A 70,787-nucleotide genomic window follows, 5' to 3' on the forward strand; every position below is an offset into this window, starting at 1 on the left:
CTCGTTACACCGGGCCCGCTGATGGGGCAGCTTTCACATCAGCATCGTGGAAACAGATTTGAAGCACGCAGATGGTGCCCAACCCGCAGGAGGTGACGGCAGGGCAGAGGAATTTTAGTGCTTCTGAGGAAAGAGGAAGTGCATTAATAAATTAAGGTTAAACGCAATGGATGGGTGGCTGTGCTCTCTTTGGAAAAAAAACCAGTCATTTTATCTCTAAATCTACCTAATAGAATCAATTGTTCTTTCCACGCTAAATGTGATCCTGCTCAGCTTCGCTTTGTCCTTTGATCAGTTAAACTCAAAAGCTAAATTAAACCCCTGAATTAAATGAGATGCCTTCAGCAGCACACTCAGCAGACGCATCTTCGCTAATCTGAAGTCAGCCCATCACAAGACAGATCTCCACTGCTGCAGACCAATGCTACAGACTGACTTCCAAGAAGCAAGGCCATCCAGCCAGGGATCAGACCCTGCACCATTCTTAATTTTACCAGAAATGAAGTGTTTTGCCCAGTTAGAGGCAGTTAATTACAAAGGGGAGGTGCAGTGGGTGTCTCACTCTGTATGGGAACCACAGAGCCCAAATCCGACTGATCTGCCCATGTTGACACTGGTGCACACGTGGGCTCTTACATCACCCCGTGGAAATCCCAAAGGGTCTGGGGTGGGAGAATCAGCAGCACATATTGTTGCTGCCCCAGGAAAATATTTTTACCAGTTCTTTGGATTTGCAAGAGGATCTGAAGCAGTGGTATTGTCAGGGACCTAGGTCTGACAGCCCTTCCAGGCAGTAATAATTATTCTGACCTGCTTATATGGGACTCTCTCTTACGCATACAGATCAGGACACTTGCAGCAGTTGGAAAGTAATTGTAGCTTTTTCTTCCTTGACAGGCAACCAGAATGAATTCCACTGCAACAGCAAGGACAGCAGTCTGACTACGTATACAACATAACCCAGCACATCAGATATGTGGTTAGAGCAAAGGCCCCCATGTTTTTCACTTTCTAAAAGCGTAACAAAACCCATTTAGGAGGAAGATAATTGTTTATGTTTTATTAATTGCCACCTCTTGATTGTTTTACTTCTGATTTATTTCTCAAATAGCCCGTAGAAGTGTTATTTGATGCACTGAGGTTATTTGTGGGTTCTCTGTGAACATTTCCAGGCAGCTGCTGAAAAACAAGTACACTGAATGGAGCGAGCAGAAGGGTCAGTCCAACAGAGAGAACAATAGAGAAATGAAGAGAATCAAAAATCCAGGGGAATTTTAGTCCATGAGCAGTAAAGAGGGCTTCTGGTTTAACATGAACAAACACCAGCTCTTTGCAGGGTTAATACTGGAAATTCAGTCCAAAAAATTTCATAGATTCAGCAGAAGCAAGAGCTTTGCGTTAGAAAAGGAAGGATACAGCGAAACAGAAACTCCTGTTGGGAGAACACATCTATTGCCTCCCAGCCATCCAGAAAGCTCTCGGGTGAGCTCTGAAGCCCCCAGGTGGGCTCTCCACCACTGAGCCCAGTGAAGCTCTCACTTGACAGGTGACACCTCTATGCTCACTGGCAGCACGTGTCTGCAGCCCCATCACTCCACGCATCAGCCATCACAGCGGCACTGCTCAGCTATTCACGTCCAGCTTCATTTATAACCCACTGAAGTCAAGGGAAAGACCTGCCGTCGATTTTAGTGATTGTAGGATAAGCTCCTAATTTCACGCTTTATCCGAGAAGCAGATAAAATGGATCTAAGAAAGGTTTTTCCCTTTGAAAATTAATCTTTTTTAAACTACTTCAAGATGCAGAATTATTTCTAAAATGTCCCATAATAGAAATAACTGGTGTACTTGAAATAAATGGATTTTACAGTAATCAAATTCTTCAGCCTGGCTTTTTATCCTGTTTATTGCCCTGTGAGCTCCTCCATCATAGACAGCAGCTCGTACAAATACCGATATAAGTCACTGTCAGCGAGCTCAGAGGAGCTGAAAGATTTGCTGTAATCATACAACTGGCGCTCAGCGGCACCTGAAAATCACAGTGCCTTCCATGTATTTATCTGATTCAATTACAAGGTGCTCTGCGGAACTGAAAATACTTTCCAAACACATTCACGCGAGAGTCAAAGTGCTCAGTGCTCCTCAGCCTGAGGTCCCAGCTCACTCACCTGCTGGGTGAGTGGAGGCTCCATGGAGATGGGATAGATCCCACATCTGCCAGGAATCCTATAGTGGCACTTGAGTGAGTTTATTTGAAACTACGTATATAATTAATAGATCTTGACTGCAAAACGTGATTTGTCAAGAGACATGGATGGCAGGAAGAATCTGAGTCCAAATACCCTATCTTGATCATTTTCCAAGGGACAGAATGGGAGTGAGCTGTCCAAGCAGCCATCCTGACATCTGGGGAGGGATGCAACACGGGGTTTATGTTTTTCTGCCTGAATTCAATCTCCACAGTGAAATAGAAGTAATTTTCTAGGGAAATAAAATTTAATCTCAATACAGAGTGTAAGCTACACCAAAATTAGAAAGATTTGTGGCTATATTTCACAAAAAAAATGTAAGATACTCTATTAATCATCTGTCAAGTGCAGGGTGGGAGATCACTTGAAATCCTAAAAGCTCCATGGGGAAACAGGAGTTGTGCTTTCCGTTCCACTCAGCTGCAGATACGAGCTTACACTGCAACTGAGGCTTACACAGGGAGCGTGACAGTGCAGGCTGATACAGGCTCTGCAGAGCAGCTCGAGCCTTCACTAGGGACGTGCACGCTGCAGCGTAATCTCTTTCTCCTGTTTCTGACTCATCCCAATGCAGGGTTATGGCTTTGGTCCATGCTTTCCTGCTGTTTCATTAGTGTCCACTCCTCCACCTTCGCACAGGAAACCATTGCCCACCTGTTTTTCACACCTTCCTCCTGAAAATACCATTAAAACTATTTTTCCCCACCTGTTGTCTTTTTTTTTTTTTAAATTTACTTTTTATCTAATGTATCTATTTTATTGCGTCCATTCAGGAAGCAGAAGTAATATCACGCGATAGGTGTGCTAATGAACAACTGGAATTCATTAAGTGGACAGCAATACATTTAGCGAGCATGCTTGTGAACAACGCAGAGATTGAAGCATGTTTGCCAGAAAGATCTATTGAACAGCTAGGAACAAACAAATTAGTAAAAATCTAAACTTAGGTCTCGCATGTTAATGATGGAAGGAAAAGCTGTAAGCCCATCAATAAGCCATTAACCACGTTGACACATGCTTGTTCCCAGCATCTCATCTGGCCTCTCTGCTGCTCATGTTCTCACCCTGAGGTGGTGTAGGTGGGATATTGTTGTTTTACCCCTGGGGATCCCAGAGCCCCGCTACCACCAAGGTCATTACTCTGGCATTGCCTTCCCTTGGCATTGCCTGCAGAGGAAGGCACTGAAACATCCTCTCCCGACCCTTCCTGGAAGGAATATTTTTATTATAATCATTATTGTTTCAAGATGAAACGGCTTCATCTTACGCACAATATTTTATGGAACCATTAAGTTGCATGCAGCATTGCATTCGAGCCTCAGCATTTCTTTACGTACAACCCTTTTTGCTTCAGAATGAACAGCAAATGGGGGGGAATTTCCTGTGTGGGTGAATCCAGCTCACAACCAAGTCCTAAGCGTGCAGGTAGATACAACATGATTTGGAGAGGCTTTGACATTCTCATAACAAGAGCTGTATAAATCCCTAAAGATGATTGATTTCAGGAAAAGAATTCAAAGTGTCCACTGATGTGAATCCATCTGCTTTAATAGAGATTTTCTTCACTCAATAGCATGACCCAAAATGGCATCGGTCTGTACTCAGTATCCTGTGCAACAGAGATATAAAATAAAACCCTTCCTGGTGTTGGCAAAAGACTGACTGCACTAATGAGGTGAGTTTCTGTATTCTCTAGGGCAACTGAGAAATTACATTTAATTACAAGAAGAGAGCATCTCTGCTCATTGAGTACAGCGCATCGCAGATGAGGATGATTCACTTTGCTCCATTGACCCAAGTACAGAGCACGGCAACCCTAGCTGTTATCCCAAGGCTGTTATTCCAAGACAGAGGAGAGAAATCTTCACTCATCCTAAGGCAGGTGCTGCTTACATGCTTCATCCACAGACAAAACCATTTGCAAAGGGATCAGACTACAAGACAAGGTGAAAGGGGTCCTAATTCTCTTTCCAGGAAACCCAGTGATGTTCATTGACTAAGAAAAAATTTAACAGATGATACACTTCATAAAAACTTCTGTTTTTCTCCCTTTCAGCAGCTGTTCTCAGAAACATCAGGGAGACTCCTCACAACACATAGCAGTGAATAATGCTCAATTTGCAATGTCTGGACCAGTGTTCCCTACCCCGAAGCCAGGTGAAGGACATTTAACCCCAGCCCTGCTAGGGGACCACATCACCCTGGGCACATCCTGCTTCCTCGGTCGTTATGCTCTGATTTCTTGTTCTGAGTGAATAAATGCACCCCTACCTCAGGGCACTGCAGCATGTTACTATAAATCCTCAGTGCCCATTCTTCAATGGTATGTGGGGGGATGTCATGCTGGGAGTATTAAGCTGCTGAATTGCAAGCCTGTGTCATGAAAAGGGAAGAAAACAGAACTGACAGCAGATCTGCTCTTCATGAGGCAATGAGGCTGCCCTAATTAGAGCTAATTGCAGCTTTCCATCACGTTAAATTGCAATGCAGAATGATTCAGGTTAGTCCATGGGCGAGTTGCACTGTCTCCCTTTTCCCTCCCCAGAATGTTAGATGACACGTGTTTTTCTCCATGTACAAAATGCAGAAAGCACTACTCATGGGCAGCAGCAAAGACAGGACACCTTGTGGTCTGAAATGGGCAGCAGCTCATTAGGAGTTTGTTACGGGTAGCAAACAGCCCCATTAGTGCTCAGCCAAGCTGCAGCATGCATGGGAAGGAAGCAGAGATCTGCAGGCTGGTGAGGGAAGAGCTTGGGGCAGCCTGGGGAAGGAGAAAGCCATGCTGGCTCTCCAGGCACTGGGGCTGAGGGAGTGCTGCTGCACAGCTTGCATCTCCCACATATTCGTGGTAAATATGTCTGCTTTTCAAGGAGAATTTGGGCTTTTGCTGAAACACATCAGCGTCCAAAACCTTCCTCCCTTTTTCTCCAGAAGTACGGTGCTTTCCCAGGCTTCCTCGTACAGAACAGAAAGGAGGAGTCATTCTTCCACAGTCCACCAAAACTTCCCAGGAAGAGCTGACAACACCCCACTGCTGGACACGACAAAAAAATTCCACCCACAGTCCATTTCCAGCTAGTTCTGACTAACACATACGTGCCTAGTGGTGGGACCTGAATATGCAAGTCCACAGAGCATCAAAGCACAGTTATTTATAAGACACTATCTTTTCTAGGCATGCAGGCAATGTAATTTAAGACCAGGCAAACATCTGTTGGCAATTTCTGCTCATGGCCTGGGTCTGTTCTGGCTCAGCCTGTGCTCTGCACCATACCCCTGGCAGGAACTTTCTCCTCTTTACTCCTCTTTCCCATCAGCACTCATCATCCTGAGACAAGAACTCAGCCTAATTATGGGTATCAGGAAGATGAGTTGTAGGCTTTGCTTCTTGGCAGGATGGCCAGACAAATGGGCAGCTTTGCCTTTGTCCTGTGCATTTGGTCTGTGGCCAAAAGTGAAATCAAGACAGAGAGATGTGATTTTTATTTAACAATGGATGATGTAGACTCAGCACAAATGCGTTTTGCCATAATTGCTCTTTTGATTCGTGGTGGCTGTGCAGGAATAGGATTTTAAAATGCCCAGGCAGTCCACAGGAGGCCTTCAGACTGCAATAACACTGGTGAGTGCTGCCAGCAGCTTTGCACTTATGCTACTGCCAAGGAGAAAATGAAATCAACCCCAGCAACTGTTGCACTGACCCCATGCAAACCAGCCTGGATGTCATTAACATGACAGTTCCTGAGTGGTGTCATTGCCACTCCCATAAACATTTCATGAGACTGATTTCCCATCAAAGACCAGCTTCTCAATATTAAGACATCTGATTTAAACTCTTTGCTTTGCTTATTCTCAGTCCCCCAGCTGTTAGTACCCTCATTCAGAGGTCTTTGGGAATGAAAGAACTCCAATTCAGGGTACTTCTTTGCCAAAAATTCAGCTGATTCTGCAAGTTGCTTACACCTCTCTGCAACAGTTCACTGCCTGCCACAGGGGAACAAACACCTCAGGTGACTTTTTGGGTTGCAAGACAGACGTGAGCACAGAGGTGGATGATGAGCTTGGGCAGCTTTGCACCCTGGCAAAGGAAGACACTGAGCCCCTGCCCATTCCAAGAGGTGATCCCCAGGGTCCTGCCCAACAGATGTGTTCGGTCAGATTTGGCCTCTGAACATTTGTACTGTGGAGACTATGTGAGGCTTTTCCTGGAATGAAGTGGTGCAGATTCTGCTTAGCAAGGAGAAGAGGTTCAGGTGGCAAATATGCATGTGTCACCTTCACTTTGAAGTGTCCCTGGTGCTCTCTGTCACCTCATACCTGTCACAGCTCTAAAATTGCCACTACTGTGCATGGGAGATGTTCCAAGCCTCAGACTACAAGCCTATTTTGGAAGTATAGTGCTGAGATGCACTTGATGATGGATGGGATCTCTGCAGGACACATTGGAAAGGGCACTAGGAATGCCACAGTCACTGAGACGGTGCATTGCCTGCCTTCCTTGCAAAGGTTTGACTTTGCAAATCTGGCCTCCTAAGGAGGGGGACAAGTGGCAGCAAGTCCTTGACCTGGTGCTGACAGCCCCCAGTGCAGCAGAGGGAGGTGTGGGCAGATCCTAAGATTTATTCCCAGGACTGCTGCTGTCGTGCTACGCAGACGGGAAGAAATCATTTAACCTCTCTGCCTTCACTCTGCCGTCATAAAACGATTACCCTCAGACTGATGTTGTAGGAGTAGTCTCAGGTGTCATGATGTGGCCGAGAAAAAGTGCACTCAGATGCTAAAAATACTTCTGCTATGTGTCAATGTCAAGTGCTCCGGCAGATTGCTACTAGATTCTGCCCTTCTTCCTCTTTTTTTCTTCATATATAGGAAGAAAAAGGATGCTTTCGGTGCAATGCAATGGAAAGCGCAGCAATGACAGCAAGTGAGAATTTGCTCAAATGAACAGCTGTAGGCACACAACAAAAGGAAGCTGCTTACCTTCAGAAGGCTTCAGGTATATAGGGATCTCCAGCAAGATACCTTTACCTACACTGCCATCCCTTAAATAAGGTCTGGGAAAAGGTGGATCCTGGCTCCACCCCATGCAGTCACTCAGGTGCACTGCATGCACCTGAGCTCCCCTGGGTTGGTTCTGCCTTCCCACCAGGTGCTCAGTCACTGTTTCAAGCCATGACTTAGCTTTCCCGCTACGTTTTGGCCACTGCTGGCTGTGGATACAGGGTGCTGTGCCGAGCTCTTTGGTCTGGAAGCCAAAGCAGGCAAAGCATATCTGTGTGGCAGTCCCTGGAGCTGGCCCACCTGAGCCTGCTCTTCCAGAGCTTCTCCCACCCCACACTGCATCTGCCTGAAAACGAGGCACAAATCAGCATGAAAAACAGCAGTCTCCAAAATTGTACCAGACCAACCAAAATCACCACTCCCTACCACCAAAAGCACATGCCTTGCTGTCTGATGCATTAATGGCTTAACAAACTATGTGGTTGTGGAGGTGTATTGAGCTATCAGTGGAAGAGCTCCTGCCTTGGCAGGTAGGAAGGGCTGACAGCAAGAACTCAAATGCCAGGGAGAGAGATTCAGGTCTGCATGCTTTGCTCAGCACTCACTGTGAGCCAGGAGCACGCAAATATTGCTGCAGTGAAACAGGCACACGTGGGGACATCTCATGCCTTGCTGAGGCTTTTCCTGCATCCATTCCTGTCCCGACTGTCTGCAGGCTTTTCTTTCGCTATTTTCTTCAGTGTCAATGTTCTCAAAGCAAAAACTTTCTTCTTGGGATTTATGGCAACTCAGGAGTGGTAATGAGCAAAACTTCTGGCATAAAAACTGTTTATAAAGCACAATCTAAATGTTTTAATTTAATTATCAAATGGCCTAATTTCTGATTTCCTCACCCAGACGTATGATTTTCGCTGCCACTTCTAACTTGCAGTTCTAGCAAAACTCTCAGGCTGGGTGTTCTTTAAATATTAAGAGCAAAATACCTCAACTCAAGAAATGAAAAATAACTCTCAGAGGAACAGAGGGGACCGTTTTAGTTCACAGATATCTCAGCCAGCTTCTCCATTCTGCTTCTGCTCCCACCATCAGAAATCCAAAATTCACCAAATTCAACAAAAACTGAGCACGGACATTCTGAGGACCAGCGGATGCTCTTATCCTGCATGGGAAAGACAGCGTGGTGTAGCACAGCCCAGCAAGCCAACCGGCAAACACCATTTTAAAGATGAAAACTAGCAATTCCAAAACAAACCCAGGAAGAAAAACACTGTTCCATCATTTCTACTCTGTTGTCCGCAGCCTGTCTCAGTCTCTGGAGTTTTAACTTTTTAAAGATTATTCTGAGGACATGCACGCAGGCTCTGTGGAAAATAGCAATTATTATGTGCTATGGGGCTCTACCCATCATTACTTCCATATAAGTAGGCATGGTAAAGCTATTTCATTCAGCCTAGCAAATTAAATGAGCCCAGTTGCTGGAACGCAGAGCGGTGGCGTGATGAATGACATACCAGGTGAACCCTACCAAGGGATTAAAGCAAACTTCCAAGTCATTTACAAAAACGTAGAGCACCATTTATTTGCTTGGCACCATATAATTACAAGTAATCTAAAAACTGGAAAGGAAATTAAAGTGAAAAATCAAAACTCTCTTTTGTGCTAGAAACAAAACAACAAAGAGAAATATTTTCCTTCTCAGCTCATTTTGGTTTCCATACAAATACAATCAGTGTGACAAACCTACCTGAACGTTGAATGCTGGTACTACATTGAGGACTCTCTCCTGGTCCTGGGTATTTGGATTTGGGTCTGTCACCAGCGTGCGTCGTTAAATAACACATCTGTACCTGCACACTTCATTTGCTCACCCAGTTTCCACAACTGCCTCTGAAACTAGGGTGGAACAGCTTGTGGTGCTGCCAGGGGTGGTATTCTGCACACAGTGGTAATCTCCCTGCCTTCCAGAAAACAGATTGAGTTTAATGCCAAGAGTCCAAGCAAGATGGGAGGTGGAGAGTCTGAATAGTAGGATCAGGGCTCATTGACTAATATTACTGTGAAAAATGAGCCTTAGGAGAAAATTCACAAAACAGTGCATACCACTTTTGATGTTATATGGCGTAGAACTTCCACAGTGTGTGCACAAACCTGAGCAAACACTTCCCACCATTGGGCAGAAGCTGTGATAGCTGTTCCCAAAGCTGTGCTGCTGTCCCCAGAGGGAAGGCCCCAAGAGTTGAACACACACCTAAATCCTAGAAGATCAGCTAATGCTAATCATATCAAACCTATCGTCTAAAATGGATTTTTCCCCAAGCCCTATCTGAGAGGTTATTCAGCCAAACAAAGCTGCTCTTTAAGCAACAGGAAGACAGATGCAAGGGAAGATGGATATGTTATTTATGACCACTGCAAAGTTCCATTTCTGTTTAACAAAGGCTTAACTCAAAATTGAGATTCAAATCTTTCAGGATTTCCTCAGTCAGACTTCAGAACAGGGCCTGAAGCGTCTACAAGCCTGACAGCTTGCAGATGAGCTTTAATGATCAATGTTGCAGCTCGGAGCAGCTGTAGTGAATTTTAAGTGTTGCTTGGATATGCAGCAGCTTCCCGGAACCACCAGGTTCATGGTGACCAGGCCTCATTAGGCCATGCCTTGTTTGCGCTGAGATCGGACAGTGCATTGTGGGCTTGCCTCCGGCCTTGCTGTGCCAGCCCCACTTAGCATCACTTTCATTTGTTAATTAAAAGCTGGTGAGAGGTGTTTGGCTGAAGTCTGTGTACCTGAACCGAGCAAACTCAAACACAGGCCAGCAATGAGGCCTGTGGGTTCCTTCCCCACCGGCTGGCCTCGCTGCCCTCCATTAGCTCTTCATTAGAGACCATCAGCAGGGCTGGTGCTAGTGTAAGGCTAATTAACCAGCATGCAGCCAGGTCAGCCAGCTCCCCATTGGCAAACACCGCTCTGCATGACTTGGGAAAGCCTCCCACGTCTCCCTGCCACCTTTTCTACTTATAATTTCTTCTCATGCACAAAGATTTCTGTTCCCCTCAGAAGCAGGCTTTGGCTGTAAATATTTTCTCCCTCTGTTGTGAAATCACAGCTTTCAGGCTATTCGGCAGCTTGCTCTTAAGCAGTCCCTAATTATCATTCACACACTGATATTTAAGTTCCAATTTACTCATAACTATTTTTGGCTTTGTACAATTGGCCACTTAAAAGCACCACGCAGTCATGCACACATATATATGTACTTTATCCTATTAAATCACGTTATTAGTTGGGGATTACTACACTAGTGGCTCTGAGAACTCTTCTCTGGATGACATGGCAGTGCACACAGAGCTGCTCTTCACTTTTTCCACTTGCTGTTGGAGTTCAGCACAGTGGAGGCATTAATCCCAGCCCTGCATACAGCCTGCTGCTCCCCCTGTGCTGTGCTGAACACATTTTGGGAGTGCCAGAGGGCTGCTGTGTTCCAGCATCAACCCCCAGCAGAATGCCGGGAGGAATCTGAGTTTAATATTTAATGTTTCCATAGGAATCAGCTGTGTGTGTCTGCCACGTGGTACAGACGTTGTCATGGCACAGAGCTGCAGCTTTGGGCGGGAGGAGAGAATGCAAACAGACGTCCCTCTCACCAAGTTCAGTGCTATGGAAAAATCCATATAAAACATGCCTTCTTATTTAGGGAGCTGGAGACAAGTCAAGAACTTGAGCCATTATATAGAAAGATTTAAAAAATGTGCCTTCACTTGCAGCACTTGTAGCACACCTGCTCAGACATCTCCAGTGCTCAGGTGGTACCTGGAACAAAGGTTATCAGTACGTGTCCCTAACCATGAACAAAGTAATTAGAAAGAAAATTTCAGTTCCTATAGACCAGACCCATTTTAGCATGTCGATGCTGCAAAGAAAAGCACGCCTTTGCCAACCAATCCTTTGTGACCCTTACATTCTCCATGGGTATGTGCATTTCCTAGCTGAGTATGGTTTAATCTCTTACTGCTATGCTCTCGCTAGCAAGGTGCAGGCAGACAGACCAGGGAGCCTTGACCTTCACACCAACATTCTTAGTAATTTGCTGCAAAACTGGTTAGTTCTTTTTCCCTTGCTCCCTGCGTGGAAAAAAAGCCAAGCTTTATAAATCATGTTGTGTAAACAGAAATATCCTCCTTCCTTGAATACGATTACTATTTAGAAAGAAGAGGCTGTCATTTTGCAAGGCAGAGAACCTGTTTAATCTGGAGAGACTGGCTCTGATGCCAGACGCCATTACCATAACAGTTTATGTCTGTCCAAAGTTTCAGAGTGAAAATTAAAATATCTCATATAAACTGGTTTTGTACAGTTTTTGCCCAGCTAGGGTCATTTTCAGAGCCCCAAACACTCTTTCTGTTGGGTGACATCTAGAAGCTACTTTTGTATGCATGCAAATAAGCCATGTGGTGCCTCTACAATGACACAGTATGTAAATGTGGAATATTTGTTTCTGGAGCCCAGATGGTTTTGTGGGACCAAGCAAGAAGGAAGAGGTCAGCAGCTAACCCCAGAAGTGGGGCTGCAGGGGTTACATCGAGGAGAGCCAACTCAGCCAAGTGGAGCACCAAGCTCCCTCCAGGGATCATTTCAGACTCAGTTACTGTAAGAAAAATAGGGAAAATCAACCCCTGTACTACAGTTACCAATTCACCACAAGAAAAAAAAAATACAAAAGCAAGCTCTTGGTTGGCATTTGTGAGGCAAAGTTATTTCTTTTCTTAGAGGTTCTTTAAGGTCCCTCCAAAAAAAAAAACATTGAGTAAGAATTTTCTTTTCCTGGCTACTTTAGAAAGGCCGCAGCCACATGCTCCCCTCTGTGTGCCCAATCCCCATTGGCTTGTGCCTGGCACAGCCTGCTCCTGCAGGGAGGTAATGGCAATGGGGATGGAGATGATGGTGATGGGGATAGGGGTGAGGCTGAGGACAGGGATGGGGATGGGGATGGAGATGGGAATGGGGACAGAGAAGGACAAGAGCAGGAGGTGCTCCAGGAAGCCTGGAGGAGCCTAGAACTGGAGGTGACTCATGGAGAGCTGGACAGTGCTTGGGTTCACACTGGGACAACAGCAAACCTCAGTGTTTCTCTGATGGAGCCTCTGAGCACGGCACTGGTGTGTAACTCTTCACCATGGGACAGCATCAGCCCTCTCTCCCCAGTAACACTTGGTCCTCCTGGTTGTCCCACTGGTTGCAGATCTGTGAACTGATAGAAAAATCATGCTGCAGTCTGTTTTAATCACCTGTTAGTTTTAGCTACCACCACCGATATGAAAACATTCCCGACATAAGTCATCTGCAAACAATTTGCGTTCTCCATTACATAACACAGACCCACCCTACATCTTTAAATGTTATCATTGCCTTTTTTTTTTTATTCTGCAAAGATGTCCAAAACTCCTTTTCCAGCACGATGTCTGTTTCCCTGCCTCTGACCACAGCTCTGAGCAATTGGGGACAGACAATGCACTAGAAAGCAGAATAACCTGGTCAGTGTATGGGATAAAGCCTCCAGGATAAGGGGTCCAAGCACTGCATTCTGGTGCGTAGCAGAGCCAGGACTGCAGGGGAGGGATATTTAAAGCACTGAGCTGTGACCTGAAGTGGGGAAGGGCGCTGCAAGAGGACAAAATACACCTTTCCCTCCAATATGTCTCCTGATGTTCGCAGAGTGATCAAAGGTGCTACTTTTCTTTTGGAGCTTGCATTATTTCATGCGCTCACATTTTTTCTGGCTTTAAATAAAGCCACCAACATGTGCTAGCTTTCCCTCCTTTCTCGTTCTTAGGATGCTGGTACTCACTGCATCTCAGCATGGATGGTTTGGTGTAAGGCTTTATCCCTCAGACCTTTAAGGCAGGAAGGGAAACCAGCATACTTTTGCACTGGGAAGGTGCTCCTGCCACATATCACCTTCCTGAGATTGGTCCTAAATCTGTTCCTATATGGAAAGGAGCTGCACAAAAACCAGAGCTTTCATTGTGTATTTTTCTTTCTCCTTTCTCCTGCCCAAAATGATGCTGAAATCTCCCAGAGAAAAATATTTCCATGTGATCCCAGCACTTTCTCCTTTGGCTGGAACACTGAATGTGGTTTTGGGTCTGCTTTTTTTTTTTTTTTTTTTTCCCTTATTCACAAATTTTTTTGGTTTTCATTTCCATCATTGTGTGAGGCACTGTGCAAGCAGACAGACTGGCTGAGTTTTGTAGGGAAACCATAGCAGGACAAAAGCACAGAAACTCAGCACAAGTTGATGCAAGCAAAGAACCAAAAAAAACGCAGCTTTTGCAAACAACCTAGCTGCTGGATTTCATAAGGAGCACGACGAACTTTCAGTGTTTCATTTGGACTCCAGCTAGGAAGCTGCAGCAGCTGCCGAGGACTGAAAAACCTGAATGAACGGCAGCTTTCATATTATGCATCCTGCTAAGCTACAGCAAGGAAAGTAAGAGACAGGGTTCTGAGTCATAAGGTAAGTGAAATGGGTCTGAATAAGTTGGGAGAAAAATACTATTGCTATGGGGAACAAAGCATTCCCACCCTGCAGAAGCAGGTTGTGTGGGTGAGTCATAGCAAGAGGTGGTCTCTGCCCACACTGCTTCCTCTCTTCTGCTTCACCACAGCAGGAGAAAGAGGCGCAAGGCCAGATTACGGCTGAACCAGCTGCAGTTTGTTTCTGCTAACGCTGCTCGCTTCCGCACCCACCCTCAGCTGCAGCACTGCTGCCCAGTCTGGTTGCGCTCAGGAAGGGGCTGCAGCTAAGGCAGGATGGAGCCAAACCATGCCCAGGAATGTGCCTTTCAGCTACAATAGGTGAAGGAGCCTTGGTGCCATCCACCTCACCAGTGCTCTTTGCTCCATGGGAGAAGCTGCCCTGCAAATGATTTCACTGCAAGTGGGCTGCTGTGGCGGCAGCATGGGGCTGAATCACTGTCTGGGCTTGCACTGGGATGGGCGTTTGTTTAGGAGCCAGAAAAATCCTTTTGCTGCCTCTTTGTGATGTGTGATAGCTGCCTGTAGCGTGGTACCATGCGAAGATGTTAGTGCCCATGTGTACCCATCCATTTCCACAGAGGAACACCTTCTTCCCATAGGGTGCTTGCAGGGCACCTGCACTAAATCCATGGAATTCCCTGGGTCTGGGTGTGTGCAGCAATAGGAGGGGCTTTGCTCGGGATCCTCACCTCTTCCTATGCCCATGGGTGGGATGTGCACGTGGCATTGTGGTTGCCCTGCAGGACGCTGCTGCACATCAGCGGGAACAATGGTGTTCCTGTGGGCATCACAGCAAGAACAGTTCCTCCTGGGCAGAGACATCAGGGACTTCATCCACATGCCAAAGTTCATCCTAAAATAGAACTACCCAGAAAATCTACAAACTCTGACCAAGCATCTCAGAGGCTATTGCAAACTGTGGATGCAGATAGCATTCTGGGCCTTTCAGAGTTCAGATCCTGGCTGTGCCTCTATTCCCAGCCAGCTCACAGGGCTCGAGCTGTCCCCAGCATTGCTCCCAACTCCTCTTCACCCCAGCACAATGTATAAACACCGAGGACAAGAGGGTGTTAACAAGGTCATCTGCAAACCACTGCTGACAGTGGAAACTTTTAAACCACGCTGCTCTTCAGGATCCAAATGTTCTTTTCTGCAAGACTAAGTCTCTCCATGGCTACATACAGTCTGTTGATGTCCAGCCTGAGAGGAGCATCTCTGCAGCATCACGTTGGAGCAGAACCGCCCCGTGCTCAGCACTGACGCTCTTCCATAGTTTTGGATTCGTGAAGAAATTTTAGATCCTCCTGGGGAAAAAAAATAAATAAATCTCAAACAAATCATTTCCAAGAGGAAGTCCAGTGTCCAGACAGGAGCGGCCCCAGCACTGCTTCGTTTCCTGCTGCTGGCGATGCAAGGAGGGCTGGAGTGACAAGGATCTCAGGGCAAAAAAGGAGACAAAAGGTAAAAAAAAAAAAAATGCAGAAGCGGAATGATTTCCATCTCTGGAATAGTGCCAAGGTCCGAAGCTGACACATCCATGTGTTTTCCATCTCTGTGGCACAAGTAGGGTTTTAATCTTAACCGCCCTCATGGGTTTTTGGCTCAGATTTATCGCTAATTAAAATGGGCAGCGGCTGGTGTCGTCCCGTGCACAGTGAATTCAGAGCAAAGACAGTCAGAGATTGCTTTTCCAAGTGAAGCCATAGCAATAACAGGAAGTAAAACGTTAGCAAAAATTTAAAGTGCGGCTCCAGGATCCAAGAACGATTTCTGCCTCATGAATTCTTGCTGTTGCAGTGCATGAGCTCAGCACAGCAATGGTTGGGATTTAATCTCCGAGCATCCCTGCAAGGTAAGAACATTATGTATCCACACTTGTGCCAGTGAAAACAGGGCCCTGTGGTGGGTTAATGCAGATCTGTACTGCTATTCTGTGATAGGAGAAGCCCAATAGATCCCAGAGGGGCTGCTTGCAGAGCTCGAGATGGTCTGTCATGGTTTGGCCAGGCTTAGGACTCTGCTGTCCCCACATTGCTAACACAGGGGAGATGCCTTTGGCCCAGGCCCCAGCTTGATTTGCTCTGTTTCCTTTTGATTTTCCCATGTACAGAGCAAGCAAGCTATTTTTGCAGATATTATGGGGATTTTTTGTCCTCGCTGTTGCCCAGATGTGTTGCTTTATATGGGAGCGTTAAAATTCTTCAGGAATACAGTGTCATTAAAAAGCTTTGCATGAGCAAATGCACCTCATACATAAGCTACTACTTTGAGCTGTGAGATTAAACTCAATCATGAGCTGAGAAATCAATCAAGGTGCTCTCAACGTCAAGAAAACATATTTAAATAAGAAGTTGCACACAGGTAGAAAGCATCACATCATTTAACTCCCAGAATGGAAACAGTTTTTGCCCTTCCCTCACAAATGTTTGTGGCATCCCTAAAGCTCTGCATGGAAGGAATTCAACTTTTCCAGCTGGTAGACACCTGGAATGACAGGTGTTGCTGGAAAACCAGCAGTTTTGAGGCAGGTTATTCATAGCAAGAGTAAATAAAATGCCTGTTGGCCTACATTTTTTGTTGTAAACTTGTCTGTCTACTCAAATTCAGAGAAGGGACCAAAAAAACCCAAAACAACAAAGACTTTTTAAACCTTATCTAAAGTATAGTTCCAGTCAAAGAAACCTTCTAGTACATTCAAACAGCCTTTCAACAGTAGTATATATTCCAATGTTATGGTGAACACAACCAACCACCAGCTATCGTCAGCACGAGAATGCCCTGAAATTAACTGCTTCTGTCAGATTTGGATGTCTCATTTCACGATTCATAAATTTTCATTGCTTGCCAAAATACTGTTAAATACTGCTACACCCATTTAACATATGGAGAATTTCTTCTTCCCTCATATCTTGGTTGGTTTTATCCTGGAGATGCTGACTGCGTGGTGTTCAATGGGTATGGCATGGGGAGGGCTTGGAAGCATTTTTGGGAAGACTGAGATCATTTATCTTAGCATTATGCATTGCACCCAAACCAGCTGGATGCCCGGCCTCACAGTGAGCTATCTGCTCCTCAAGCACTCTGCAGGAAGCACCACAAACATCAAAACAATTCACATTTTTCTGAATGTCACCACAAGATTTGCAACAGAAATGTTTCAAACTCATCATTGGCCCGTCAAGTGTTTCAATATGAACCCAAGCTCAAAGAAGAGCCAAAGAAGCTGAACTGGAATAATGGTTTTGAGAGAGGAAGGGCTGAAAAACCTCCTCTTGTGGCCAGGTGAAACATTTATGGACCCTAAAGTTTCCAAAGCCAGAAGCGCTTTCCCTGGAGCAGAGCAATGCTGAGCTCCTTGCTCGCTGCCTTCCATCATCACCACATGTGTCAAAATGAAATCACAATAATTATCCTTGGGGAAAAAGATAAAATAGCTAAAAAAAAAAAAAAACAAAAAACAAAAAACAGCTCACTTTGCCTCACAGATCTCAAATGCTAAGCTCTGTCTTCCCTTTTATATCTTTTTTAATCTTTAAGGCACCATGTTTGACTTCCCTTCCATCATAAGATTGTGTCTGCTTCTCCTCCAAAATTTGGCTTAAATCATTTTCTTCTTCAGATTGACATGGTTTGTTATACAGAAATCCTTAGTAGTTTATTTCCTTTCCTGTTGCACACTTCATTCCTCTGGTTTTAAATTTTTTCCTCACCTGGCTTCTGGCTTTATGCTGGATGCCTTTCAACCTGAACCCCATACCACCGGATTCTTCATTCTTTCAGCCTTCTCAGACTCCTTTCCCTCCAGTTCTTTCCTGTTTTACTTCTCCAGTCCTTTCTTGACTGTTATAAGCAAACTGCAAAACTGAAAAACTGTTTACTTGCATACATCACTGAAGCTTCAGCTAATCAGATATTTTGCAAGCAAATACGTGTTTCTGTATTCAGTAGGGAGGACAGTGGCAGATACATGCACACAAAAGAATTAGGTTGGCCCCAAATGCACATCTGACACCATTTCCAGAAGATTGAGCAACTTGGGAATGTAAAATCATGAAGGAAAATGTGTGTGAGGCTCTGGGTGTCAGTTCAGGATGCCCTGAATTGACTGGATTTGTGCCTGGTTGGCTTCACTTTCCAAATGCAATTTTTAGCCAATAACTTGAGTAATTGTTCTTCATGAATCACGCAAACAGCCACAATTTCCTCAATGGGTGCTTGGATTATAGTGATGTAAAAGGTGCACAACCTGAACATTGATTTTTCACCCCGACTTTTCTTCCTTAAGCCACTTCTAAAAATAGGAATGTCATTCATCTTAAGGAGAATAATGGCCTATAAAAATGTAGAAGTAATTTCTTTATATTTATGAAGCCTTTGCCTGCCACCCATTATGAATGCCCCTTTTAATGAATGCTCTTTCTCCTTCATGAAGGTATTATGAGCAATTATGTCCTCCAGTTTTAATGTTCAGCTAATGTAATCAAATGCCTTAGACTTCATCCCCAGGTTATTGACTATCCGCAGTCCCAAGGACTAAACAGCTTTTAGTCCCATGGAGGATATATTGGCCCCAGTTGTCTGGGTCTCTGAGTGAATATGTGGTCTTCCTTAGACCATTATATATATGTATGAACAAGCCTTAATCGCTGCAAAGGAGACCCCAGAAACATTACTTGGACCTCAAACACTCTCTGTAGTGCAAGCTTTTTGTTCTGGTCACGTACGGGCTGGTTATTTATGATCTGCTGTCCATTTAGGCTCGCTTTGCATTTCTGGTCCTGGTTGGCAGCACAAAGATGGCTTAAGGACTGAATGAAAATTAAAAAGGACTTAATGAAAATGAGAATTCAGGCCCTGTACACTGATATAAAGGAGCATTAATCCCTCAGACTTGTACCTAGAATAAAGTACAATTACAACTAGAAAGATCATTTTGAGTTATGACAGATTTGATGAAAGAACTTTCAGTGCTGTCAGAAGCAAAGTTATTATACTGCTGCTAATAAGTATTCATCTAGTTTCCAGGGAGCTGGATTACACCAAGTAATAAAAGGTGCGAATGACAGCTCTTTTGGGGCAGGTAAGAACGGGAAGAAAACATCTCCCAACAATGCCTGTGCAATCCAAGTACCTTGCCCCAAACTGATCATTTTTTTCTGTATTTTCTTGACTAGTCTATGTTGTGCCCTGTGAAGCCTTTGTATAACTCATAGGTAGATACCTTCTCTCCCTCTGCAAAACGCTCATTGTTCCATTTCTGAAAGCAGGGATTTCTAGGCACTGCCATCCCCACCTATTCCAGGAATTAGAGCTGGTAGAAGAGGAGCTCTATGAGCTGTTCCCAGCCTGAGGTCAACAGAGTCCATCTGACTAATTGGACTCTGGATAAGGTCCAAAAAGGCATCAATTCAAAATCTGTTCTGTATGAAACACCACTGCAATGAGCAGAATGACACTAATTATGCATGGTACGAGGAGGCATTTGCCTGCCGCCAGCTCCATTCCCTCCCTAGATGGAGGCTACAGGGGAGCTTAAAGAAAACTCATTCACTGGCCACCACCTGAAACATTTTCTGCCTCTTCATTTCATCCAGTCTTCAGGGACTTTGGAGTTTGCCACTATCAGCTGAAAATGCAGTAGCCGTTCTCAAGCTACTGTTTGTGCAGAGCAAGTCCCAGTTTGGTCCATGCTTGTTGCAGCTATTTGGCACTCTGTCCTGCACACTGGAAAATAAAAATAGGAAACATACAGAGGAATTATGCTAAGAAAAGCAAATGGATATAGTCAAAGCCACAAACCACTTGGCTAGGTCCTTTCCGAAAGATTACCAGCAAAAGGTTAAGAAACCATCTAAAAAGAGAAATGCTTTTACTTTTTAAGTTCATTTTTTTCCACCAGCATTTTCCTCCAAAAAAAAAAAAAAGAGTTTGGTTAGATCTCTATTTATATAAAGTATTGTTTTTTGCATCTGATTTTTCTTTTTTTTTCCGGACAGCAAAACAAGAAAAAGTTACTGAGTAACACTTTTTACCCAGCACCTTTTGCAAGAGCAGTTCCAACCTCAGCCAGGCAGCGACTGCACCTTGAGCAGCACTTGCTACAACACCTTTAAGGACCTCAGCCTTAGCTTCTCATCTCCAAATGTGTTTTTTCTTTCCTGCTTTTACGTGCTGTCTCTTGAAAGATATTTCAACCATAAGTAATGCATGATGAGGATTGCCTTTTCCGTTGCTTGTAAACAGTACACAGTGGGGAACCCTTCCTACCTGGAGTCTCCTAGTGCCACTCCAAGATAAGCTAATCATTAATCAGAAAAGCACCTTGCGGCAACATTAGCAGATGGCCCATCAGTGGCTCTGATCCGAATCACCACGTTAATCATTTGTTCTTTGCCCGCTCCAGCTGGCTCGGATGAAGATGAGCACCGTGTTCCTCCTGCTCCTGCTGTCCATCCCCGGCTCCATGGTGGAGCAGGACCTGCCAAGGCGGGAGCCACGGCGCCTGTCGTGCGTGCGATGCTGTGGGCCCTCGGAGCAGCCCGTCTCCATCATCTCCTCACGATACACAAGGATGAGCAGTGACCCTGCTTCCTCGGTACCCAAAGTGCAGCCCACCATAGATATCACCATCCTCAAAGGTGGGTAGAGGTGACTATGGCCATAACAACCTTCCTCCGTCTTGCTTGCACATCTTCATCCGGCAGGTTGCGCTCTTCCCTACACCAAGAAACTTCTCTTATTTACCCAAGGGGTGACACGGCACAGGCTGTGCATGCACAAGTGAGAAGTGGCAAGAGGCTCTAATCCATCAGAAAACGGAATCACTGAAAGATGAAGTTATATCATACTGAAAAACAGATGTAAATGTTATCCCAAAATTATTCCTCAGAATAAGGAATGAAGAACTAACAAAAAATCTCACTCGCTTTTCCATTTCATATGCTTTGTCTTACAAGGTAAGACATTAAAAATTAAGCATATAACATAGGAGATATGTCAGGGAGTACTAAGCATAGAGACATGCAGAGCAGATAAAGCCTCTCCAAGGCCCAAATCAGACTTAAGCCAAATTTTCCTTGCCCTAAGCTCTGCATGAAGGGGCTGCGCATTCGACTGGGTCTGTGTAAGTGATCTGGTCAGGTAAGGGAGTTTTCACTACTGTAATTATTTTGTGCGTCAGCACTGTGGACTCAGTAGGACCAAGCTTTCACCTGGCATTCTTATCCTTCTAAGAATAAGGAGGGTGCAGGTGTCTGACATCTTCAAGACACTTGTGTCATGAAAACAATGTTTTACCAGGTGCTTTGGTGGCTGTCAGCAGAAGGGTGTCTGCAGCTTAGACTCCACGTGCTTCTATCTGACCATTTTCTTTTATGCTTACAGGTGAGAAGGGGGAAATGGGAGAAAAGGGGTACCCTGGGGCAGCTGGGAAGGAAGGAGAGAGAGGGCTACGTGGTTTCAATGGACGGAAGGGCCAGAAAGGCCAGCCTGGCCCCCAAGGCCACTCATGCAAGCAGCTCTACGCCGCCTTCTCAGTGGGTCGCAGAAAACCCTTGCATAGCTCAGACTACTTCCAGCACGTCATTTTTGACACCGAGTTTGTGAACCTCTACAAGCACTTCAACATGTTCTCAGGGAAGTTCTTCTGCTACGTGCCTGGAATCTACTACTTCAGCCTCAACGTCCACACTTGGAACTTCAAGGAGACCTACCTGCACCTGATGAAGAACGAGAAGGAGATGGTCATCCTCTATGCCCAGCCCAGTGACCGGAGCATCATGCAGAGCCAGAGCCTGATGCTGGACCTGCAGGAAGGAGACGAGGTCTGGGTGAGGATGTTCAAGCGGGAGCGAGAAAACGCCATCTATAGTGAGGAGTCTGATGTTTACATCATCTTCAATGGCCATTTAATCAAGCCAGCTGTAGAGTAGTAGAGTTCTTCAGCTTCAGGCTCAGAGCTTTGGTAGGGGTTTGTCTGATGCATTAATGTCTTCCCTTTTAGAAACGCACATCTAGCTCTGCTTGGAAGGACTGCAGCAGGCAGCCTCCTGGTGGGTTTGTGTCCATGTCAGGGACACCTGTGACTGAAGGTGACGGGGCTTCAAGGTGCTGCAAGCTATGAGCATAGAAGGCTTTAACCTTTAACATGCCCTGGAAACAAAGCAGAGAAGGCCCCAGCTCTGCAGCCCCATACAGATCCACAAGACCATCCCTCAAGAGTCTGCCAAGTTGGTAGCAACAAAATTTATCTCTGCTCTGCCTTGGAAAAAAAAGGATTGTAGGGACTGTAAGGGATTTTGGGAGGCTGACTAGCCCAACAAGACATTTTGATGAGATCTAAGGGTCACCTTCAGATACCTGTTATCCAGGTGCTAATCAAGGAATGTACCTACCACAATGCTTAGGTATCTTTGCAGTGCACAGTACTGCTAACAAAACCCCCTTTCTGCCAGCACCCACACCATGCCTGCTCCACTCATGTGGGCAAGGACACGCAGTGTTAATATTTTGCACAGTACAATTACCCTAAATTACATTTTTGTTCCATTTCATGTAATACTACATTCTGAGAGCAAAATGCTAGAATTACATAAATAACATCATACTGACCTAGAAAACTTTCTTGGAGACATAATTTTAAGTACAGCTGCAGCCACATACCATAACTTTGCTAGACTGCTATATTGGTAGCAAAACTTCTTGCACAACATCATCCAACACCAGGGGACCATGGGCATTTCTGTTTTTAAGGAAAACAGTGGCACTGCCTTAGGATCCTGTTTGTGAGTGCTCATTGCCAAGCTGGAGTCTTCCAAACATGAACATAGGATCAATTACTGTCTTCCAACACTCTCATCTCTGGCAACTGAAAGAGAAAACCAGGAGGAAAAAAGGTGCTTCACTACCAGCAGTGATATTACAGGGAATTTGGTTTCACATAACAATGGAGAGGAGCATGCAGCAGCAAGAAGCCTCATTTCCCCCAGTTCCTCCATGCCCATCCCCTCCTGTTTGTACCTTGAGCTGTTTGTATGAAGGATACATGAAGACAAATTGCTTCACTGCTGTGCCTCACCTACCCACAACTGTTCAGAAAAGTAGCTGAAATAAACAGATTGCTTTGAGTGCACTGGTTTTGTTTATTTCCATATGTTTTTCACAGCACCGGGCTAAAAGCACTGGCTGAACACCCAGTTCTACATCAGCATCTCAGGTGGCACTTTCAGTTAAGCACCAAAAGACTCCAGAAACCAAACTGAAACCTTCAATTCCTCTCCCTTGCCAGCCAGAAGTCACTCCCAGCTGAGTATCAGGATACAGAAGTTAAATAAATACCAAATCTGTCTGAGGTCTCAACTTTAGTGAAGATAGGAATTTTTAAGTAGCATATCTGCAAGTAAACACATGATGAAAATGGTTTATCAGCCTTGAAAGATCACATCTGCTCCCACTTCCACCACAACCTGCTGCAACCCTCAGCAGGAGAAGTGGGAAAGTTGCAGAGCTTTAAAATCACTCCCAAGGTTGCCTCAGGCAGATCCCCCATGCCCTGCCATCAGACATCCCAGCTGCCACCGCACAGCCTTTCCTTCCCCCATCCCCCCCCCTACTCCTTCTAAAAAAGCTTCCTAATCAGCAGTTTCCATTAGGGTGATGGTAAAAGCCCTAATGGCTGCATTGCTTGTTTGCAGCATGCCACTTAGTGCTGAGAGCACTGACAGAGAGGTGCCAGCCCTGAGCAAACACACGTGCCAGCAGAAGCCTTCCTACTGCACTCACTGAAGGCATTCGCTTTTCCCCAACCGTTCCCACCTTTCCCCTGCTTTGTTCCTCCTCCTGCACCACTCCCCACCTCGACTTTGCAGCTGCAGAAAGCCATGTCCTGCAGTGGAGATGGAATTATCTGCTGGGGCTGTCTAACATTCCCTGCATATCAAGCGGCTCTGTGCATCTCCAGCTCACCCCATCCACTGTTTGCTGCACTGACTTTAATTAAAAAGAAAAAAAAAAAAGATGATCCTGCCTTCTTAAAATGTCACGACCAACAGGAGTTATTGACAGCGCCTAATCCAGCGCTGGGAAAAACACCCCTGGAGCATGCTTAGGTTCAATGCACATTGATAGGGGAAAAGTTGCTTTCTACCAGGAAGGAAGCAAAAAATCCATATATCTGTATCTCTATGCATGTGTCTCTCCACAACACTTAGAGAAGCTCTGATAGGACACATTCAAAATGCTCTTGACTGATGTGCCAGTGCCATAAGCAGGCAAGCCATTAAAGCCATATTGGTTGCTGATGCAGAATGGCCTTGCAAATAATGAAAAAGGGTATTGGTTTGCACACATTATTCAAATCAGGCATTTTTTTATTATCGCAGGACTTGTAGTCTCAGCCTGCCAAGTCCTTTGGAGAAAAGAAAAAAAGGAAATACCTGAAAAAGTGAGACATAGAAAAACATCCCCACGCCTTCTGAATGCATCCCTCCGTTCATTCAACTTCAAGGGCTGGGACAAGCATCCCCATTTAGAGAAGTTTAATGAGCCAAATCCAAAGCACAAATATTTTAGAACTGCTCATCAGCACACAGGCAGCTCGCCAGAGCCTCTTTGTAGGAATGGAATTTAAATCCTTCCAGCAATCCGTGACAATTTGGAAAAAAAAAGCTTTTTCAGTTCTCATTTGAAGAGGGAAAAAAAAAAAAAAAAGAGTTAAGTGCTTAAAACTAAATGATAAAGAAATAGGGCAATTTCTGTTTTACCTTTAATTTTCCTTACATTTCACGCTGGGAAATAAACATCAGGAACAGGTCAGGCTTTCAGTTTGTTTGTCTTTTCTGCAAGGATAAAAAAAGAAATGACAAATGACAAAACTGCCTCAGCCTCCATAAAACTCAGGTGTGTTTTACTCAAAGCTGCAGCTCTCATCCAGGTGCCTTTCTCCCCAGAGCCCTTATGGAAGATGATGCCCTTGAGGCACAAGACACTGGCAAACCAGGCTGCCAGCCCTCCCTGCTGCTGGGGCAGGACCAGAGCTCAAGAAAGCAGAGGGATCTATGGAGAGCCTGGACAAGGAGCTGTAAGGGCAGAACCAGAGCCTTCTGCAACATCAGAAATAACAGATGATGGACCAGATCAGCTACTCCAGAAATCTCATTTTCCTGATGTAGGAAGATGAAAATAGACCAAGACAACGTACCTTTTGTTTTCTGACCTCAAAGCTGTCCTGTGTTTGCACTTGCTAGCCCAGACCTTGGTAATAGCAAGGAGATAAACTCATGTAGCATCATCCTCTCCTTCATGTCTTCAGCATCAGAGCAGCACCTCACACGGGGGAGCACGCTGGGTCAGCATCTCTCCTTCTACTGAAAAGGTGATGAATGGGGAGAGCAAGAAAATGACCTGGGGATAGTGCAAGATTTATGGTCAGCATTAGTAAAAAACCCTTCAAGGAGATGCAGAGTCTGCAGATGGCGGCTGCTGCAGGGAAGACAAGTGCTCCATCCCAGCATCCGCTGGGAATGATAAGAGCAGCTCTGCCTCAGGACAGAGGAACAAACCAGAGAGCTGCTCAGTGTCCCTTTAACCTTCTTCTCTGGATTCAAGTTTCAGCATTTTAGCCTGATGAAACTCTAAAAAGCCACAGAAAGTAGTTACGCTAAAAGTCCCCATGGGAAGAAGCTCTAGCTGCAGTTCCCAACATCCCACACCAAGGAAATCCTGCAGCACAGCTCAGTAACTTCGGGGGCTGTATCTGCCCTATAGAGTTCCATGCTTAAGTTTACTTAATGACTTCTAAATGGACTCATTCTTTGTCCTTTGTTACGTGATTGCACCAAATGAAGCATCACCTTTGTAGGATTTCTGCAGAGCCCTTGCTCAGCTATGCAATTGCTCTACGGTTTGCATTTGGTAATAACATCTGCAAGCATAAGACAGAAAAGGACCCTCACACGCACAGGCTTGACAAAAAAATTCTGTTAGCTCAAGCACAGAAATAGCTGATTTCCAGCAGAACCCAATCCTCTTTTTCCTACAAGCCAAAAACAGCACAAACATTCCTTACAGCTTCCTTCCCTTCAGTGCTTTCCTTTCCCACCTAAGAGCAGCATCAGGGTGTGGGGCTTGAGCTCTTCTTTATTATAGAGACACAGCAAATCGCTCAGGGCACACCTGAGTCTGCCATAGCAAGCTGAGGGACCACATAAGGCCTTAAGTGGTAAAGGCTGAAGGTCATTTGGGTTTGCTGGGAAAGGTGTGTTCTGTGCTGTGGGTTTAATGAGTGAGGTGTTAGGGAGAAATTGCAGGTGAGAGCTTTGCTTCAACATTTAGTAGCTATTTAGATGTGCTGTTACTTTATGTCACAGCTTGTTGCACAGAGCTCTCAGTGCACTGGTATCTCACCCATCCCTGTTGCCTGTGATGAGCTGCAGCAGTGCTGAGGATGAGGGTGGCACCAGGGCCCTGCTTGGCCCTGCAGCTCTCCCCCAGATCCTCCAGGAACTCTTTGCTCTTTAAGGAATTCAGTACCTTGTGGTGCAGTCTCTAAATAACCCTAGAGCCACTCAGAAATGCTCTCTAGAAAGAGCAATTGAAGAGTTCATAGTCCTGGCTGTGAAAAACAACTGGTGTATGGCTAAATAGCTTGCAGTGCTATTAGTGCTCATTACACCTGGCAGAGCTAGTGGCTAGGCTAGTGCTTGGTGCTCTTAATTCCAAGTGGCAGCAAGGAAACTGAAACCTCTGTGTGCTTCCAGTTCTCTCTCCTATTTATTCCTTTTATGCGTGCTTTGCTTTTGGTCAGATCCTGCTGTTGTTCTCATCTAAGTTGATTAAACTTCTAAAGCAGTTCATTGACTCAGACTATTCTAGTGAGCTGCAAAGCAGACATAGTCTTATTTAAGATACCTCTTCTTATTTCTGCCTTCTATTTGTCAATGAATGGAGCAGCAAGTGGAGATTAGGTTTTTCACATTCCTGTAGGCTCAGCAGCGGGTGTGAATCTCTGTGATGTAAGGAGCAGAAAAAAAACAGGTGAGGGGAGCGCCTGGGAGAGCTGACTCAGTGCCCTGAGCTCACTGCTGAAGCTGTTTCATTCCTGCTAAGCCCCTGCATGGGCTGGGCTCATTTCTGGTGCTCCCACAGCGAGCTTGTGCCGTCCTGCAGAGAGGATGCGCTGCTCCTGCTGCTGCTCGCTGTTGTACAGCAAGTCTCTGAGCTGGACTCGGGGTCACGGAGCCTTTACTCTGTGCTGAAGCCTTTCAACTGTGCTCTTCAAAGGTAGCCCAGTTCCTTGGTTTGATTTCAGCCTGCGGCAATAAGCCATTCCCCTGTAACTGAGTGATCACAGCTCTCTCCTGGCTCAGCGAAGGCTGAGCTGTGTGTACCAGGCTCCTTCCAGCCAAGCACGAATGGAAAATCCCTATTCTGCCGATTTGCTCCAAGGGCAAGTTCCTCTGAACTCCAGCTCTCTGCACGTGTTTTCTCCTGGAAGTGGTCAGGATGGGACCTGGCAGCGGTTCCGTGCTGCACCTCTGTTGGACTGCTGTGTTCAGCCTGTTACAAGCCTGAGCTGGCGCTGAGCAGCTTGCCGTGAGGGTGCTGCATGCTTCACAGTCTGCCCACCCTCCTCCTCTCTTTTGCCAACGGAGTCTTAAAACCAGTGATCAAATTCAAACTTGAACGCTTCTTCTTGAGTACGTCTGGGGATGCATGGGAACACCTGGAGCAGCTGTGAGCTGCGGGTGTGCAGCACCACTGCCCCGTGGGGCTCACACCCCAGCGCAGCACCCACTCCTGCAGACAGGTACCGCCTTGCTGCAGCTGCCTGCTCCGTGGCACAGCACTGCTGCCAGCTGTCCCCTGCCAGCCTGCATCTCCCCCTGTGGCTCTTCTCGCAGGCTGGTTTGGGGCGAGGAGGCTTTCGGGTGAGTTTGCATCCCACCTGGCTTTCTAGAAGGATCTCTTTCTATCAGGGTAAGAACAAAAAGAAGCTCTGCCTTCGGCAAACGGATTTCTTCCTCCCTGTAACTTTTTGTTTTACAACAGGAACAGCCAGATAACATCGATGCAGATAAGGCAACCAGGCAACAAATAAAGCTAATGGGTTGTGTTTAGATGAGTTGAATGGAACTTAATGATTTTACTAAGAACCTATTCACTTACAAAGATTTAAAGTAGCAGATAAAATGCAGCAGATAAAAGATGAAAGTGTTAAAACAAATAGAAACCACTTAGCCAGGGAGCAATAGAGAGCTAAAAGGCTGAGCCTTTGGCTTGCACAGGCTCCGCAGCCCTAGGTCCCTACCTCGCCCTTCATCCCAGTTGAGAGGGCTGGGGACTCTCATCCTGCCCCTATGGGGTGCTCCTTTGTATCCTTGTGCCTGTCCCTGCCAAGAGCTGGTGATGCCTTCCCCTCCTGCACACTCATTTTCCTCTCATTTTAGTTTTCAGTGGCAAAGCTCCAAGCAGCAGCACCTGGAAGCTGTGAACCTGTGTTCTTTCTGTGTGGTTTCTTTCACTGGTTGTTCATGCTACCTGTTTTTGTGTTGCATATATATGTATGTTTTATGGCATATTTTATTCTTTACATGTTTTCTGCCTAGCAAAGTCTTTAGTTGGAAGCCCCCTGGTAGAAGAATCCCCTCTTAAAAAATCTGCCCTATGCAACTATGATGGGGCAGGAGCCATCTTCTTGCAGGGAGGGCCTGAAGGCAGCTTTCACAGAGTCATAGAATGGCTTGAGTTGGAAGGGAGCTCTCAAGGCCATCTGGTCCAATTCTCTGCACTGAGCTGGGACACCCACAGCTCCATCAGTGCTCGGAGCCCCATCCAGCCTGACCAGGGGTGTCTGCAGGAACCGGGCACTGCCACCTCTCTGAGCACCCAGTGCCACTGCCTCACCGCCCTTAGCATTAACACCCTTAGAGTTTTTTCCTTATATCCAGTGAATCCTTCCCTCTTTTTGCCCCATGTCCTGTCACAACAAACCTCCTCACAGGTGTTCCATCCCTGGGGCCATTTCTGTGGCTTTTCTCTGGACACACTCCAACAGGGCCGGATCTCTCCTGCACTGAGGACTGCACACCTGGACACAATGCTCCAGGTGAGGTCTCACAGAGCAGAGGGGCAGTTCTGTCCTTGTAGCAGTGCAGCTGCCAAAGAAGGGATGTGGGCAGAGCTTTTTCCCTTCTTAGGGCTCTTCTTCCCCTCTCTGACATCAGAGGAAGCTTTCTCGCTGGCAGCTGCGCTTCATGTGCCAGCCAGAAGCTGCTGCAGACAATCTGGGCACCCCGATGATTGCTGCCATCCGTTGGGCATGACAGCCTAATGCTATTTGCAACTCCTTTCTTCCAGGGAGAATTGCATTAAAGCCAGCTCGCACAAATTGCTTCCTTCCTCCTTCAGTTTGGAACAAGCACCTCTGTTCCAGCTCGCAGTCCATCTCCATGGCTGCAGACCTCCTCCCACCTTTGGCACTGAAAGGACCTTTAAGGAGCAAAACTTCTGTTGCAGGAAACAGAATGCCACATTATTTGGGGTTATTTTGCTAGTGCAAAATATCAGAGCTGTATGGTAGCCGAGCAGCTGCTGAGGGTGTCCCAAAGATTGTGCACCTCTGTTTCTGAGAAGGGAAGAATGCAAATCAATTACAAAAAGGTTGTTCTCCCCTCTGTTCTTCTGTCTGTTCTTTCTGCCCTTTTTCAAGGCAGAATTCTGACTCTCCCATTGATTGAAAAGACAGATGTACAGTGAGGTATAAACTACATCCTGCAGCGTGGATGTTGGACAGCAGGTCCAGGCAGGCACGAGCAACCAGGCGCAGAACTGCCTGGTTTTGGGGTCTGCCACTCCTATTCGTGGTCCCTGGTCCTGCTGATGAGGATTTCTCTGAGGCTGAAGTGGCCCAGCCAGGAGTCTCCATCACTTGTGCTTCCAGCCCTGGCTAAAAGCAGGGAGAGAAGAGCTTGGAGGAACTCCTGGGAAAAGGAGAATGTCAGCACTCTTAAATTCAAGTTAAAAGCTTTGAAAGTGCAGAACTGTGAGTAGACACAGAGTCTGGCCCTGAAGCCTGCACCTTCCTGTCAGAAATGCTCCTCAGACCGCACACTGATGGCAGCCGTGCACCAGGGTGAAGAACTGAGCTGCCAGCAGTGAAATGCTGCCGTGGTGATGCCTGCTATTATAAGATCCAAGGAACTGCTGGGGTGGGTGGTGTGGATGCCAGCTCCTCCTTGTTCTCCTGCCTTGCAGACGTGCAGAGCTTTCTGTGCCAGTTTGGCAGCAGGGCTGCATGCTTGGGCTTTATTATACGTTGCAGAGAGCCTTGCTGCTCTCCTGGGAATGGAAATACATGGCTGGGAAGAGTATGCAATGCAGGGAACATGGAAAGAAATCCTGCCAGACACACTGATTTGGGATGCTAGAATAACCACATTGAGTCATAGAGGCTCCTCGTGCAACCTCAGCTCTAACAGTGGCAATGTCTTCAGTTGCTCTCCATTATATTGAGGCTTAAAGCAGCCCTGAGCAGCTAATGCACCAAGTTAGCTCATTAGGAAATGGCAGAGTTCAGCACTATAAGGACTCAAAGGAGCAGTGGATCAGAACTAAGAAAGGACGTTTGTGCACACAGGGTTTTGGCAATGACTCCTGGCCAGCCATGCACTCACATTTGTGATGGCTGAATGGCTCACGCTAGTTGTGGCTCCATTTAATAGAATCCTCAGATGTTCTCCTAGTGTACAGCCCTGGGATCAGAATGAAGCAAAACCAAGCAGACAGAACCTGCACTGAACTTTGCAGCTTGATGGGTGCAGAGTCAGCGCTGCCTGCACTGAGTCAGCCCCGCTCTGTTATTGGAAGCAATTCAAATTCTGTGTCCTGGGGATTTCAGACGTTTAGTGACAGGTCTCCTAATGGTTTGCACATTAGCAAATGTTTGGTCATCAGAGCCTCTGAAGAGGCTGTGCTCTGTGTGCTGTGCTCAGCATCTCCCAGTGCTGGGGTGTTCCGCTTTGCATGACTCTGAAGTGGAGCAAATAGCCTTTATTTGGTATATTAACCTCATCTAATTGAGTCTCTCTGCTCATTAAGAATAGCAGTTACAATTTATCAGCCATAAAACTGCCTACCACATTTGCTTAATTACCGGCGATGTCATTTGTTAGGGACTTTGGGGAAGAAAATAGTGGGTGTTGTGTGCTCTGCTGAGCCAAAAAGCTCATTCTGACTGAGGCTCCGGGCAGAGCATTCAGCATCACACGGCCCCCAGTGCCTTCTGCCCATGCAATGAGCTTCGGGTTTTCGGCACCCACTGGCTTCAGACTGGAGCATCTCAAGACAGTGGGATAAGTGACAACCAGGTGGCCTGCCCCCAATGTCTGCAGAGTCCTGGGTGCTTGCTGGGACCCATTTGCCTGCAGCAGGAGCTGTTATCTCAGTGCTTTGGGCTGTTCCTCTCTTGTGCAGCTGCAAAAGCAGTGGTGAGTCTCTGGATGGCTGCACTGACTCATCTCATGTCCTCTCTGCTAGAGCAGCGTAAAGAAAAGTACTGGAAACTTTTTATCATTAGGCAGTGTTGGTCAGAAGGCAGACTGCTGGCAAGCCACGTGTTAGGTTCTTAACGTGCAAAAAGAGCCCAAGCACTCCATATAAAATCCCCCAAATGCTTTCAGTCTCACAGTACCCACTGACACTGGATAAAATGTAGTTTCCAAGTGATTTATGAGTAGCGTGTGATCTTGCTGCTATTGAAGCTGATTTCTCTCCCTCTGCCCAGGATGTGTTCGGGTCCTAGGGAAGTGTCTGCGTTACTTTATCCCCATCTCCTGAGCTGCAGCCTCAGCCCGTGGCCGAGTGAGGGAAGTTTGTTTGTGTGCTGCTGTATGGAACCACATGAAATGTGATGCCACTTTCTGTGCAAAGTGCCTCGTGCACAGCAAATCCTGATGCAAGGAGCTACTTGAAGCAGGCGCTTAGAGAACTGCAGGTGTGATATAACGTCACAACCGCAGAGCAAAGCGGAGCTTTCTGAGCCTTGAGCTCCAGGAAGAGTTTCTTTCAGGCTTCTTGAACTCGCTGTGATCATTACTCACTGCAAATGACACTTGACAAGTTGTCAAGTGCCACAAATCTGTGTTTTCACTTCGCTGTGAAATTCAACTTGACTGGAAAAGTATCGGTGGGAGCCCACGTGCGCAGCCTCCTGTACTCCTCAACTTAATGCCTCCACCGATGAGAACTCAGCAATAGTAGAGCTCAGACTGTGTGACTGTTAGCGGTCAGACCTGTGGTGCAGCTGAACTGGGGACGTTATTCCACCCGAAATGGTGCCTTTGACCCAAAAGAGGCTGCACAGATTTGCTGGTGAATATACCCCAAAGAATGTTCAAATCTGGACATCCACAGTGCAACCTGTGCCCCTCCTTTCAGCTCAGCCCAAGTGGGCGTGGAGCAGGTCCTTGCAGAGCTGCCCTGACTCTGATTAAGTGCTGCAGCATCAGGCGTGCTTTGCTCTGTCTCCACCAGGCTGAATTCAGACATCTCAGCTATGTATCATGGTTTCCTTTTATGACTTCTCATGATCTTCTCAGTCCTAGAGTGCTAGCACAGCGTGGTCAAAAGTCTTGAGAATCCTGTGGTTTTTCCATTGTGATGTGCCAAATGCGCTGTGCTTTGAAGTTTTTCAGTTTTTTAATCAGATGATTAAGATTGGGCTCAGCTTTCAGCTAGCTGCTCTTAAGGGTGGTGGAGGGGGGTGGTTTGTAAAGGGGAAGAGAAACAACGTGGTGGATGGGCTTTTCATACCTTCCATTTTCCACGCTCTCTTTTTGTGCTCTCTGGAAATTGCAAATGCTCTTTGCTAAGTGCATCTCTGACAATGGTGGCTCCTGCTTGCTGAATGATACGGAGGTGTTTTAATATCCGATTGGGAAATTTCACAAAGGAGGAAATCCAGCCCCGGGCAGACAGCCAGCACCAGGTCCCTCATTGTGAGACTGAAGTGGTTCATAGCCTTCGCTCTGGCCTTTTGCACAGCAGAGGATTTCACTTAGATGAACTGCCTGGAATGATCTGAGATTAGATTACTGCTGGTTTACCCGGTGTCTCTCCTGTTGTCCTCTGGCTTTGCAGAGCCTGGTCAAGGATCCCCGACTGGAGAAGGTGGGGCCGGGCAGGTGCTACCCAATACATGTGCTGATAAATGTGTTTGTTGGTAGGTAAAGAACTGCCCTCTACACATTGCTTGTACGATGGAGCTCAGCCCCACGTATCTAGCACAGCCACACCAGGTCTGAAATGCAATGCAACTGCAAACTCCCTCACATAAGTTTTTGTGGGTGTTCGAAAAATCCAAATACAGTTTGGTGACATGAATTTATTCTATGTAAATGACACTGATTGTTGCCTGGAGCCGTCAGACACACGCGTACCAGCAAGCAGAACATGTGCGAGGCTGAGATGGGAGGCCCGTCGGACCTCTGTCTATCACCTGGCATATGGGACTGGATTCACACATGTGGCTGCGGAAAGCAAGCGCAGCCTGTGGTGTGAGGCTTCGCAGTGGTGCAAACAGCAAAGCAGAGCAATCACATTAATTCTGGGAGCAACACAATGAGTTCCTGCTGCCCATGGGAGCAGCTGTCATCACGTCCCGTCAGAGGCGGCGGTTCTGGTGACACGGCGGGGCTCTACTGTGCTTGCTGCCTTTGTTCTGTTTGTTTAAGCCGCAGTTTTGCAGAGGAGCAGTCAGCGTGTGACATGCAAACCCTCTCCTGTTGAGCAGAGCTGCTGCAGCCCCGAAGTGTCAGCGATGGCCATGACTCATCCGCGTCAATCCGGGACCGGCAGAGAGCCCACGCAGTGCGTCGTGTTATCGCTGTTTGTTCGTGAATCTGTTGCTGTTGATCCTGCTTATTTTCTGGGGCCAGTACGTTCATGGGTTTGGCAGTGTGGCCAGCACAGCCTGAAAGGTGCTGCCTGTGGGAGAGGTGGTGAGATCTGAGGATGGCCCTGGGCTCCTGAAGCCTCAGACTTTCTACATGGGGTTGCCAGGAGCCTTCCATCTCCCCGGTGCTGTCTGTGCTCTCTGGGCTGCTAATTCCCAAGCATGGGGGGACAACACATCATTTTATTTCAAATTTAAGCAGGAGGATGTTATTCTGAGAAAAGCCAGGTGGGGCGTGATTCAGTGGAGACTTCAGGAGGGAAAATGTATTTTCTTCAGATACTCCACATGGAGACATGGTGAGATTTGTGCCTTGTCCCAGCTTGGGTATTCGGAGAAATTTCTTCTTAAACAGACTGGTCAGGCACTGGCACTGCTGCCCAGGGAGGTGGTGGGGTCACTGTCCCCAGAGGTGTTTCAGAACTGTGGAGATGTGGCACTGAGGGACGTGGTCAGTGGGCATTGTGGGATCAGTTGGTGATGGACTTGGGGATCTGAGAGGGCTTTTCTAACCTGAATGATTCTATGGAGCACTGGGAGGGGAAGCCTGGCATCTCCCACTGCAGTTTCAAGATAAGGAAGCCTGCAGCAGGCACTCTGGACCAGCAGTGGCTGCCATCTAAACGTTGTTCTCTTGCATTATAAAACCCAGACCTACATTCTGCACCCAGGACCACTTGGCAGCTGGAAGAGCCTCACTATCTAAAGTTAAAGGGAAATGCTTGTCCCTGGTGGTATTTCCCAGACCATGGCTGTGCTTCAGGTCTGGGACTGTGCTGTGCATACAGCTGCAGCATTGGGGCTGCGAAGGTAAATTCAGATGCAAGCTTACCTGCTGGTCTCACATCACATAACTTCACAAATCCTCAGGACAGGACAGCACATCCTCTGTACGCCCATTTATTTTAAGGTCTGTTACTTTTCCATTAGCTGTGCTGGAAAGATAGAAAGCACTACAACAGCATTGTAGGTCCATTCTGGCAAATGGAGAGTGAGCTAAGGGAGCAGGGCACTTCTGATGTTTGGGATGCCTTATTGCTTGAGGTCAGAAATCTGGCTTAAACGCTCGAGATATAGGTGGTAAGAGAGCAAGTAGGGAAAGGTTTCACCTTTAATGACTTTTCAGGGAAAGATGAAGAGATACAGAGGATTAAGTGTTACCAGATTACAGCAGGAAAGAGAGAGAGAACACAGAAACCCCAGAGCATCAGCTATCTCATAGCAACAAGACTGGATTGAGATGGAGTTGTTCAAAACAACACAAAAAAATAATCCAGATGTAAATACAATGTGAAAAAAAAGTGCACGCTGAGGTGATCAGCTGAAACAATTCAAGTAAACGAGCTGGGGGAGGTGGATAAGCAGCCCTGGGAACAAGGCACAGTGGTCTGAAGTGAGTGACTTTTACTTTCCTTCTCATCCCACCAAGCAGAAGCATGGATTGCACCTGCTGGGAGCAGCCTCCAAGGTTAGGGATGATGTTGCACGTGTCAAGGCTGTGCCAGAACAAAGCTGATGCAGCAGCCAGCTGTAGCTCATTGGTTGTCGGACAGGTTTTAGGCTGTTCATCTAAATTTGGTCCCCAGTGCTCCCCCAGTCCCTGAGGGTGGTGGTGCATGAAGCCTCAGGAGATCTGGTTCTGACAGATGGCCTCCAGACTTGTGGCACTCACTGTGAGGTTTGCCTTAAGGCACTCAAGCAATATTGATCGTTGAAATTAGACGATGTTTAGCTGCAGTTCAAAGAGAAAAAGAGTAAAAAATAACATCCTTAGCTCCGCTCTTCTTCAGTGGAAGTCCACCAGTTCAACACATGGCTGGGTATCACCTGAGAGAGCAACCAGAGAGATGCCCCAATGTTGGTGGAGTCCTTCACGGCTCCGCTGAAATGCAGGAGGTTTGAAGCCACCAGTGAAGCACATTAATCCCCAGGTCACTTCTGTCCCCTCTGAACTCCACCATTTAGAATCGCCTTGTTCTGCAGATACCACTTACACATACAATCCATGACTTTTCCCCCTCACTTATAGCCATTTTTATTGGAAGAAAAAGTGATATGTTTAAAAAAGGTGCTCCTTTACCCTGACTATTGCAAGTTTTCCTTTCATACGCGTACTTTAGCAAAAGCCTTTGGTACTCAGCGGTTGAAAATCTGTTTATTGAGTGGTCTGCATGATGGCCAATGAATATTCATAACTGGGGACTTCAACAGAGGTGGCCACAAGCAAATATATTTTGCCACACTGTGAAGGTCAAAGGGGCATGGGACAAGGATTCCTTGACCTTCACGTGCATGTGAATATTTGTTTCAAGCAGTGCAGCAGGAAAGCTAACATTTGTCATACTTCAATGGAACGAAGGGTTAGCCAGGAAAGGAGTATTTAAAGCTGAATAGTTTTAATTTGACAAATTGTCTGTCGAGGTATTAAAAATGTCAGTCAGTCCCTCAGGCTTAGTGACTGGATTTGCAGTGTGTTAAAAAAATCCTGCATTTTGGGAGCATCACTTCTGTCTCCTGCTTTCTGGGAACAGCTGGCTGGGAGGACAGATTTTCATCTGAATTTGTCAGTCTTTGTCAAAGCATGACATGTTTTGACAAAATGTGTTCAGAGGTGCTCTCAGCTTGCCTGGCTGCTCAGAAGCCCATCACCAAGATGCGGGGGAAGCCTATGCCTCCTCAAGAGCAGTATGTAGATGGAACTTGGAGAAAGAGCAAGAGGAGCTTTTGGAAAATGCAGCTCAAGCCTGGGAAAAGTCTTGGGATGAGGAAAGGATCTCATGGGGCAGCGGCTGCACGGCACTGGGTAGATGTCTACAAGAGCTGTGGAGAACTACAAGGAGCAGAGCAGCTCCTGGCAAGCAAAGCTAGGGCCAGGGAAAGAGCTGTCAGGCTTTTTCAGAGCTGCACTGTCTGAGCCATACTGAGGAAGCAATGCCTTGGACACTAACAGGGCTGAATCGGTGCTGGATTCCCCCTGGGGTGGGAAGCAAGCCCTATGTGTGCTCTCAGCTGCAGCTGAATATTGTTCTTCCTCCTCAAACTCCAGCTGGAGACAGGCATTTGTTACACAACCAAATTCCCCAGACAGTTGTTTGTTAGAAAGGTCATTTGGCTGTCTTATCTGAAAATTGATGCATTGAAAGCTTTCCTAAATTTGCTCATTAAATATGATGCATTGCTACATTATCAACGAAAATGTTGGCAGGCAGGCTACTCACTGGAACATCTATTTTCCAGCAACCATGGTCCCAGTTCTGACTCAGGGGTAGCAAGGACAGAGAAGGGGTTGGTCTGGCCCCTATTCAAAACCAGGACCCCAGGTGATGCCTTTCCAGATCGACTTCCCTTGGAAGTTCTTGTAGCACATGATGTGAGCCCGTGGCTGCAGTTGGTGCTGTGACAATCAGCCTGTGTGGCTGAGTCAGACCCGCTAATCCCTCCAAGAGAAGGAGGGTTGCAATGGGAATAAGCTGAGGGGAGACAGAACTGAGGATAAGAAGAATAAAAGCTGTGGCAAGGATCCAACCACATTTAGGTTGGAAAATACTTCTAAGATCATCAAATCCAACTGCCAATCCATCTTCACCATGGGGTTATTGTGACAAAAGTGCAGGACTTGGCACTTGGCTTTGTTGAAGCTCATCTCATTGGTCTCAGCCCATTCATCCTATCCAGATCCACCTGTAGGGTCTCCCTGCCCTCAGGCAGATCCACACTTCCTCCCAGGTAGGGACATGATGAGCCCTCCAACCCACGCATGGTGCCTGGCAGACTTGCTGTCCCTTCTTAGAGACATTTAGTGGCCATGTGATGCTGTGTCTATGCATCAGGCAATTTGACAACAGGCATTTTAGTTACCACTGCCCTACCAAGAGGATCACTGTGCTGCAGGCAGACTTACTGGCTGTCCCCCTCAGCTCCTGCCAGGATGCAACAGCTGAACGGCAGCGCTGCCATCAGTGCCCCATCCCTCTCCCCTCCACCCACCTCCCATTGCCATTTGTCAAACAGCAGGAGAGTCGGAAGCAGCGCGGAAACACTTTGCACTGAGATTTTCAATTAGGGAACACAAAAGCCTGTTTAATAAACTCTTAGAGGCTTGTTAGCTGAGACATAATTAAGATTAATGTTGACTTGGGACCAGAGGAAACAGGGCTGAAAGTGAATCAAAGGCAAGCAGACAGTTTCTAGCACCAGGATAATGCAGGAACAGGTTTCCTCCTTGCAATACCAGGTGGTATCTGGTGCAGGCTTGACCTGAGGAATGCCGTGCTAGAGGGAACCATGCTCCTAACTCCTTATTTTGTTAGAAAGCAAAAACTAAGAGGGGCAAGAAGTGATTTTTCTCCTTCCATTGCCCAGGTAGTGCTCACATCCCCTATACAGGCAGGAGCAGAAGGGTTGCCCCATAACAGCTTTGCATGCTCCAAGCTCTGACAGCAGCAGGTTTGGAATGAAGCTGGGCACTTCAGGTGGGCAGTGAACCAGTTGTTGGCAGACTGATTTCTGGCCCTTCCCTGCTTGTGTGAGGCTGTGATTGCCCATAGGAGGGATGGCCAAATGAGGAACCCTGGCACACAAGCACAGCCACGACTTCTGTGCTCCCTGCTCTGCCATCAGAGCTATCAGTTCTATCTAGTTCCTTCTGATAGAACTTTTCTTGGATAATTCCATGTATGATCAGATTTTACAGAGGAAGGAGAGAAATAATCTTTGCTCTCCTAATGCGATGTCAGGTTTTAATTCTTTCCCATGCATCTTCATTTATTAAAGACCTATTCCCTTTCGAAGCAGAAGATGTTCCTGGCTGATTTCATAAATCAAGGCTGGATAAGTGGGTGGTAAAATCCACCAGCAGTTACACACTGGTGCCAGCAGATCAGTCCCAGTGCTCCTTCTGAGCAGTGTGCCCAGTCTGGCCAGCATTCACAAATCTACAAGCATTTATTTCTTCAGTTTAATGTTCCACCATGTTGCCCTTCTCCAGAAGAGGATACAGGAAGTCCTGTGCAGAGCTTTTCAACTTCTCTGAATGCTGGAATTCCATATTTAGTTTTTATCAGAGTTAAATTGAAGAGGAAAGTCTTCACTACCACTGTGCTTTGGCTTCAGTTGCCCACTGGGACTCGGTTGCCCAAATTCAGTGTCTGAATCTTTTCTAGATTTCCTTGTGCCTGTGGTGCAATCCAGCTCTGTGCATCTCCTGTGCCTCCTAAGCTGTCTGTGGCTTCACTGCTGGGTATGCACACCCAAAACCATCTCTAAACTCAGGGATTTGCAAACTTGCTCACACCTGGAAGCATCTAGAGCCACCTAGCACTGCTTCCATCAGCTGAGTGCTCACTATTGCAGCACCAGCACGGGAGGACTACCTTCTCTGCCCCAGATCTGGAGCCCAGATGCTGCAAATACCCTCCCCTGACAAAGAGGAAAGAAAACAGGAGGGACAGAGGAGCCTGGGCAAGAGCAGTGCAGATGAGGTGTAGGATAGCACAGCTCTGCCACAGACTAAACGGTAGCAGTAGCAACTGAGGAAAAAAAAAAAGAAATCAGCAGAAGCACTTCTCCCTATAGAGCTGCAAAATATGGAATCACAAAACAGCACAGGCGAGAGGAAGAAATTGAGGAAGAAATTAGGTATGGAGTGCAGGAAGCTCTGCAGGAGGAGTAGATGATGGGCAAAGGCAGGCATGCACCAAGAGTGGGGTAAGAGGGACACGTCCCAGAATGACAGCTGAATTGCACCCCTTGAGTCAGATCCTGAAGTCCACAAGCATTCTGTTGAGGAGGTGGGAGTTGTTAAAGTGTTGACTCCCACACCAGCTCTTCAAAATCTGTGGAAAACAGTCCCCTTGCTGTTGAGTTGTAAGGCAGAGGACTTTAGTCATTTTTGTTTTGCTACCTGGAAGCTTAAGACATGTCTCATCATAAACTATGCACATACAGAATGTGATGATGGAAGGCTGCTGATGTTAAACACAAGCTGAGTAGGGACAGAGAAAGAAATAGATGAAAACCTGAAATGCAGACAATCTGCAGGAGCCATCAGAACTGCCTACCTTGCTGCCTTCCCCCCCATCTCTCAGCCAGTTCTCTCTCATTTACATCTTTTTCACATAAAGACCAAATGCTTTTTCATATTTGGTCAGTGCATAAGTGTACCAGCACCACTCTGCCCTCCTGGGATGCCCTGCTTCTTCCACCACTGCTGCTTAGGGCATACAGTAGGAATATATGCAACTCCAAGCATGAAAGAGCACTATTCAGGGTGCCTACACGCTACAGTCATAAGCATACTCACTAATAGCTGAGTTACTTCTCATATCAGTGAAAAAAAAAAATCAGTAGTTACATCAATAAGCACCAAAAAGGTTGAACAGCTGCCATGGGCCCGCTAGGCTGGATTTACATGGATGGATTTGTGTGACAGCAAATTTAGGCTTCAGACATGGTGGTACAGTGCCAGACTAGTCTGCAGCTCAGTTTTCCCATCACACTTCCATCTGGGTTCCATCATGTTGCCTCTGAGGGCTGAGGTCTAATGGGATAGCCCCATCCTTATTTAGCCTGTGTGTTCTGGATGGATTTGGTGCCCACATTAGTGCCATACCAACTTCCCTCCCTGTCACAGAAAACGATGTTTTTCTAAAATCCCTGCAATCCCCTTTAATGACCTTAGGGCCTATTCTCCTTTCAGCCACCTTCTTGAAAGTCCGAGCCAGTCTTCCCGCTGCTCTTGATTTGCATGGACGTAACCTGAGGACAGAGCTCAATTCACCATGCTCTGACTACTTTGATCATTCAGCCAAACCCCAGGGCATGATCAAAACAGAGAGAAAACAAGAAAATATTCAGAAACTTGCTCCAAAAAAGCAAACGAGGAGGGGGGCAGGGAAGAAAGTGGCTATCTATCACCATTACGGCATCATACAAGATCTGTGATAGCACTGATTTATCAACTGCTGAACAGTGCAAGTAAGGCACAAGGAAAAAAAGCTGTGCAGAAGCCACCAGCCAGCCCATTTGATCCCAGATGAGTGTTTCAATATGAAAGCTTTGTTAACTGGTCTTATTTAGACTGAAGGGCTCAGGGAGGGCTCATCCACACTACCACAGCAGCAGGGAGCTGGATCGCCCCACTGGCAACCAGGGGTGGGAGGTGAGATGGGTGCTGTGTGGCCATAGACAGCCTTGTCCTTCTGTCATTGCATGTGGCAGCTGTGCCTAGTGCAGGCAGATCCTTCACATGCCCAAACGTTGCCACTCAGAAGTGAATCATGCTGAATCCCAGGAGCCATCTCAGGAGTTGGCAAACACAGAGTTAGGACCTTGGTGGGACCTCTTCCATCAGGTTTTTGGACAGATGATGGATTTCATGATTAATAACATAGCCCTTCTCATCATCCTTCAGAGCATAAATCTTTCTTGCAGTGAAGTGAAAGGCTGAATGCAGCAATGGTTACATATAAATGCCTTTGGGGCTGAACAGGATCATTTTATTTCTGGGGCTCAGCTTGAAACAGTTAGCAGTGGACAAGGAGAAGAAATATGTTCTCTTTTGTTCTGTCATTGCTGGGGAAAAGGAGAATTAATAATCCATTTCTATCACTTTGGAAGCTTGCTTTGGCAGGTAGTGCTACAGCCTGGCTGTTAGCTTACCTGGCTGCCCCAGGCTTGAATTTTTAGAGATGATATCTCTCATGCCTGAGTTTATAGGAGGGGGTCCTGAACCTTGTCATCAAGCATGGAAAACAGACTAAATTGAAGTCCTCTTCAGTTCTCATCAGGCTGGAAAATGGAAAACAGTTCATAGGGAAAGAGGGAGATATGTAAGTCCAGATTCCATCCCAGTACTGAACTGGATCTGAATGCACGTCCTACTTGGTTTCAGGAGTTGAAAATACCTGCAAATACCTTTTCTTCATCCCCCAAAAACCCTTCTCCATTTATCTGCCATTCTATATGACCCTGCTCTTTGATAACATCTGTAATGTGATGGAAAGCACAGCAATGACAGCAGAGCAGCAAGGTCCTAGGCTGCAGCAAGTGAGAGCTTGCTCAAATGAAACAGCTGCAAGTACAGAAAAAAAAGGGAAGACACTACTTACCTTCAGAAGGCCTCAGATACACAGGGATCACCAACAAGATACCCTCACCTCCACTGCCAGCCCTTAAATGAGGTCTGGGAAGGGGTGGATCCTGGCTCCACCCCTTCTGGTCACTCAGGTACATTGCATGCACCTGAGCTCCCCTGGGTTAGCCCTGCCTTCCCACCAGGTGCTCAATCACTGCTTCAGGCCATGACTTAGCATTTCCACTGCAGCATCTCTTTACTTTTGGAAGCTCCCTTGTCCTTCATTGAGTTACCATTTGTCTTGCACCCCTCAAACCAAGCTTCCATCTCTTAATTGTTTCCTTAATGATTTAATTCCTTCATGGGATGGCGTAATTGCAGGTAGCATTTATTCACTGTCACTGCTCTGCCAAAGGAAAGGGGATAGTCATTGATCATGGCCAATGTCTTCAGCACTCACCACAGATGCCTGAAGGCAGAGAACCAGGTAGCAGTGATGCCACCGGTGGTAGTTCGAAGGCTTCAGCTTTACAACATCAGTTGTTTGAGATCTGCAGCTTTTTGACATCTGAAGAGTCATGATCAGCTGTTAGCTTCTATTTTGCTGACTCTCACCTCAGTGCCATGTTTGGAGCCAGTTTGCAGCTGGTGTGTCTCACTGAAGGGCACCAAAACAAGGCTGGGGCCAAGCGAATCTCTGTTCCTCATTCTCTGTAGACCAGAAGAGCTGATGATGGTTGCTCAGCCTGGTTGCGCTTTACTGTCAGTGACACCCCAAGGCCTGCTGGATGACCACAGTTGCTTTTCATTGTCCCAAGGGCAGAAGATACAGTTTGACCTCCTTGCTTTGGGCTCCCATGGTAAGGAGCAGCCCCACGTATTTTGGGCACGCCTGAGTGGAAAGGGAGGTGAGTCAGTCTGCCTGAAACCCTACTCTATCTCTGCTCATTCTGTTTTGCCAGAGATTTGCTCTAATGCGAATTAGAATCATGCCTCATTTTCAATATGTATAAAGAGGATTTGGCAAAAAGTTCCCTGCTTGTTTCATGTTATTTTAGCAACAGAGACAACTTATTTCTCCACTTTGTAATCCTTTCTGTACTTTGGCAGTGCAGTCATTTGTTTGCCAGTCATTAGCAACCAGCAGAGAATAAAGTCAGTCAATACCGTTTAGGTAAGACACGGCTGGTTATAAAGCACTTGCAGAATCCTTCCAGTGGTTGTGCTTAGAGGTTAGTCATCAGCACAACCTGGCAGATGCTGGTTTGTAATTCACCCATGGGAGGTCCTGGGCACTGTGGTCATGTTGGTGAGGGTTATCTTACTCTGACAGTCCGGATGGTAGCAAATATCCTAATACTAAGAACTGCATGGATGTTGGATGCAAAACCTCTTATAAAACCAGACTGAGGGCCTGGCTACAGTGGTAGTTTGCAGGGAGGGTGGAAAAAAAAGATTCATTTTCCCTTAAAATGTTACTTCAGACACACAGGCAGAGTTTGCAGGAGCGCAGAGCATGTTGCCTTGCCATAGGCAGCACAGCAGCACCCTGCTCACGTAGGGCTTCTGCAGGCCAGGAGATGCGCCTGCAGCACAGGGATGGGGGGAAATTGCAGACAGGGCTGAGTGAGATCAGACAGATAAGGCACATCACAGAGAGCCTGGCTGACTGCAGGAACACCAACGCGGGGTCTTTGTTCCAGTTTCAGCATTCAGGGTGTCATAGATCCTATCTCATGCTGTGTGCTGGAATGTTCCTTCAAGTGCTTCAGAGATGAGACTTCCAAGGCCTCATCCAGATTTCATTCCTCCTCTTATGTCACTGAGTACAAATCACCTGCATTTTCCCCAGAAAGTGAGAATGTTATTTCTAGCCTATACCACACGCACATATATAACCCCTAAAAGCTGAGAAAAGTTATCTGACTCGTGCCACTTGTTTAATCATTATTGTAGCCATCAAGCATCGCCCACATCTGCTATCTATGACACTGAGCACTTGTCCTCATCCCAGGGGGCATTGCTTGGCATGGCTTGTTGTCACCCACAATGCCAATGGATGCTGTGTTAACGCAGCAGGTGGGCAATTACTCAACCCTCCTCGCCCTGAGAGTGCCACGCCGAAACCCAATTTCCTCCTGAAGTGGTCCCTCTTGGAGAAGGTAATGACTAGAGTGCTTACAGTGCCCAGAGCCAGCTGCACATTTTCTGGAGATGCATTGTCCATGAGAGCCACCTGATTGCAAGTTGAGCACAGCTTTTACCAGCAAAGCCCCACTTGGATAAAGGGAAGGAGAGTTATGTCAAAGAGACATAAAATCAATGCAACAAAACTTTTCATTTTCAAAAAAAAGTGACTATTCCTGCATGACTTTGATAAGATAGATGTAAACTTCCAAAAGGAACAGATGTAAGCTTCAAAAAACCAGATGCATGCTTCATGGTGTAAAAATCCCTTTTGGTGGGACTTTGAAATATTCCAGCTGCACAGGACACTGGGAGAGTGGCACCGAGGGACGTGGTCAGTGGGAATGGTGGGATGGGTTGGGGGTGGACTTGGGGATCTGAGAGAGCTTTTCCAACCATTATGATTCTGTGCTTCTATCAAAAGAAGTGTTGGGTTAGTTTACAGGTGGAAAAAAATTGAGATGACATCGGAGAAGGCTGTAAGGTTAAAACCAGGAACTGAACCAAGATCTCTGGAGCCTTAAGCTGCCATGTAAGCATCCTTTCTTCACAAAATACATAACAAGAAAGTCATCCCTTCCTCATTACTTCTGATGTTTTTATGGGAATATATTGCATTAAATTAAGCGTGTTTGCAAAACAAGTATTTCTGCTGAAATGCACATTTATTCATTCACAGGACCGTGACCATTTCTCTGCTTAGTAAATAAAATTAGTTTTGATTCTTTTTAAATTAGAAGAAAAATCAGTCATTACCCTAATGGAAAGGCTCTTTCAATCTCATGAGTAAACGCTGCACACATCTATAAAATATATTCTTCGCTTTTTTTATGGTAGATTAATAGAATCCCAGCCCTACTGCCCCGCTCTGAATCAAGAGAGGAATCAGAAAGAAATTCAGACACTTCTGAGTTTTTCCATGTTCTGGTGCCATTCTTGTGAAGAGTTAATCTTCAACGCTTCACCAAAATGTGTTTCCTTTGAAATCAATGGGAAGAGGATCATTGGCTTCATCAGCAGAGAGATCATGCTTTCCAGCATCCCTCATGACTTTCTGATCATCACTTCTGGTCAGAACATCAAATGGGTCATTGAAGAAGCCCAGGTGATTAGCAAGTCTAGCCCTTCTTTGTGACCTGCAATTCTGATGTCACACTGAAATCAGCGCTGATTTACTTCACTTTGGCTCAGCCCTGAAGTGAATTAATCTCCAGGTCAGCCTGGATGTGCAGATGGACCCAGAAAAGATGTGAGCAATTCTGGGGCTTGTTTCGTTTAGTGTATAAATTATTTATTTTGTCCAGAGTGGTTTTACATTCAGGACAGTTTCTTCAGCACAGCCCTGAAGAGCATGGTAGAATATATTCAGTGCACAGTGACTCCATGCAAAACATGCTGAACTGACTTGGATTCAGAGAAAAGAACAGGGAAATTTTGCTGGGTACACAAAGTGCTTATAGTTTGCACTAAAACTCTTCCTCTGTGGTAAAAGATGATGCTTTTGTTAGCACTATATTAATGTTTATAAAGCATCTTGGCATGAAACGCTGTTGACTTTTCTTTCCAGCATGTTATAAAATCATCATGGAAAGAAAAACAGAGCATCCCTAATGCACCAGATTATTGTTACACTTCTATCACCTGATACTGCACCGTATTAATGTGATGGAGCAATAAAACTCTACATCTTCATTTATCGCACCTCTTTAGCTCTCCCCCGTGATCAGAGAGGTTTGTAATGAATATTAGCTTTTCCCTGAGGAGTAAGTAAGCAACTACCCAGAAATCTTTGATATTTCTACACTGCCAATTTTTGCTCAAGTGTTGGTCTTGTGAGTATTCTTCAGTTCTTCTGCGTTCTTACCTAATCCGCTGAGGAGTTTTTTTATTTTCTTTGGTTTTCAAGTTCACTCAATCATCCACTTGTTGTTATAATGCTTAATCTCTAGGTGCATGATTCATTCCAGTAATATGTTTTTGTTTTTAAAGTAGCACTCACATAGACCTTGCAGGTTTAATACTCCTCAGTTTGAAAGATGTCTAAAAGAGGTGTCCTATCCCCGGATGAAATGCATTTGGGAGTCATGTCACAGAATCACAGAATCAGTGAATCACAGGGGTTGGAAGGGACCTCTGGAGATCACCGAGTCCAAACCCCCTAAGGCAGGTTCTCCGGAGCAGGTCACACAGGAACCTGTCCAGGTGGGTTTTGAATATCTCCAGAGAAGGAAACTCCCTCTCCTCTCTGGGCAGTCTGTGCCAGGGCTCTGCCACTCTCACAGTTTTTCCTCATGTTCATGTAGAACTTGTTCCAGTTTGTGCCCAGTTCCCCTTGTCCTGTCACTGGGCACCAACGAACAGAGCCTGGTCCCATCCTCCTGACCCCCACTGTTTAGATATTTATAAGCATTGTTGAGATCCCTCTCAACCTTCTCTTTTCCAGGCTGAACAGACCAGGGGCTCTCAGCCTTTCTCATCAGGAACTGCATCTCTGCACCCTCCGCTGGGCTCTCTCCAGCAGTTCCCTGTCTGCCTGGAACTGGGAACCCCAGCACTGGATGCAGCACCCTAGGTCAGAGCAGAGGGGAGGAGCACCTCCCTCACCTGCTGCCCTCACTGTGCAATGACCCCCAGGGTCCCATTGGCCATCTTGGCCACCAGGGCACACTTCTGGCTCATGGTCAACTGTTGGTCAACTGTTGATGAACAGTTGGTCAATGAGGACACCCAGGTTCATGAAGGATGGCGTGGATTTATGCTGCAAACTGCACTTCTGCAGAGCGAGCTACCGATGTTGCGTGTGCAAGGCACCCTCCCTCTGTGAGAGCATCAATTATTACTGCTGCTTGCAAACTGATCTGGGAACTAAAATGGGTTTTCTAATTCTGTCACTTGAGAAGAACTTCTGGCTAATCAACTGGAGGCAGATAGAGTTGGCAAAGATGACATGAAGGCCTGCACTAATTACTCCATGTGTCTCAAGAACTGATAAGAGAGTTGATTTATACCTTGAACAGCCTGATAATTCCAGAAATAATAGATTTTGCTTGACTTAATTAATCAGTGTATACCTGGTTGTGCTGTAATTTTGAATTAGAGTTCATGGTATAGTGCAGGTGCATAGAAGATGGGCTGCAGCCTGCTGCTGCAAGAAGCCCAAATGCCCCTGTGCTGAGCCAAAGCAGGGACCAGGCTCTGCACTGACCCCACATCTGTCTCTCATGGCATCCAGTAAGTTCTTGTGCTTGGGGAATGTTTGTGTGGCTGAGAGAAGAAGGAAAATGCTGCGTGTATAGCCAACAGCACTAGGTAGGAGTGAGAACCTAGAGATCAGTGAATCCTCTGAATGTGTGCTTGGTGTGCTCAGTCCTTGCCCCAAATTCTGCTGTAATCTCAACACTGGGGTTCTCTCTCTCCATTCTCAGTCATCCCTCACCATGTTGCAGCCCAGAGGGGATCCATGTCAGCTTCATGCTCTGTTAGGAGTATTTTTGAATAATCTGCCTTACTTGTACAATGTCAGGCTGATATTTACTGCTGGTGCTGGGGCCCTGCCATGTCCCCTAGAGATGCTAAAGGTGAACAAAGGTTGGAAAGAACAGCTGAGATGCCCTCTCCTTTTGTCTTACTGCCCTGCATTCTATTATATACAAATACATTTCCTAGTTTGACCTGCGTGGATGACAGCAGTGGCAGAAAGCAATTTCTAAAGAGATTAAATAGCTTCTGCCTACATTAAAACAAACCTGTAATTTGTTTTCATCCTTTCGCAGTAGAAGATCCCTCACTTTACAGTGCAAGTGCTTTGGGTCAGCTGTGAGGCAGGAGTCAGATCTGCACACTGCTCCTTGTTCCCCCATCCTGCTGTATGGTCTCACATCAGTCACTTGGTCTCTGTTTATCTGTTGAACCCTCAAGCACCATAAGGCACAGTGACTTTGGTGTCTGAGCAGGACAGAGGTTCCCAGATTGACCCTATCCAACTAAACTCTATCACATCTACGATGAGGTAAGCCTCGGCTGCATCTTTTTGTATGCAGTGCCAGAAGGTGCTTGAAGCAGCTATGCAATGGAAAGTCAGAAGGGGGTTGAACTTGTTTTAATTTCTGAAAATACAGGTTAAATTCATGTCCATACTTACATTCAGAACCAATAAATAGACACAACAGCTTGCCAACACTTCACGATCATTTTGACTTACATAATAATAAAGTGGTTACATTACATTTTATACGCAGTTTGGTTTAGAATGTGAAAGTATTATGAACATGTTGAATCCTTTCAACATTTTTATCCAACTCTTTTTTTTTATTATTCTTTCTTACTATTTGAAAGACTCCAAAATACTTTGAGACTTATAAGCATGAATAACAGTAAAACAATGCAAATGAACTTCACAGCACTCTAAAACAATGGATTTTACATAATTTCAAGATTAGTGCCGTGACCTTTTTTGTGTGGAACTTCTATTGAGAAACAGTGTTTTTCTTTTAAGAGATCACCTTGAAGACTTTCAAAGGTATTTTCACAGGAATTATCTGAGCTGTTTTTTGTTTCGAGCTGACCCCAGCCATGAGCTCAGCATAACAAAGTAGTTGGAACAGGTTTTGTGTTGTTTTGGATTACTGGAGGAGGACAAATCTGGCAGTGGGTACCAGTAGATCAGTTCTCAAGAGTACAGGAAGCAGTAACACACATCTGACTGCCTTAGTTAAAACACCATGAGAACTTCACACAGCTCAGTATAACCCAGAGCACTTTTAGCTGTGAAAGGGAGGGGAATGAAAAGAAGACTATGTACATTCTTTGGAGCTGGTGGGCCTCCAGATGTTAGCTGAGATTACATCCCTCCCTTAAGTCCCCAAGTTCTCCAGGTCTACAAGTGCTTGGCAGTCCTGGACCATGCCCTCACACCTTGCTAGTCTGCATGTGTCCATTGAATTCAATATTCCTCTGGGTTAACATTGATTCCTGCAAGCGACTGCTGTTCTCTTGCCTGTGTTCAATGGGGTCACCGTCCTCTACACCATTGCCCTTTCGGAGGCAAAGGACTTTCTGAAAACTCTGCTTGAAGTTGTCAGAAAGAAATCCATAAAGAATGGGGTTGGCACAGCTGTTTGCATAGGACAGAACCACCACAAAGAAATACACCCCCACCAACACAGGGTCTTCTGGCAGTATAAATATCAAATTGACAATGTTCATCATGTAAAATGGGAGCCAGCAGAACACAAAGACGACCACAATGATCACCACCATCCTGGTCACCTTCCTCTCTGATCTCCTGCGCCTTGTAGACCCAACGCGAATCCCTGAAGATTTGACTTTAATCACAATCAGCAAGTAGCACAGACAGATCACCAACAAAGGACCAAAAAAACCCAGGACCGATGTGTAAATGATGAACGCTGCTGACCAAATGTTGACAGGCTCTGGCCAGTTCATGTTGCAGGTGTGAAAGTCTTCCTGCACATCCGAAAAGATGAAGACTGGAAGCACCACCAAGAATGAGAACGTCCAGACAGTCATACTGATGAGTTTGGCCACCCTGGGACGTCTCCACTTGGTTGATTTAATGGGATGAACTACTGCCAGGTAACGGTCCATGCTCATCACAGTCAAGCAGAAAATACTTGTGAATTGGTTAATACCATCTACAGTCATAACCAGCCTGCACAGAAAGGAGCCAAAAGGCCAGTAGGAGATGGCATTCTGAGTGGCCAGGAAGGGCAGGCCCAGCATGAAGAGTACATCAGCAACGGCTAAATTCAAGATGTAAATGTTGGTGACGGTTTTCATCTTGGCATAACGCAAAACCACATAAATGACCAGTGTGTTGCCACTGAGTCCAACTGCACATACAAGGATGTAAAAGACGGGAATCAGGACTTTGTGGATGTATTTGAATGGGAGCTGCTCTGAGAGTGTCCCATTCTCCGTCGTATTTGTCAGCAGTGAGGAGTTCAAATCACTGGAACTTGAGTCCATGTTAAATGCGTTGGAAAAATATAAAGGATCCATAACTCTTATGCCCCAGTTTTTCTTTTAAGGCTGAGAGAGATTAAACTTCATGGGAATCTTGTTCCTAAAAAGAGGAGGAAAAAAAAAGGGAGGAGAGAAAAAGAGAAAGAAAAAGTGAATTCAAAGATTTACACATCATTTAGTTTCCTAGCTGTAGTCAGAATTTTGTTTGAATTATGCATTTAGCACATGTGATAAGAGCAAGGCCTGAACAAAGGAATCCCATAATGAGAGAGCCCAAGTGATCATACACAGTTGATGGTTTCTGTTTAGTTTTAAGGAGCTGCATGCAGTAACACAGCAAGCATCCCACTGGGAAATGCAAGGGAAAGGAGAGAGCATGATGGCCATCACACTTCACAATCAGAGATGGCAGCTTTCCCACAGTGAACTTGGACAAAAACATACAAACCCAAAACTCACTTCCCCTCTTAGTTTTCTGTCCATAAACTGGTATAAAAAAAACAATTTAGAAAGTAAGTTTAGATCACACAGCGAGGACACATAAGACTATCTGGAAGCACGACCCTGGTTCTAGGATCAAAAGCTTTCAAGTCCAACTTGGTGTGCTTCTGCTGTCACTTTGGCTGAGGTGCCTGGAGAGATCAGGGGCTGACAGCCCTGTCTCACTCCTGCACTGCTCTGAGGGCTTTCATAACCCAGAGCCAAAGATAGTACCTGGCTTTTTGCATCTGAAGCTCCACCGCAATGTTTCACAGGTCTCCCTGTTTACATAGAAACAGTCTCAGTTGATATATTCAAATGCCACTTGCTGCCTGGCAGAGCCAATTGAAAGGCTCCAGAGCACACAGCAGCTGTGTAGGTGGGGAGACAAAAACCTCCATAACAACTGACAAAACTCTACAAAAAAAAAAAAGAATCAATGAACACCCAAATGGAAGGCACCACTTCTGGGAACTCTTTTCCATCAGGTCAGGCCATGCACACACAGATGTGAATACTCTGCAAAAGAAAGGAACAAACTGTTTCTTTTCCATCTCTCAAGATGATGCGCCCATTAATGTTTCTGAATCCCTCTTCTCTCACCCAGAAATGTGCTTTTTAATCTCAGAAACTCCTTTCTTCTACATAAGATCCAAAATGTCGTTGGCAGCCGCTGAAAGCATGGAGAGCTGAGCTGATTTGATGAAGGCATATGCTTTTTGTCAGGCAGCCTGAAAAGGCTTGAAATTTTCTCAAGCTTTGTTTCCGTGGCATACTTGATTCACAAGGATATTTATTAGTTTTTTGTCTGAGTGTGGTCTAAGTAGGTGTTTATAAACCTTTCTGCTGTAAAAGGGTCAAAGCTTCTTGCTATAAAAGAGAAGCATAAAAGATACAAGAGTGGTATAAAATTCAAAACATAACTCAAGATCTCTCCCAAGTTTGGGCAGCACACAGCTGTTAAGATGGTCAAGGAGGATGCACCCAGTAACTTCTGCTCCCATTTGCCTGATGGTTGGGTGACCATAATAATCCAGGGTCCTGAGTCTGGCTCCAAGATTATGCCAGAAACACCCAGCCCACACTGCACCCATGCTTTCAAGCAAAAGCAATATTCAGCATCACGTAAACTTGCAAAAGTCTTATCTCTATGAGGAATGCAAACACCTCCATGGGCTGGTTACTGTGCTTTCTCTTGGGTGAGAAAAACTGCAGTGGGTGAGAGCAGAAGTCCCTCCAGCTATCAGTAGTGATCATAAATATGCCGTTCTGATTTGGAAGTGTGCAGATGGGGAGTAGGTGTCTCACATGTAACTCTGTGGCTGGGAGGAGATGTACCAGAGAAATCAGAAATCCAGGGCGGCGAGGACAGTGAAGCTGAAAGCTGCCTAAGTGCAAACAAATGCTGGCTTGGAGATGGAGATGCGAAATGGGGAGGGAGGACCTGCAGGTTCTGAATAAGCTGCTGTGGTTTCTGAGGTCTTGATGCTGTAGCTATAGACACTCTGCAAGAGTCATTGCAGTCCCTGATAGCACACTGCTATTCAGTCTGTGCCAAAAAGCAAAATTTTAGTTCTAGGACTACTGAAGTAGCGGCACAGTTGAGAACTGGTGCTCTCCTTCAGCAGGGGAATCACTGAATGGTTGGGTTAGAAGGGACCTTAAAGACCATCTAGTTCCAACAGGGTCAGGAAGGGAAGGTCAGGAAGTGCAGTAGTGTGCAGCTCTCATCCCAGCACTTGTAAAAATGAGGGTAGATGTGTTTCTTCTAACATTGCTTCCTCTTTCCCTACGGTACATATCACCAAAATAGTTGACTGCAGAAATTGCACAGCAACTTCCTCAAGCCCGATGCACCTTCCACCACGTTTAGTGTTCAAGTTTTAAGGAGGCAGCAGTGAAGAGGAAATCCTTTGTCTGGATGCCCTCAAATTCCTATTCACCCTGAAGATAACCTACTGCACAACATCCCTGCTTGCCAAGATCCTCAGGCTCTTCCAACTGCTGGCAGCCCTGATCACACAAAGGATCTTCTGGAGAGACCTTTGTACATATTCTGTGGAGGGGTCCCAGCCTCCTTCAGCAGCAGCTGTAATGGTCTCCCTGTTCCTTTGGTATTTTGGGGTTTCTACTCTTCATTTACTAATGAATTTACTACTTCAACTACGACAGTTATACCATGATGCCATTCTTTGTAGCCACTCATCCTGGGATTCATTAGAGCACAACAACAAGATAGGTAATTTTCCCCCTTGCCTGATAGCCTGCCCCTCAACAGCACAGTTTTGTCTCAACTGATATTGCCACTACAGCAGTTAATGACCATGAACCTCAACACAGGATGACTAAATGTAATTAAGAGATGCTGAATGATATCCTGTTTTAGTATTCTTTATTAATGGATTAATAAAAAACACCTCTAGGGGACATCTTCTCACCTAGATTTTTTTCCCTTTAGTGTTTGATCTCCAAGATACACTACTGGAAGACTTCACAGAATCACCAAATAGATTCATAAATAGACTTCACAGATGATGTGCTTTTTGCTTAAAATACGTGAACCAAAGAGGAGAACGGAGAGTAAATGCTGCTATAATTCAAATTCTGCTTCTACAGAGCAGTACTCTGAAAATAACCAGGCATCCATTTCAGCTGGACAAGTCTGACTGCCTGTGTCCACATCCAGGAAAAGTGAGAGAGAAGAAATAGCAGAGATGTTATGGTGCAAACCATGCTATCTGGAAAAAAAGTATTTGCCTTTGTGAAAACCTCTCTGTTCTAAATAAATATGCTTTTGCCAGGCACAAGAGCAGGTCTCCATCTAATAGCATCCAGCAGCCTATTAGTGACTGAAGTATCATCATAACATGAGGAAGAACAAACCTGAATGTCCACGCAGATCGAGGTTGAAATTCCTCCCGGCTGTGGTTTCAATAGGAAAGCAAAATAATGCTATGAGGTGTGTTGCATGTAAGTCAGAGCTGGGTATAGCTGGGATCAAGAAGGAATTACACAAAGAAATCTAATTTGGTGAGTCAAGATTTGATCTTGCTGCCTATTTACCACTGGAATCATAACTCTCTCTTATTCAGCATCAAACATAATTGCTGTGAAGATAATTACAACAACAGAAAGGCAGACGACTGCTTTCAGGTTCAGAATAACCAACAGCAATAGACAAAATAGTAATTCGGACAGATCTGCTTTTAAAACAGATGGTCTTCGTAGTAATTAGAAGAAACATGATTGGATAAGTATCTAAGAAGTATCTATCTAAGAAGTATCTGATAGTCATGTTTTTTCCCCCATCCCATAGAGTTGGCTGCATAGCGTTAATAGAGCTACTTGGTGTAACAAAGAGGAAAAAGCCTCTAACCCTCCTTAGAAATCTGCCATTTGGGGGATGAATGTTCATTGCCTGCTTCCTTGGCTGCAGCCCATGCAGCCCCAGGCTCTGCACATGCAGGGGTGCAGCAGGCAGAGCCGGGACAGTGAGCTGTGTGTGCACGGACAGGGGGAGGCGGCTGTGCAATCCTATGGAGCAGCTCCAAAATTGCCCCACCACCCAGGGAGCAGGGTGGGAAGGAACGCAGCACCGTGCCAAGACCCGCTTCAACTTCTTGCAGCTACAATAACGGTCCTGCACAAAGCCAACATCTCATCATTTCATACACAATACTATTGGGTTTCCCCATCTTCCCCCACCGGATTCCGCCACCTTCAGTTCAGACAGGAACACCTTCCTTGTTAAGTTCTACTATTTGGTATTTCTCAGGTTTGTATTTCACTTCAAAAACAAAGAAAACAAACAAAAAAAACCACCTGGAATGATTGATTTTTCTCTACAGAAGATATATCAACACAACTTTCTTGCACTAAATTGGTTTTCTGTTTTGACTAGCTGTATCGGTATTAAGCAGAGATAAACTGAAGTCAAAATTGAATAATGTCTTGCCACTTTTAACACTATCAATTTCTCTAGGAACTATATTTTCAAGTCAGCATCACTTTACCGCTCCCCTCAGCCCAGCCCAGGATTTCCTACAGCACTCTGTGGTTATCCTACCTGATAACTTGATCCTATCTTTAGTTTGCAAATGGTCCATAAGGCATTTTTGCTTTTACTAAATACTTTTTTCCCCAAAAAACAAATTTCAGGCTCTGTTACGCTCAGAGATTACTCACTTTTGGCTGAGGGGGTCCTGTTGCAGGAACAGCTGTGAAGTTACATGCTGCTGATGTGGCTCCTGGATCAGTTATTTAAGCCACTGGAGCCAGAGGAAAGTGTGCAGCCCGACACCTCCATGTTCACATTTGGGCAGGTCTGGGGCTAAACTCCCACTGCTGCTCAAATCCCAGTGCAAACAGGGATTTTTACCAAAATGTTTTTCTTCCCTGCAAGCTATTGAAGCTGAGCTGATTTCAGAATGAAAGGCAGCTCAATTAAGGAGCAATTAACCACAGGCTGTACCTGCTCTCAGGCTGAGGGAGAGTTGGAAAGGGTGGAGATGCCTTCAGCACAGGGACTGCTTCCAGGAGGGCAGCCCTGGGAGCACCTGTCCCGTCAGCAGCCCCATGCCACCCCCCTGAGTTTGACATCTCTGCTTCCATGCTCCCCATCTCAGCGGTGCAGCTTTGTTCCAGCTACCAAGCCCTGGCTGAAGAGTCCCCCACGTGCTGAAGTTTCCAACACAAGCACTAACAGGCTGATCCCAGCACCCTAAGTACTGCTATGACCTGCATGCATCCTCCCTGCCTGGTATCATTAAAAGCCTCTGGTTTATCTTTACAAGTGTGCAAGGTCAAAACACCTGAGCTGGGGTGTTCTTTCCCTGCTCTTCAGTGCAAAGGTCTGGGCACGGTAGGAACAAGCTGTGCCTGGGACTGCAGATGCTGGGAGCTGCTGTCAGACACCAAGGCACTGGGACACAGCTTTGCTCCCAGCCTTGACTGATGGTGACTCCCAGGACTCTGCTCTGACCTTGGCTGTCAGCCTTTTGCTCACCATCCCGGAGCACTCCCGACCCCCTGCCATTCTCTCTGTTTTATCATTAAGGAGCATCACACGTTCAGCAATTGCTCCCCACAGCTTTCAGTGCCCCATCCCGCGTCGTGCCGGGCTGAGAGCACTCAGGGCTATGCAGCTTTCTGGGTCACAGCGGGGTTCAAGCAACGCCGGGCAGGCGTTGTGTCGGGCTGTTCCCTGAGCATCCCGACCGCCGGTGTCTTTCAAGCAGCCGCTTTAAAGCATCGCTAAGGGTCGTCCTGCTTCAAACACTGCATCTCCCCATCCTTCCAACCGGGATGGGGCCGCTCCGCTCTCCAGCAGAAAAAAACCCCGTGCGGAGGGCAGACTCGGGCAGGCTGCTTGCTTCGGAGGAGCTGCAAATGAGACCGAGCTCTCCGGTGCTTCCTTCATCCCAGAGACCCCAAAAAGCGAGGTGCGCTTTGCAAAGCCCTCTCCTGCCCTGTCCCCATCCCTTCCTGCCTCTCCCATCCCTTTCGGCTCGCTGCCCCCCTTCTCCCCCGATCCTGATTACCTGCAGCTGCAGGGAGCGCTGTCCGCCGGGTGCGGAACCGCTCCGCTCCCCTCTGTGCTGCCGCGCTGCTCCGCTTGCAGCCGCCCGGGCCGCTCCCCGCGCCGGGAGCGCACCCCGAGCTCCGCNAGGGAGGGCAGAAGGGAGGGAGGGAACGGTGTGGCAGCAGGGGAGGGTGCCACAGCCCGGGAGGAGACAGCCTGAGGCCACCCCCGCTGCAGAAACTGGGGCTGGAGGGAGGGTAGAAGGGAGGGAGGGAACGGTGTGGCAGCAGGGGAGGGTGCCACAGCCCGGGAGGAGACAGCCTGAGGCCACCCCCGCTGCAGAAAGTTGGGCTGGAGGTGGGGAGCCGTCGGGATGCTCCGCGCTCTCCCCGCGTATCCGTGCCTTCTCCCCGAGCTCAGGGTCGCCTTTACCTGGTTGTGTCTCCCCCGCTGCTCCATCCCCCGGCCCCAGAGAGGCTGCAGCCCCCCGGCACGGGTGCGGGCACTGCGATTTGCGGGGGGAGTTGGGAGGGGCTGGCAGCACCCACGCCGTGCCGGCGGAGAAGGGGCATCGAAGGAGAGCTGCATTTCCTCCCCCGGTTTACTTCTCTCCCAGCTCCGAGAAGTGCTTTTAAAGTCTCCCGCAGGCTCGTTTGGAGCAACCCCCTCCCAAAGCGCAAAGCACTCGCTGCTGTTCCCCCGAGCGCGCAGCAGCTGACCGTGCGCGCTCCTTGGGGGGGCAATGAGACGGGACTGTCACGTTCGTCACCTCTGTTTCATAACCCTGTCCCTGAGCACAGGGCAGGCTGAGCGACAGGATCGCGCCCAGCACGAGCTGCAGTTCTATTGTGGGGGGTTGGAATCTCACATCGCCAGCTAGCAGAAAGATGCAGGGCTTGGTATGCAGGCTGTCAGGCTAAACTTGGTGTTTGCTTTACTCCCCCTCAAACTCCCACTGACTTCACTGGGGTTCCACGGAAATATTTTGCTCTCTGAATGCAACAAGTGAATTCAAGTTGCATTCCACCCTGCACTCTCCCTTCACTATTACGCATACGAACGCCCATAGCGGTGCCATCCAGAGCTCAGCCTGTCCCCGTGCACACATGGTGGGGTCGGAGCAGCTGCTGTGCTCCCTGCAAACCCGGGGCTCCTGGCCCTGCCAACCACTCCTGCTGTCATCAGCATGCACGGGATGTCGCGCTTCGTGATAATGTATATGATCTTAATCCACTGCTGAGGCTTTTCAATTAGAGATCTGTGATTGAGTCAGATGTGTGAATGCAAAAAAGAGAGAAGAAAGCTGCTTTTGGCATGTCACTTTCTAATTCAATCTGCTGATGTATTTATGGTCATGTATTGCTAAATTGAACTAAGACTCCAGTCTGCTCTTGCCATGACAATGGGGAGAATCATCTGATAAAAATAGACTTGGGATGATAAACAGAAGAGGAGAGGAGATTTTGATTACCTTCTTTGAAAACGTGCCAAGCAAAATGCGATACAATAGCCCCACTGTGAATATCAGCTTGAATCAAAATAGGGCTAATTTAATGAGTTTCCCTCATATATTTTATTAGCATTTTATTAGCATTTGTGACATAAAAAAAAAGTTGCCGAGAAAACATGAAAGTCACCAACTTTCCCCAATGAAAACAGCTGTCTTTACACCTTGCCAGAAGTATTCCTAGCAGGATCTGTGCTGTGACAGAGACAGAGTTTCGAAAAGCTCCCAAGGCTTATGGAGTTCTTTACCCACTTGAGACAACGGCAGCACTGTATTTCTGGGCTAAATGAGGGGAGCACAAAGGCTACCTGCAAACACTACCTGTTGCCATGCTTTTAGTGGCTGATGGCCCTGATCAGAGACCAAAGTTCAGCCATGCCAGACCCATAAACATGGGAGGAAAAATAGCTCCTGGCACAAAAATGCGGGTACACGCAGGGCTGGGCTGCCCCAGCTGGAACTCAAACCACATTATCATTTTTTTCCTCCTCTTTCTGTAAAAACACCTCTCAAATATCCATAATTTGGATACAAGCCTATTTATTTAGCCATTCCTTGTCGCATACCAAAGTTCAGTGTCATAACACGATCCCTCAACACTTCTTTTCCAACTGTGATCTTGAGTGATGATGAAACTGCTGACAAATGGTTGTATTACATTTTAAAATGGTGTCTACGTGTAGCACGAAGGAGGTGACAGCTCCAGGGGAGCTGCAGGGACAGGTTGCATGGGAAGCTCCTCCTGCGCCTTTGGAACTGGCTTGTCAAAATTCAGCTGAAGCAGAAAAGATGAGTTGTGATCAATATTTTTAGAAGGAAGAACTCCTGGAGAGCTCGTGTCAGCAGCCGCTCTCATTGAACCTGGCAGTGAGGAACAGAGACTGATGGCTGGCGAGGGAGAAATTATCACTGCATAAGTCATCCCTGCGTTAGATTCAGGTCCAGGACCAAACTAGATGGAGGTGTTGAAACAGAGGCCTTGGGGCTGGATTGCCTCTGGTTGGAAGGACTGGGGCAGTGCAATAGAGATGTCTTTCAAATTCAGAGAACAGAGAAAGTGAGAAGGAGCAGAATGTGTTTTACTCCCAGTTCATTTCTGGAGCCATTGCACTAAAACTGACTGGATGCTAAGGATCAGCCCCATGGTGAAGAGACAAGTATGTTCTTGGCTATGTGGCCCATTGGGTTGTTCCTCATCTATTCCTCACTCCCATAAGACTCCCCAGAGCATGGGACAGCGGGGCTGCAGTGGGGCAAGCTGTAATGCCGGGAGTTGAGGGGACAAAGATGTGGCTCCTGAGACTCAATTCCAGTCTCAGCCTGGAGGATAAGATATATTTTCCTCTGGGGATTCTAAGCTTTTTTATTTATTTATTTTCTTATTTTCTTAAGGTTGTCAGTCTTGAGGAAAAGGAAATGCATGAGGCTTGGAAGAAGACCATCAAGCCTGTGGGATGGTTGCTCTTTGAGTTTTCAAACCCAGCTGAGATTTGGGCTATAGTTTAGTCCCGAGCTATTCATGTTACCATAGAAATAGATGGATCCATTTTCTGCCATTTGCTGTTCAAAGCTTCAGACTGCACTGGCTGCAGAAGCTCATCCATCACCTCTCCAACCTGAGGCCATGGCCATGGGGTTGGGTTTCCAATCTCTGCTTCTCCCAGAAACTCCACATGCAGCAGGGATTTGTCTTTCTTTCTTTCAGTGATTGGTTTGCATTCAGCTTAAACACTTCAAAGCTCACAGAAAATGTGCTTCAGCTCAGATTCTGACTGGAAAACAGTTACTCCATTCAATTACATTCACGGTTTGGCTGGCTGAAGCCAAATGTTTTCACTTTGCCTGCAGAATATGCTGTGAAAAGCCAAGCAGTGGGAATCACAGAAAGGTTGAGGTGTTTTCTCTTCTCTTTGTTGTTCTCCTTATGAGGAAGAAAAATCAATGGCTTTCAAATCAGTGCATTAAAAATCTCTCAAATGGGCTGTAATTACAGGCCCATCTGTTGCTGAATTGTTGAATTGCCTGTGGCAGAGATGCATGAAGATCTGCCTAGATGGTCACTGCTGAGCAGCCCAGGATATCCCCCACAGTGGCAATGCACCTATGGATGGCTCTGCCTCTTGCAAGCTCTCTTGGAGGAGAAAGTGTGGGCCAAGGGGCTGAGCTTGCTCATAACTCCCTCAAGTGGTTTTTTAACCAACGATTACAATTAGCGATCTGTTCCTGTTTCTGACCTGAATGGCAGTTATTTGAACCACTTTTTGCCCAGTTCTCTGATGATGAACTTCATTGGTGACCTTGGTTGAACAGACCTGTTGGTGTCACGTGCCATAATTCCCCACCACTCCTGTCCCTCCTCCTGCTCCTGTCCTTTGTGTAGCCCTCTCCAATGGCACAAGGGGTACTGAGCAGGCAGGAAGAGCTCTGGAGCTCTAATTCTATAATCTTCTGTGATTAGGGGGTTTTAGAGATGAAATATTTATTAAAATAACTTTGCCTTTATCTCTCTTCTCTGTAGTCTTTAACTGGCATCCTAGAAGAGCCTCTCAGACAGACTCAAGCGACAACTGAAGAGAATTTCACCACCATATTGAAATGAAGACGAAAGTGGCAAGATTTCAGCTGCAAAGCAAATCCTTTCCAAAGAATTGCTGGATTCCACCAAATGGATGAAACAGGAGAGGTATTAGAGGTGACCGATGGTTGAGAGCAGAATATGTATAGGAAGATGTTTGTATGTGCTATTTTTTTTCCTGTTTTAAACCAGTGTACTTCTCTGTATTGCATTTGGCATTGTTTGCAGAGATTCACTCCGAAAGACTGTAATAAGACATGATTAGATGCATTTTCATTTAATTAACAGGTTTTGTTTTCAGTGAGATGAGTTCCAAGCAGTGTATTTTCTTCAGAATGTGGTTTTCTTCCATTGACCTTGTGTGTACATCTCTTAGGAGAAATGGGAGTCTGTATTTTTGAAGACCGGGTAATTTACAGCTCTGTAGCGCAGGTGAAGATATTTCTCTGAATTCTTGTAATTCTCTGAGTTATGCCCTTGATCCTTAGGCAACATTTCTGTAAATGGTTCTATCACTCAGCATTACGTGGCCATCCTGAAGAAGTGATAGAACCATACAAAACTCCTCAGGAGTCCAGATCTCCCAGAACCAGACTGATTTGCCCTGAAGCTTGCTTACCTTCTAACAGTGCAGTGAAGAGAACCTCATTGTTAATGATCAGGAAGCATGTAACCCTTTCCAGGTATCTTCTAAGGAAAGTTCACTATATTTCTTCACAATTTAGTTGTGGAAAACACATGCCCTGCATAAATATCCTCCTCCTCTAGGCACATCAGTGCTACTGAAGTGCTCAGAGATTGAAATGGAGATTGCACTAGTTCTGGCATTTTCAGAAATTTGCTTTGTTGGGTGAGAAGTGGAGCTGATGAAATCAATAGGTCTCTTCTGACCCCAGTGGGTTGCACTGTTGTGACTGTGACTGGGAAGCAAAGTGATGAGGTGAATAACTTAACGATTCATTGTTCATTTTGTAGTTATTAATGGGATCAACATGCAGCATCTCGAGGCTCCAAAACTGTTTGGTTTTCTGCCAGATTCCTCATTATGCACAGGTAAACACAGGCAAATCATTTAATAGAACAGTCTTTATTAAATAAGGAGAGAAGCATTATTAAATAGAAAGCTCCTGAGCTCTAATGACGAATATTTACAAGGCTGGAGAACTGCTGCAGGATTGAAAGCAGTAATGGCAACAATGTGGTAAAATCAGGGATTCACAAATATTGTGTGCTTTAGGTTTAAACCAAAACTTGCTGCTCTCTCCAAGGAAAAGGGTGGGAAGATGATCCTTTGGCTTCCAAGTGTTCTCTCTCCAATGAAAACTCATGGACTGTAGAAGAAATGAGATTCTCTAGCATCTGATATAGCCATAACCATAATATTTCTGATGACCAAAAACATTTTCTCTTAATGGTAGAGCCAGAAAGACATGCAAGGTTTGGACTTTTGTTCTTGTTTCAATGCAGACCAGAAAGGTTTTCCCACACTCTGAAAAACTGCCATAGACATATCCATACCTCAACCAGCCACTCATGCAGGCTCTTTTTTGGGGAATTCCTCTTGGGAGAACAAGGATGTAAGTCCCATGCTTATAATAAAACCTGTAGTATAATACGATTCGGGCTGTTTTTTCTGCATATATCCTTTCTCATGGTCTCTGCTAGCACTTTTGCTATCCTCTAATGGAAATGACATGTAGCTTTCGGTCCTGTTAAGAAATTAAGTCTGCAGACAAATTCACTTCAATTTATTGCTTCGCTTTTAATGAGAAGCAGACACAAAAAAATGAAATATTAAAAACACTCTCGATGCGCATGTGCCAATTTGTGGAACATAATAGCCTCATTATTAAATTCAACAGTCAAATTTGCTTCAGTGCTGAAGTGAGCCTGTCTCATTAGCAGGCTCTCTATTGCTAGTAAGTGTTTAGTTAATGGGTAGAATACATCTCCTTGGATTCCTCCTGGCACTTTGCATGCCTTGCCGTATGAAGAACAAACATTACATTGTTGAGTGTTTTTTTTTTTTATCAACTATAATGTCTCGTACTTAAAATATTTCAATTCACCCTTTAAAAATGCTCTATCAATACTTACTCAATTCCTCTCCTCAGGGAGGCTCGTGCCCCTTTTGCTGGCACAGTTTGTTCTGCGCAGCATGGACTGTGAGTTGATAACAACGCTGGGAAAGCAGTGCCGATAGCTTTCCTCACACCGCAGGACAAATGCCAGATGTTTGATGAAAAACACGCTATTACGATGACCAACAGGTTTCAAGTCAGTGTTTGGAGTTTGTAGGAGACTATGAGTTTTGAGACCAACATTTAGAAAGAATCTATTTTATTTTTATTTACTTCTTCAGTCAAAATATTTGCTTCTTGTTAAATTGCAAAGTGATATCGATTTCTGTTGAGGTTTTGTTTTGATGCTTGAAATGAAACCTCATTCCCGCGGCTCTGGTTTCACCTCTTTATTTTCTGCTTCAGGGAATTGCAAATGCTCTCATCTGAGAAACATGGAGATAAAACTTAGTAAAGAGGAATACATTTGTTATTTCAATGCCACATTTCAAATCTTGACTCAGAGTGGTCAACTTTCAATGGCATTTTTTGGGGGGGAACAACTCACCTCCCAAAGTACTTCCAAACCCACGTGGATGCGTTACCTGTGATCTCCACTGTTGCTAATGCATGAGAGAGAAGGGCTTAGTTCTGGTGTTCAGAATATTTCTGATTAGGCTGCAGCAAACTCAGAGTATTTCTTTCCTCCCATGATGATAACCTGCCTTGGCAGGTGGATTCCAGTGTTTGGAAAACCAGATGAGGGAAATTGAAAAACAAGCTCAGTCATGGAAAACAGAACCTACACACATCAAAAAGTTTGATAGGCAGAGGACTGATCTTTAACCATCTGATTATAATTTCCACTGAAATGTAGCAGATGGAGAAGTGCAATACATTTATTTTGCCAGGTTTGTGCCCAGTGTGAAGCATCCACCTTGTCAGTTTTAGTAATCACTCCACTGAGTAACCAAGACTTGAAGTGATTACTGAAAACTGTCCAGTTTGTGAGCTCCAGCGAGATCTCTGCTCTCTTCAGGAGAAAATGTGCATGGCTACGTCATTTATCCCGCACCAAAATGGAAACAACCCGGAGCTCGTCACTGGAATTCATGGGTCCAGCTGGTGGACAGGAGCAACAGGGCACACGCAATCAGGGGAGTGTTAGCTGGAGCCAAGATGTGATCATGATGGGTTGATTGGATGCTGTTTGCCGTTTTCATTTTATAACAATCTGCACGTGCCTCTCGGCCTGCCTTACCTTGTCATACAAGCCTTATAAGGCTTTGATTTCTCTGGATTGGAAATGCTGTATACATGCCAAATATTATGATTAGTACAATCATTTGCACTGAAGAGAGTCTTAACGAAAACATCAAGAGCCATGACCTTAAAGCAAATTATTTGGGCTGCAGTAATACAGATGTACATGCAGAGAGCTCTCAGCCTTCACCTCTGCCTGAATGCAAATCTAACACTTATTATTTCCCTGACAGTGAATGAACTAGAGGCTGTGAGACTGCAACACATCCTGGATCTTCCTTGGGTAATTAAATGTATTTTTAATTTGTGTTTGTTCGCTGTGGCATCTCAGGAACATACTTGACGTTTCAACCTTATGTAATTCCTGCTATAAACCATCACTTGTTTAGAAGACCTCCGAAAGTGAGCCCTCCAGTTCAGAGGCTGGGGTGAAAAGAAGACAGAGCAGGATGAAAGCTGCACTTTGCATAGAAACCCGCAGTTTTCACCATCAAAACCTCTTTCATTTTCAGGCATGACTCTCTGTAACATAACAGATATTTCACACTGTGATACGATGGGCAGCACTGCCCTAGGGCTCAAGGGAAAGCCTTAAACAAGTGTTGAATTGACTTTGTGGCAGATATGAGCATCTAGAGGAGGACATATCTTGCCTATGACCTCCTTAAAAGTTTATTAGTTTTATTTTGCTCTTCTTCAGCTTTGTACTAGTAAAACTTCCCCCTGGCTGCGATGTTTGAGAAGTAAAGTAGCTTTTCTCTTTAATAGAAAAGACTTGCTCTTGGCTAGTAGGACTTGTTGTCAGAGAGGTTTAATTTGTGGCTATAACATCCTCTATTAGACCATGGAGGTTCATAACTTACATAAGTTTGTCTTCTTCTCTGTGTTGTTCCCTTCTTATTATAACATTCTACTGAAGGCTCCTTAGTTGGTAATTTTACCACTGCTTATCTTGGTGCAGTTCTTAACAGATTTTTTCCTTCCCTTCTCAGAACAAATGTCAGAAACAAGATGACAGATTTCCCAATGAGATTCACACGCAGTCAAGGCAACAATTTCTTGTAAAATAGTGTTTTCTTTAAATACTTCAGTGTTTGCAACCTTCAACAGGATATTTCATCAAGTGATGGTAGACTTATTATAGTAATTTTATTTACCTATTTTAGACAACATTCCCACTCTGGACTGATAACTTCTGCTTCTTCTCAAGAGCATGCAATCATGATAAGCTTACTGAGTGCTGCAGATTTTGCCAACAACTGTTTTCCATCACTGTTTGGAAGTCAAGATATGAACAAGTCAGGATATTATTTCTGTGCCCAGAATTTGCATGTAGTAACTTCCTACTCTTCTTTATTTTCTGAAGCTGAAGACACAAACAGTCTAGAAGTCTTTGTGGCTCTCAGTGTGTCAGGATCTGAACATCTTGGTGCTATTTACATGTCTGGCAAAGTGTTCTCCTTTTTGACAGATGGGGTACTAACAAAACATGGGGTAAATTAATTTCCCTCTCCAAAGACATACAAGAATTCTGTGATTTATTACTGCTCTTACATCCTCCTTGATTAGAAATTAGAAGAATCCCTGATAGCGCATTTTGCATAGGCAGATTAAATGCTAATTAAAACTGCAATGAGAATTCTGAAATTATTTTAACTCCAAAGATTTTAGAAAAACAGACATTGGAATAGGAACTAAGATTACTTTTTTTGTTTGTTTGCTTATATTTGTTTCTCTGATGTCTTTGGAGGTACATTTTATGACAACAAAACCTCACTATCAATCATATTTTCCTAAGATTTTCAAATATAGAAAGAAAAAGAACTCTGAAATATTTTTAGGATTTTTAGCTCTCTCCAATTCAAGAATCCCTGAGTACTCTCCCAGCTTCCATTTGTTTAACCTGCTCCCTCTCTCTCCCTTACTCTCAGGTATCATACTTCCAGACTGGGAATCTTTTCTCTCCACGACTGGAATAAGGTTACATCCAACAGCAACTGTTGTTCGTGTTCCACCCAGAGTCGTCTGCATGCCACTGCATCAGGGGAGTGAGTGGAGTTCTTGACACTTATTGACTTTCTTCCTCTTGTTCCATATCAGATCTATCTTCCTCCTTCACCATTTTAATTATAGCCTGCATCAAAAGTGTTTCTGCACTGCATCCACTAAGCTAGCAAACCAATCTATTCTAATGCTAACTCAATTTTCTTAATGTCAGGTAGCAGATAAACACACAGAAGTTCACCATAAGTTTCCAGCTTGCTGGATGACTGGAAGTGAATATCAGCTAATGGAAAAAGGGATGCATTTACTTTCTCCACTTCCAGCCTGGACAGATGTTTGACAGCCACCATTATTACCTGTATCACTTTCCTTCCTGGTTTTTATTTGGTGTATTGACAAGCTGAATTGGATTTGGAGGGGAGCTGGGAGGCAAAGCAGAGTCACGAGAAGAAATCCATTTGATTACCTGAGTCTCTATCCTCTGCTGTTCTCAAAGCCCTATCAGCCCAGCTCTGAATCAATAGCACAGCAGAAGGAAAGTTCACACCAAAGGATTCAGCTCCGGGCAGTGTCAGATTTTTTGGAGTACAAAAGGCCATCATGATTATTGGGATTGTAGTGACACAAAGCAAGGAGATACCCCAAACAACTCCAACTAACCATCTCATCTTAAAGCTGCCTAGTGCTGGAGAACCCACCTCCCCATTGGCAGTTCAGTTCAGTGGACAAGGATCACCAACCACAATAGGAACCTATGCCTTGTTCCTGGCCTGAACCTCAGCTTCTGCAGTGCTCAACACACATCTGGGTTTGGTATTTGCAAAGCTTTGTACTGGGATGAATAAAATATTCGAGAACCACAAGCCATCTCTGTGCCACAAAAGAACAGACTGTGATATTCTATAGATATTCCAGTTATAACAGTTAATATTTAATTCATCCAGTGTAGTCAGTGGTATAAGAATATCCCATTGGTTATTTTTATAAGCACTTTGTCCATTCTAAATTTAAAATCCCCACTGTTCAATATTTTCCAATACTTCCATCCCATTACCCCTAGTGATATCCTGTTACATTATTTCATCTCAGTTCTCTCTCATTTGGGTCATTTTTTGCATCATTCATTTGCTATAAAAAGCATTTACCCCCAGATGTGCCAGATTTCTATGGCACTTGCATGGAATCCATCTTTCTCAGGGAATCTGACCTCAAAGATTAATAACATAGGCTTCAAGAGGGTGATAGGTATGAGTAAATGCTCCTCAGTATGAGTAAATGCTGAAGCATACATCAACTTTATGAATTTTGTAGACCATTAGATTCCTTTCTATCAAGCTTAGTCAAGCTGTGCTTTATTTATCTCTGTTTATCTTTCCTCCTAAATGAATTTCTTGAGACTCCAGGTCTCAATGTTTGCGTTATGCATGTGAAAATGTACTCTTATTTCAAAAACAGAGCCCAACGAAAGCACGCTCTTATGAACATGAAAAGCCCTTAAGTCTGTTTTCTCAAACACTGCCATACACATCTGTAGGATTTATCAAGCCCTAATGAAGAACCCTGTCTCAATTTTGTGGCCAGCAGCCAGTTCTCAATACCTTAGATGTGAAATTAGATTACAGTGAGACTAATGCACCACAACATGCCTTATTAAGTGATTTATAGCCTTGGCTTGAGGGTCTCAAAATGGGTATGTCTGCAAGGGGCACTTAGCATAGAGGTATGTACTTAAGAGATTTTAGTCAAAGCCCATTAAACCTGGGACGAATGTTCTTAGTCAAAAGCACAGTGGGGTCTGCACCGGTGGAGAGGCAAGAGGGGGCGAACACCGGGCTGTAACTCCCGCCTGCTGTAACTCCTGTCTTCTAGTAATCCAACTCAATATTTTCTGTGTATTCTCACAGTGACACAGTGGAAATATAAACTCAACACCAAATATTTCACTTTTTATTGGGTCAGGACTTCTGGCATCAAAGATTTTACCCAGATTTGTACAGCCTTGGTTGACTGTAGGAAACCATGTTTGAATGCAATTATTAATGTCAGTACTTTTCTGCCACTGTAGAAATGGAAAAGGCTGCCCTGCACCGTTTCTCATCTGCTTTTAGAGCTCTGCTGTATTCAGGGTGCAGAGGTGCTTAGTGGCTAGTGCTGAGGGGGCAGTGGCAGAAGATAAATGAAGTCATCGTCTGGATCACACCTCCATACATATTAGCTGTTTGCATCTAGATAGGAACACAAGTCCTGTGAGACTGGAAGGGAACATCACATTTATTCCCCTGCTTTCAGAGTCAATTAGTCTAGAAAGGTTCCGAGAAGATATACAGCACAGGTTAGAGACTATTGCCTGACACTGAATAGTGAATTTAAGCCCCATAGTAAAGGCTAGAAGCTACAGTATCAGTGCAGTATAAATGAGAATTGTAAGGACAGCACACACATTTATACGCATCATCTTAGATCCATTTACATTGCTAACACTGCATTTCAAAGTCCACACAAATATGCTCATCTACACCTCTCTGTGATCTTTCTAATTAATACAGTTACTCAGATGACAGTTTAGTGCCAACAAAAGAATTACACCATCTGAATGCTACAGCTCAGAAGGAATCCGAACGGTGCTGGCATGGAGAGGTGGCTGGTTACGCAAGGTCCATGTGCCCCGGCTCTGTTAATAAAATATCACACCGGGTAGCACTGTGATATAATCAGTCACAATATAATTACTCTGTATCTACATGCAAAAGCATCAAAAGGGTAAGGGAATGATATCCAATATGAGGCACCTCTCACTGCTCCTTTCATCTGTCTTGCTGATAGTGTTGAAAAGGAAGATGAAACACATCTCATGCTCCTCCATTCAGCCCCTGCATCTGTCATAATAAAGTATGTTTTATAAGGGATTGAGGCTTCAAACCTGCAGCTGAGTCTGTTACTTGCATGCAGACCAAACCCAGCAGATAAAACTTTCCATCCTAAATAAACTGGAGGTAATACGGACAATCTCAGTGGTACTGGGGGGAACTGATATGCCAGGAAACATGGGCAGAGCCCCGAGCAGTTTTTCTCAGCAGGAGATCTCCTCGCCTCAAAGTTTTCCGCTCCCCCTGCCAACCATGTCTGATGAAAGATCACTTCTCCCTGCATGGTTTGCCTCGATTCAGCAGAATGAGGAATGATATAAAAAGAAGGACACTCTCCAGGTGACTAAAGGTTGCACCTGTCATTGTTACTGCCAGTCTGGGAGGCAATTTGGACGTGCTATGAACTAGATTTGCCAACTTCAAACAGAAAAAGGGACACAATGAGGACAGTCAACACCCAGTGCACCAGAACTCTGGTGGTGGCCAACAGCACGGCTCCCATTCTGGGAATGTTACGCTGCCAGCCAGTTTCTTTTCCATCAATTATACAGGATGAAAAGATAAACTCCAAAATGAAGATATCCCAAACTTTTCTGCCTGTGTGCAACAACACCTGCTGAGTTATCTATCAGCCTCAGGAATATAACTGATATGAGGCAGCAACAGAAAACCTTCTAGAGGAGAGTGAGTAATGATCCTCCTAGGAAATATTGGACTTTCTCTTCTGTTCTCTGCTTTTCTTGCCTCAGCTGTAATGGAGATGTTAATTGTTCAGGCAGGAGGCAGCCCTGAGAAAGCCCTGACTGACACCTGTCATTCTGAACATTTATCTTGTTCTGAGTGATTAATTCTGCATGGACTAACTGGTCCATGGCAAGTTTTAATTGTGCTCATGAATATGCTTCCTTGTCTCAGGGCCATCATGAAACCTATGGCGAGAGGGAGACATTAATAAAGGCAAAGGAAGGTGTGAGCTTGTCAGGAAACCTCTGCCTGAAAATATCTCCATGGAGGGGTGTTAGCATCTGAATATGAAAATAACAGGATGCCCTTTCCCAGCAAAAAGGCTCTCTGTGTCATGCAGAGTCTCTGTGACCTGCAGTAAATGTCCTCTGTGGAGCACTGCATATTTGATAAACACTGTGCAATATAGAATGGGCTAGAATTGAATATGCATTTATATAACAAAACATTTTTATTTTTGAGTTCAATCAGACTTGAGAGAAGTTCCGACTTATATTCTCAAATGCAATCTATTTCCTCTGGTGCAAGACTTATGGTAGCATTCACTTCACTTTTTTTCAGAAAAGGATTTCTTGAGCTCTAACCTTGAATCACAGGTAAATCAGATTGCTGCATGTCAGTTGAGCTGTTTGTGTGCACTTCCTTCAATTTGAAATCAACTGCTGCCAAACCTAGTTTAGTTCTCGCAGGCAAAGAGACAAACTAAGTTATATTCTCTCACGGAATACTGTGATTTTGATAGCATTTAACTGAGGAGTTTTCCATCAGAAAAGAGAATTGTGAGTCAGCAGTGCCATGTTGTTATGGAAAAGCAAACTCCATCTCAGTGTAAGAGCATTACATAGTGTCTACATATAAATAAGTGAAGAGGGGATATAGCCTGTAAAATTGAGGAACCTTATCTGAAATAGTATGTAAAGTTTAAGTCTTGCTTTTCAAGAGAGATTTGAACTGACTGGTGAGAATCCAAGAGAGAGACAGATGGGAGTTTTCAAAAACAAGAGCAACAAAGAATATCTAGAATTAGAATGAAAATAAACGATGAAGGGAAGACAAAAGTGCAATCTTCAAATTGTAGACGGGGTGGGTGGGCAAGGGTAGTCTTCGGGAAGAAAGAGAAGAAATAAATCAATCTCGCCCATAACAACCTCACATTTCCTAAATCCTCAGTCACTTTCATATCAAGAGATACTGAAGAGCCTCCAGTGGAGACCACCAGGTCCCCATACCCTCTAACAGCTCTCCAACCATTTGTGCTTCCACTGCTCTTCACCCTCACCTTCCCAGATCTAAACCACTGCAGCTGCAGAACTGAACTGAACTTCCTCCGGATTGAGAGCAAGAATAATAGAGTCTTACCTTGACGCCCAGCATGCATTTTTGCCAGTGTTAATAAGAAACCTTGGACTGATTTTAACAATGTGGTTACATGCAGATCTTGGGAATGTTTTCACAGAAATCTTATCATATGACTGCACCTGGCTAATACAGGTCAAATTATGTTGGTTAATGCGGAGATCTCTTCCACAAGTCCATTCCCTTTTTTAAGATCATTTTTCAAAGTGCAAGAAGACCAGCTAAGTACAGACAGTCCTATAGCTGTGCTCTATAAAAGAACGAATATACTTTTTTCTTCAGTCTTCATGTTTTAAGACCATCTGAGCTCCTTGCATAAAGACACTATTTTGTTCTGTGAGACATATGAAAGTTTAGAAAAGTTTTATTTCAAAGAAAGCAATGAAAGAACTGTACATATCCCACCTGGTTCTTCTTATACACTTGCA

General features: G+C 45.5%; 2 protein-coding genes and 3 long non-coding RNA genes across 10 annotated transcripts in view; 1 reads left to right on the forward strand and 4 right to left on the reverse strand.

Moving 5' to 3' along the window:
* LOC110406138 overlaps nucleotides 1–7,259 on the reverse strand; it is a 12,070-nt gene extending 4,811 nt beyond the window's left edge. Inside the window, exons 1-2 of one of the 2 annotated variants that reach the window (XR_002443290.1) lie at nucleotides 7,233–7,259; nucleotides 811–916 (exon numbers count right to left, since the gene is read on the reverse strand). This is a non-coding gene — a long non-coding RNA (uncharacterized LOC110406138). The remainder of the gene's footprint in view (nucleotides 1–810; nucleotides 917–7,232) is intronic. The other variant, XR_002443291.1, reaches the window with a different exon arrangement.
* Nucleotides 12,232–25,958, reverse strand: LOC110406032. Of its 3 annotated transcripts, XR_002443215.1 has the most exons (7): nucleotides 25,853–25,958; nucleotides 24,986–25,188; nucleotides 24,549–24,623; nucleotides 22,450–22,654; nucleotides 21,501–21,593; nucleotides 14,478–19,512; nucleotides 12,232–12,499 (listed from the first exon to the last, which is right to left on the reverse strand). It is a non-coding gene; the product is annotated as an uncharacterized LOC110406032 (long non-coding RNA). The 3 variants fall into 3 exon arrangements; XR_002443214.1 differs by lacking the exon at nucleotides 12,232–12,499 and having other exon boundaries at nucleotides 13,785–19,512; XR_002443213.1 differs by lacking the exons at nucleotides 12,232–12,499; nucleotides 14,478–19,512 and adding an exon at nucleotides 20,335–20,612 and having other exon boundaries at nucleotides 25,853–25,957.
* On the forward strand, nucleotides 19,509–22,430 carry C1QTNF8 (C1q and TNF related 8). The gene is made up of 2 exons (XM_021412013.1): nucleotides 19,509–20,426; nucleotides 21,172–22,430. Exons 1-2 carry the CDS (start codon nucleotides 20,201–20,203, stop codon nucleotides 21,717–21,719), a joined length of 774 nt encoding a protein of 257 aa, XP_021267688.1. The 5' UTR covers nucleotides 19,509–20,200; the 3' UTR covers nucleotides 21,720–22,430.
* LOC110406096 lies at nucleotides 37,299–41,881 on the reverse strand. Its single transcript, XR_002443279.1, has 3 exons — nucleotides 41,845–41,881; nucleotides 41,396–41,524; nucleotides 37,299–41,308 (listed from the first exon to the last, which is right to left on the reverse strand). It is a non-coding gene; the product is annotated as an uncharacterized LOC110406096 (long non-coding RNA).
* On the reverse strand, nucleotides 47,947–56,751 carry SSTR5 (somatostatin receptor 5). 3 transcript variants are annotated; one of them, XM_021412159.1, is made up of 2 exons: nucleotides 56,416–56,751; nucleotides 47,947–50,082 (listed from the first exon to the last, which is right to left on the reverse strand). In XM_021412159.1, exon 2 carries the CDS (start codon nucleotides 50,016–50,018, stop codon nucleotides 48,906–48,908), a length of 1,113 nt encoding a protein of 370 aa, XP_021267834.1. In that variant the 5' UTR covers nucleotides 50,019–50,082; nucleotides 56,416–56,751; the 3' UTR covers nucleotides 47,947–48,905. The 3 variants fall into 3 exon arrangements, with proteins under 3 accessions (XP_021267834.1, XP_021267832.1, XP_021267833.1); XM_021412157.1 differs by lacking the exon at nucleotides 56,416–56,751 and adding an exon at nucleotides 56,003–56,121; XM_021412158.1 differs by lacking the exon at nucleotides 56,416–56,751 and adding an exon at nucleotides 54,648–54,870.

Source organism: Numida meleagris, chromosome 13, assembly GCF_002078875.1.
Source record: "Numida meleagris isolate 19003 breed g44 Domestic line chromosome 13, NumMel1.0, whole genome shotgun sequence".
In the NCBI taxonomy this organism is placed as follows: Eukaryota; Metazoa; Chordata; class Aves; order Galliformes; family Numididae; genus Numida; species Numida meleagris.

Coding starts and splice junctions, on each gene's coding strand:
- SSTR5 (XM_021412159.1), bottom strand. CDS start 50,018: ATGGATCCTTTATATTTTTCCAACGCATTTAACATGGACTCAAGTTCC.
- C1QTNF8 (XM_021412013.1), top strand. CDS start 20,201: ATGAAGATGAGCACCGTGTTCCTCCTGCTCCTGCTGTCCATCCCCGGC. Junction 20,427..21,171: donor AGATATCACCATCCTCAAAG/GTGGGTAGAGGT, acceptor TTATGCTTACAG/GTGAGAAGGGGGAAATGGGA.